The sequence below is a fragment of the Gymnoscopelus braueri genome, assembly GCF_963280865.1.
Source record: "Gymnoscopelus braueri genome assembly, chromosome: 11".
Taxonomy (NCBI): domain Eukaryota; kingdom Metazoa; phylum Chordata; class Actinopteri; order Myctophiformes; family Myctophidae; genus Gymnoscopelus; species Gymnoscopelus braueri.
In genome coordinates, this window is record NC_137613.1 from 14,481,325 (window position 1) to 14,553,413 (window position 72,089).

At 41.3% G+C, this 72,089-nt stretch overlaps 2 protein-coding genes across 6 annotated transcripts; one reads left to right on the forward strand and one right to left on the reverse strand.

Moving 5' to 3' along the window:
• Positions 1 to 13,290: 13,290 nt before the first annotated feature.
• smarcc1b (SWI/SNF related BAF chromatin remodeling complex subunit C1b) lies at positions 13,291 to 32,968 on the reverse strand. Of its 2 annotated transcripts, none has more exons than XM_080443297.1 (28): positions 32,717 to 32,968; positions 30,084 to 30,203; positions 29,545 to 29,630; positions 28,458 to 28,539; positions 27,842 to 27,934; positions 26,742 to 26,811; positions 26,205 to 26,274; positions 24,820 to 24,895; positions 24,427 to 24,552; positions 23,550 to 23,632; positions 23,343 to 23,449; positions 23,176 to 23,235; positions 22,918 to 22,946; positions 22,513 to 22,625; positions 21,732 to 21,803; positions 21,507 to 21,620; positions 20,870 to 21,023; positions 19,847 to 19,963; positions 19,693 to 19,746; positions 18,900 to 19,158; positions 18,295 to 18,366; positions 18,134 to 18,180; positions 17,918 to 18,020; positions 17,191 to 17,336; positions 15,629 to 15,763; positions 14,910 to 15,045; positions 14,036 to 14,122; positions 13,291 to 13,785 (listed from the first exon to the last, which is right to left on the reverse strand). In XM_080443297.1, exons 1-28 carry the CDS (start codon positions 32,882 to 32,884, stop codon positions 13,718 to 13,720), a joined length of 2,847 nt encoding a protein of 948 aa, XP_080299423.1. In that variant the 5' UTR covers positions 32,885 to 32,968; the 3' UTR covers positions 13,291 to 13,717. The 2 variants fall into 2 exon arrangements, with proteins under 2 accessions (XP_080299423.1, XP_080299422.1); XM_080443296.1 differs by having other exon boundaries at positions 17,191 to 17,363.
• Positions 32,969 to 35,595: 2,627 nt separating this feature from the next.
• On the forward strand, positions 35,596 to 46,739 carry aste1b (asteroid homolog 1b). 4 transcript variants are annotated; one of them, XR_013934077.1, is made up of 8 exons: positions 35,596 to 35,648; positions 38,627 to 38,877; positions 39,741 to 40,007; positions 40,185 to 41,215; positions 41,955 to 42,186; positions 43,024 to 43,216; positions 43,962 to 44,755; positions 44,814 to 46,739. XR_013934077.1 is itself a non-coding variant. In XM_080442880.1 (7 exons), the coding sequence occupies exons 2-7, from the start codon at positions 38,640 to 38,642 to the stop codon at positions 44,323 to 44,325; spliced, it is 2,325 nt and encodes a 774-aa protein (XP_080299006.1). In that variant the 5' UTR covers positions 35,596 to 35,648; positions 38,627 to 38,639; the 3' UTR covers positions 44,326 to 46,739. The 4 variants fall into 4 exon arrangements, 3 of the variants coding, with proteins under 3 accessions (XP_080299006.1, XP_080299007.1, XP_080299008.1); XM_080442880.1 differs by having other exon boundaries at positions 43,962 to 46,739; XM_080442881.1 differs by having other exon boundaries at positions 35,631 to 35,655; positions 43,962 to 46,739.
• Positions 46,740 to 72,089: the final 25,350 nt, after the last annotated feature.

Below are 72,089 nucleotides of genomic sequence, written 5' to 3' on the forward strand. Positions count from 1 at the left end.
TCATCTAACCCCTGATCATTTTGCTAGGGTCGGATGGCTCAGGGTTGAGGACAGAGTACAGCTACTTGCAATTGGCCTGGTCTACAAGATACATCACAACATTAAGATACCCATGTACCTGTCAAAGTACTTCAAAAACGTAAATGAAGTCCACAATCAAAACACCAGAGGTAGCTCCACTGATCACGTCCAACCCAGATTTGGCACAAACAAGGGGTTGAATTCGTTCTCCTGCTATGCAACAAAAATGTGGAATGCCCTATCAAAAGTAGTGAAGGAGTGTAAAACCCTACTCTCTTTCAAAACTGCCCTAAAAGAATACCTTCAGGAGGCTGCAATTCAAAAGTCATGCAAAATAAAAGTCAGAACCTAGCCCCTCCTCGAACTGTTTGCTCTACATATTTTCAAACTGTTTTTATGATGTTCTACATAGTAGTGTATATCTGTCTGTCATTTAATGTCTCTATGAATTGAGTACATGATGAACCCAATTGAAACAAGCCAGTGGCTTTTCTGTGTTTTTCAATCCTATTTAGTTGACCTTGTATTTTGAACTGTACTTCCGTTTGCTTTTTTTCTCTGCAAACTTCTAAATAAAGTATTCAATCAATCAATCAATCTTTCATTGAATGAAAGTTCCCTGAAAACCCACCCATCGTGCAATTTTTGACCATGACCTTCATTGTGCCCTTGAGCTCCCTTCATGTGCCAAGAGAATACGGCCATTCCTTCTCAAGTTATTTTGCTAACAGTTACACCTTGACCTAGCTAGTGACCTTGACTTGACCTTTTTGACCCAAAAGTTGATACCAAGTAAATAATGGTATTTTTCTCCTTCACATCGACGCTGGCTCGTAGATGTGATGGCACATTTAAAACTATTCTACCATTTGATCACTAAGTCATGTTGTACATTGACACCCTGCTCCCTGTAAACCTGTGATGTTGTAACAATGAATTTGAAGTAAGATGTTTCTGGTACACTCACTTGTCAATTAGTGAGATAATAATAATAAATATTCTGTTTGCACTCATGGGTCAAAACCTGATTGCATCTAACTGAAGTACAACCTATCAGGTCCCCAAAAGCTGTAATTCAAAATACACATTTTAACACATACCTTTCTTAAAATTGCATAATAATTATTGCAAATATAATAAAGTATTATATTTAGTAAGTAATGAAAAACACCTCTTTAGGGACACAAAAAGAAGCTGATGTTTCAGACAGAATTATGTTGCTGAATGCACATCACCTCAAAATGCAGAGGAAATAAAAAACTATTGCAAGTTGATTCAATGTAAAACCCCCTTTTATTACAGCCTTCTCTAGAGTATAATTATTTACCACAAGGGGGCAGTGTAGAAACGAATACGAAAGTCACACAGTCACCACAGTAGTTTCAATCTTTCAACCAATGTAGAGTTGGGATTGATTGAATACTTTATTAACAGTTACGAGGTACGATTATACAATGATGCTAAAAGCATAACACAAAAAGCACTAAGGGCTTGTTTCCATCGTGGTTTGATTGATTCATTGAATACTTTATTAACAGTTTGCAAAGACAAGCACAGGGAAGTACAGTTCAATATACAAGGTCTGTTAGGAGGATTTTAAACCCAAGAAAGCACTATGGCTTGTTTCCATTGGGGTCCTTTGTACTCAATTCATCGAAACATTTTATGACAGACAAATATAACCTTGTCTTATGCTGTACTTCAATAAACCCACAATAAACTACACTTTGAATACTAGCTTACCATGTTGCCAGTATTTCATAGTTTCAAAGCAAGAGCAGGTTCTAGTGAGTGGCCACTACTTCTTTACTGAATGAACAGACTCGGGTGGATTAATTAATTTAATGTTATGTCATAAGCTCAATGACATAACAGTCATGGGGCCCTCAAAAGCCCCTAAAAATCAATGCAGGCCCAATGAACTGTGCTCTGCCAGGGCCAGGCTTGGTGTCCCTGAATTAAAAAGGCCCTTAAAGTGAAGGCCTGCCTGCCAAGGAAGGACACCTTGGTACATAGTATATTTGCTGAGGACCCCATTGGCTTCCTGGTTGCAAGGGCATGCCATGACAGGTAATTTGGGGGACCAATTTGGGGGATCAAGTCATTTCTTTCCGACATCATTTCTGCCTTGGGGCCTGCAAATGTCACTTCTGTGCAGTATGAAATGAAGTCTTTTTAAAATCTAAATGTGTCACTTTGAATTCTAAATTACTTTTCACATAGAGTACCACATACCCCAACTTGAAAGTCTGCCATTGCAATCTGTGAATATTGAATCAAGCCGCTTAAAAGCCAGAGTAGATGTAAAAATGACAACCACCCCTAACTGCACCCGGTTAGCTGGTTTGTGCCTTGCATGGTGCGTGTGCGTGCGTGCGCGTGTGCGTGTGTGTGTGTGTGTGTGAGAATGTTTTGCACATTGTAAAGTGCTTTGGAGAAAGGTGCTATATACATTTACCACATTGATATGGTGGAGCCACTACAGGGGAGTGTGGTCAGAACAGGTAGTCAAACTGGCAACGCAGGAGATAGGAATGAGGGTGGAGGACTAGCCTTGTACTCTAATGTGCTCATATGATTACATGACTTTATTACAGATGGTTGTTTTAATTTATTTTCTGTCTATCGTAAAACATTACATTACGATCATTTAGAAGACGCTTTTATCCAAAGCGACTTACAATAAGTGCATTCAACATAGGTAGGCAAGAAAACTACTAATCACCAGAAGTCTTAAGTGCATTCTCTTCTAAAACAAGCAACAGAGTATACCTAGCGCTAAGGTAAAAGTGCAATATATCAGCTACCTACTTTCTTAAACAGATGAGACAAATAGGAAAATCAAATGAGCAAGAGCTAAAACCAATAAGTGTATCAAAAAACAAGATCCAATAAAACAAGAGCTCGTACAAATTATTGACAACAAGTAGGCAAGGCTAAGTGGAAGGGTCAGGGTAGTGTTTCCTGAAGAGGTGGGCTCTCAGCCTGCGGCGAAAGATGGGCAGTGACTCAGCTGTCCTGACATCAGTGGGGAGTTCAGAAGGGGAGTTGTTGTCCATAAGATGTGATGGGCCTCCCTTCTCCCAGATACTTAGCAAGGCACTTGATTGGGCTAGCCTGCTTAACTGCTCAACTGCTTTAAGCCTACTGCTTCAAACACAAATACTAATACAAATGCAACTAATACAAACTAACAACAGCCTACTGCTTAAAGCACTAATATACTTAAGCACTCAAAGTACAACTAATAGCAACCGGTTAGATAAGAAAATCCTATACTTAGACTCCACCAGATGAGTTCAGTAGCTCAGGTCTGTCCAGAGTTTGAAAGCACACTGGAGAAAACACTACCAGGGCTGCCTTTATAGTCCTTGAGATGTGATGGGCCTTCTAAGGCACTTGATTGGGCTAGCCTGCTTAACTGCTCAACTGCTTTAAGCCTACTGCTTCAAACACAAATACTAATACAAATACGACTAATACAAACTAACAACAGCCTACTGCTTAAAGCACTAATATACTTAAGCACTCAAAGTACAACTAATAGCAACCGGTTAGCTAAGAAAATCATATACTTAGACTCCACCAGATGAGTTCAGTAGCTCAGGTCTCTCCAGAGTTTGAAAGCACACAATTTCAAAAGTATACAATTTCACAAAAGTTCCTGTTACTGTATTAATCTGTAGAAGAAGGGAAGTCCGCACACTGGTCTGTAGCTCCCAGTAGAAAATGTTATCAAGGTAACAACGTTTCGACCCGTACGTGTGGGTCTTCGTCAGGTATGATCTGTATTAATCTCATGGTGTAAATCACTTTTCCCTAAGGGTCACTCACATGAACCTAATTACAACATTTACCTTTTAGAGAAGCAAGCCAGGTCAACAGAATGTCATTGATGTACAATTAAAGAAGATGAGGGCTGTTACATATTGATTTACAAGACACAGAACAACAGACTTTCACCCACTCTTTTATACCTGCTGTAAACTTGTGATGTGACTAAACTGAAATTAAGAGCGTCAGTACAGGCATTACAGCTGGAAAACCAAAAACCAAAAAACAGCAATGACAAAACATTACATTTGTGATGTGATGCTGTAGATGCCGTGTCAGCAGAGGGCCGCACAGTAACTGAAATCAAAAGAAGCTGAACGCATGCAATATCATTCAAGGGGTATAGTCGCAATTGGGATAAATGAACCAAAATGATCTCTGTAGCCCACTAATGTAATAATCCAATCATTATAATTAGGCTACTCTAAAATAATCTATTATTTTGATATGATATTCATGCTTTTTTCCCCCCATGTTCCTCAAATTTAAAACATGTTTCCTTGCATTGGACAAACAATTTGTGGACTGTGAAAATGAAGTTTCTTTCCTATCTTGTTTGAGTGCTCTTGGCCACAAAGATTTCTACAAATAATAATAATAGGAAATCAGTTTCTATATCACTTCCGGCATAGATTCATTTTAACGTACTTGTGGTACACTTGAGCTTGTCTTACAGGTTTAACCACTTAACCCCTTGAATGCCAGGATCTATATTCTGGGGGGGAACATTAGACAAAAATAGCCGATCTACGGTCCAGTTTACGAGTAGGTCTAGGGTTTAAGTGATTAAACCATATATACTTTGTTGATCAGGGATCCCCCCAGGGTTCTATACAAGACCCCCGCCTTTCTTCCCTCTTCACCAAATCCCTTCACCAAAAATCTACAAGCTCAATGCTGTGAAATGGACCCCACTTTCCATCTAGAAGACTATGTATGATGGCATGCACTGACCACACCCAAGCGGGGGGTCTGGGGGTCCTCCCCCAGAAACTTAACATAGTAGATGTAAAATTCTGTGTTCTGGTGAATTTTGGGAGTTTGATACCAAATCCAGGAGAAATTGTCAGGAGACATGGTCAAAATCAAGGAGACTCCTGCAAGATCCAGGAGTGTTGGCAGCCCTGACACACACACACACACACACACACACACACACACACACACACACACACACACACACACACACACACACACACACACACACACACACACACACACACACACACACACACACACACACACACACACACACACACACACACACACACACACACACACACACACACACACACACACACACACACACACACCATTAATTCATTGAAGTGACATTGCACGTTAAGTACAGTAGAGGTCACTGTCCATCCAGGTTCAGAGCCTTCATTTTCTACTGCCACCATCTACTCTAGTTTTCTGCACATCACAACAGAAGCACAGCAACTCAGATCCCCCACATAGTGTTGTTCCACTTCAATAAACAATAGGAAGGAGCCGAAGGACACAGGAAAAACAACTCGCACCACTGTAATGAGACTCTAACACACTGTCACTAAATAAAATGTACATTTCACTGTACAAATCTACCTTAAATTGTTGGTTTGTTGGTGCTGTGTGTTTGTTTGCCTACTACACTGGTTGGTTGATTGACAATTTGTCAGGAAAAGATTTCCCCATCTGTTCAGCTTTCAGTAACCATTACTGACTGATGAATTGTGTACAGTGGACCAAATGGTAACAAGCCCTGGGGCTTTTTATGTTATCCTTTTAGCATAACCTTTGACTGTACTACATGTACTGCTATTGAAACTAGTTAATAAAGTATTCAATAATTCAATCAATCAATCAATCAATCAAATCACTAATTATGTAGCTGTTTGTCTCATCTTTTAAGTTTTTTTATTACTTTGTTTTGTATTTACGTTTTTTTATAACACCACAAATCATATCAGGAACAGCATACACATATTGTATATACATACACTAGCTCCCCAACATGTACAGAGTTGAATGCCATACACAAACAGAGAGGGGAAAAAAAGACTATCAAAGCACTAAAAACACATCAAACAGACAAACATCACACGGGGAGAAGAGTAAAGTATGCCATTAAGCATACATAAATCCATCAACACCAGTACAGGTTATCACTGGCCACTCACATCCAAAGTATTTCCTGAGGGGAGTCCATTATTTTATGAACTCATCTAAGGATCCTTGAATTACATTGGCTAGTCTTTCATAAGGCATTATTGATAATCATTTTTGTGTTCAAGTTTCTTTATCCGGTCCCCACACTGGCTCCTAGTGTGTTTTAGGATCCATTTTAAGATTTTAGTGTTTGTTTTTAAATCTTTACATGGATTAGCATATAACTCTGCTCTTCTTAACTAATATATCCCTTCAAAATCACTGAGGTCATCTGACCAGTTGCAGCTTGATAAGCAATCCGTTAAAACCGGCTTCAATTTGGCTCTTGCTCTTCACATCACTACAAACTCGTTAATTAAAATCTCTCTGGGAAAGTTTGTGGCTATATGTACTTTGTACATTCACTCAAATTACATGACTGACAGATGGTTGTTGTTCAAAGTATACAATTTCACAAAGTTCCTTTAACTTTTAGTTGCATGTTTTTCCACAGCAGTTAATATGTAACTGAATTGTCCCAGTTTCAAGCTGCGTGAACAATTACCTCTAAAAGTCTAAAATGTCCCAGTTTTCACCACAATTCAAATAATAACACTTGTTTTGTGTGCTTACATAGATTTGTATCATGTTCTGTTCTGTTGAAAGGTGCAATCTGTGTTAAAATAAATGTCCCCTATTCTGAATGAAAACACCAGGTGAAAAAAAAGAAGAAATTGTCAAAAGTAGACAAAATAGCAGAGCCTCAGGTTTAGCTTGTAGATCTGCTATTTTAGGTATTGTTGAAATTAAGGTTCCCGGTTTGGATTTTTGAAGCAAAGGTCAATAATGAAAATGCCCCAAATACAATTAAAGAAGAAGAGGGTTGTTATGTTGTCAACTGTTTTAACAGGTTGCCTCTTGAACCCCACGCAAGGACCTCCTCAATAAATGATCATAAAACGTTCTAAATCCACCTCGTCTTTTAAAAGAGAGGAAAGAGAGTTATCATCATTTCAGATATTCTGACAATCAAAAGTCACAAGTTTGTAATCTGTGATCTGTTTTATTGAATATAAGAATGCATTATGTGCAGACTATCAACAGTGTTAGTGGATATATGAATGAATAATGAGTGATAATAGTTATGTACTTGAAATGTGTAAAATACGATATAAAGGGAATGCTCAGGAGCTGAAGGAAAAGTAAAATGAGAGCAGACTTCACCCATGAAGCAGAAGATATTTATTTCATGCCAAAGTTTGTTTTGTAGTCTGGTTTTCATCAGGGTAAATAATTAATATTGTCACATTGTAGCTACATGAGCAAGTAGCCATTAGTGACCACAATCACATCTACACATCCATATGTTGATGTTATGACACCACGTTGACAAGAAAGGAAAATCTAAATCCATCAATACATGACACATGATGTAGATCGGACATTTTTGCTTTTTTGAAAAATGTACACGGTATAAAATATTTTAAGTGAAACAAAGAAAAAAACAAAGACATATAATTTATTTTGAAATGTAATTTTAAAATGATTAAGAAAATAGAATATCAAGTCATTGATGTCTGATGTTGGCTGTCTTCAAGCTTGACTTGTATTAATTCTTCCTCCATCAAGTTATGGCTTTTCCTTAGTGGACTGAAATGCAAAGTAAATAAATAATAAGGCTGAAAATTGTCACTGAAATTTAAGATAAATAGTCATTATCTTATGTTTTCCATTTTAATTTTAAACATGGCAAAGATGAGTTTTTTTTTTTTAAAGGTTAAACCTAATTTATAAAGTTGTCTCATCTTCAATCACTTACATCAGTCATCATCGAGTCCGACGAGGGATTTTAGGCTTACTGACCTTGGGACTAGAGGACTTAGTCCCAGAGGACTTAAAGTTACTCCCTATGCCCTTGGATCTATCAGCCATGCTGAAAAATGGTAAAGAAAAGAGTTGTAAAGTCTTGTCATTTGTCATCATAATGCTCGCATCAAAGGATCTTCCAGGTAATCTTTAAAAGTTCAGAAGACATACTGTATAGAATGAGTACAATAAGCCGTCATTCTATTCTATAGCCGTTCCATGCCTATATACTGTACAGTATTTTCCTTGTCAGTTCAGATAGCCAGGCCAGACTTTATGTCTATATGCCCATACTGGTGATGGATTGTATGTACATGTGTTATGCCTATATTATACCTACTCATTGTTCATACATTAAGCACATAGTTTGGCATTCTCATAATATCAAAAAATATGTTATACATTTTGGAAATTGTGTTTGAACAGCTAAACCTCCAAAACATTTCCATGATCAAGGCTGTGATGTCAAGAGTGGAAGCTTCTGTTTGACACTGTACTTTTTATTACATTTTTTAACAGTAGAAAGGCTTCTAGAGCATTGCAAATATATTTAGTTGTGATTACTAGACATTTACAATTTAGTCTAAATTATACTTTAGGCCAAGTAGGCATATATTCAATACATTCAAATACAAATTCAATAGTACAAATAGTAACTTCCTTCACTTGTGAACATCCCTCTACCCATACAGTCACATTTTAAAACTTCTCAATCTCAATTCAAGTCCATATACTATAGGTCTAGTTATACACATAGCCTATCTGTTGCCCTATTATTAAGTGATTTCTTCAACTTTCCATATACTGTACAGAAAATACCAAATAGTGTTCACTAGAGACTTACTTTTCCTGTTAATTTCTTAGTTGAGTGGTAATTGTTGAATGCGGAGTCCTTCAAATGGTTATTAGGGCAGTGTTTCCAGTTTTCAGTTCAGTTGGTAGGCTTTTATATTGTTGGGGGGGGGGGGGGTGGTAACACACTAGTGCAGTTTCTGTCTCTGGTTTCTAACTTCTGAGTGGGTGGGCACTGCCAGTCATCAGCCCATGTTCACTTAAGACACAAACACACAAGCTCAAAGTTCTGTTCAATGTTTTTTCAATTGAACCTGGCACCCGTATCGTGTGTGTGTGTGCGCGTGTGAGAGAGAAATTAAAACCTTATCATCTTGTGAATACACTGTTAACAGCTGTTCCCATAACTAACACACAAGTATGCAAAGACCAAATTCACTTCAATTTTGAATAGCATGGCTCCCATGAAAACCATCAGGGTCAAAACCTGCTCGTAGCCGTGGATGAATTCGGACACACTTACTGCTATGAAAGTCATAGACAAAAAGTGCTCTGAAGTTCATAAATGTCTCCAACCCAACCACCTTGCAAATCTTAAAGAACAGCGCAGTAAGCTAAAAAACAAGGTAACTGGCATGACCAGATCAGCAAAAAATAACTAACTCAATGATACAATTTAAGAAAACTCAAACAAACCACGTGAGCTATGGAAGTCACTTAACAACCAACTAGGCTGCAGCAAAAAAATTAAAACCAGGTTTACAAACATCAACCTCAAGTCGGGGACACTCATTACAGACAAGCTCAAGCTGGATGTGGCAAATCGCTTAAACATCTTCTTTACAACCATAGCCACAACACTGGTTAACAAACTGCCCCCCCCACTCTGGCCGTTTTGGTGTAGAGCACATCCAAGCATTCTACAAAAATCTAGGTGTACGCAAAGATGATTTTAAACAGAACAGATGAGGTGTTTAAAAAACTTGAGCGCACTAAAACAACACAAGGCCACAGGTCTCTACAATATTCCCTCCAGATTTCTAAAAGACTCAGCTGCCTCCATTGCTCCAACCATCACCCAAATAATAAACCTCTCCATCAAACAGGGACCGGTCCCCCATGATTTAAAAATAGCGAGAGTAACCCCTCTGTACAAAAAAGGAAGCAAATTAGACCCCCAGCAACTACCGCCCTATTTCTATTCTTAGTCCCATCTCGAAAGTCATGGAAAAAAAAGTTTATGAACAGGTTGAAAAGTATCTTGCTGAAAAAAAACAAATTTACAAATTATAATCTGGCTTCAGAACATCCCACTCCACTGACGCATGCCTTCTCTATTTGAACGACCACATCAAACAAGAGGTGGATCAAGGCAAATACTGCGGCATGGTCATGCTGGACCTCCAAAAGGCTTTTTACACCGTTAATCACTCTATTTTGATTGGTAAGCTAAAAGCAATTGGTTTTGATAGTAAATCAGTGAGCTGGATGCAATCCTATCTGTAGGGGAGGGAACAGGTGGTGGAGGAGAACGGAACCCTGTCCCCCCCTACTAGGACCTTTTCTGTTCCTGATATATGTAAAAGACATGTCATCAGCTTGTGACTGCAACCTGTTCCTGTTCGCGGATGACTCGGCTCTGCTGGTCTCGGACAGGGACAGGTTGCAGTTTGAAAAATCTCTGAGCTCTGAACTCGATACGATCCGCATCTGGCTCACTGATAACAAACCATCATTACACCTGGGAAAAACTGAATCCATTCTCTTTGGGTCTAGTTTTAACCTCGGCAAGGCCGACAGCTTCACAATCAAAGTGGGTGATAATGTTATCACAAGAAAAGAGGAAATTACCTACCTAGGTTCCATTTTAGAGGCAAACCTTTTCAGTGATAAAATGGCAACAAGAGTAATGAAAAAAGTCAACCTAAGTCAAAAACTTTTTTGTATAGGATTTCCTCTCTAGTTAGTAAGAAAACTTTGAGGATTCTAACAGGGGCCCTCATCCAAGGTCACCTAGATTATGCATGCACCTCATGGTACCACAACACCACAAAGGCCTTAAAAACAAGGCTACAGACATCCCAAAACAAACTGGTAAGGCTAATCCTTGGCCTTACATCTACAACTCATCTAACCCCTGCTCACTTTGCTAGGGTCGGATGGCACAGGGTAAAGGACAGAGTACAGCAACTTGCAATGGGCCTGGTCTACATGATACACCACAATGTTAAGATACCTATGTACCTGTCAAAGTACTTAAAAAATGTAAATGAAGTCCACAATCACAACACCAGAGGTAGCTCCACTGATCACATCCAACCCAGATTTGGCACAAACAAGGGGTTGAATTTGTTCTCCTGCTATGCCACTAAAATGTGGAATGCCCTACCAAAAGTCGTGAAAGAGTGTAAAACCCTACTCTCCTTCAAAACTGCCCTAAAGGAGTACGTTCTGGAGGCTGCAATTCCAAACTGGCCCCTGTAAAAGTCATAACCTAGCCCCCCCTCGAACTTTTTACTGTACATATTTAGTTTTTCTTTCTTTTTAAACTGCTTACAGTATATAAAGTTCTGCATAGTAGTGTATATCTGTCTGTCATTTAATGTCACTATGAATTGAGTACAAAGGACCACAATGGAAACAAGCCAATGGCTTTCTTGGGTTTTAAAATTCCTATTAGCTGACCTTGTATTGAACTGTACTTTCATGTGCTTTTTTCTGCAAACTTCTAATAAAGTATTCAATCAATTCAATCAATCAAACCTGGCCATTCGACTTCAGCAGAGGAAGATTGCATACACTTCAATGTAGCTCTCAGGCAGCAGGATTCAAAAACCCATTGCTCATTCTGTGACCACTATATCTCCCTCAGCTTCAACCAGCTTTTCAATTATGCAGTGTGTTTGTTGTGAGAAGCCCTCAGAACAAGCACAGGTTCCCGGGTCAAACCAGCTATATCTTGTTCTGACCGCTCTACAGGTGGAATGGAATAGTTTAATGGATGATATATCCTACATGACTCACAATACTGCCGACAATTTCCCAAACTAGAAATGGGAGTTCCCAGAAACTCAAAAAGGTAGCAGGAAGAAGCAAGAAAATGGCCCCAGGAGGTGATAAGGGTGCCTCCTTACACCTCTTACCTATTGGGCTACAGACAATTAGAGCCCTGCCGCCCCTTAGTTAAGAGCACGGCATAAATAGACAGGCTGTTATTTACAGGAGAAAATACACTACAATGAATATGTCATTGAATTCCTCGCAAGACTGGCAGAAATGTCCAAAAACACAAACAGCCAAAGTCCAATGACTGAGGAGCGGGTTGTGACAGGTTGTGTTTTACTTTATAGTTAATGTAGTTTATGCACACTCACAGTTTTTGTGATGTGACCTTTGCCCAAGGCTCTAAGGCAATTTATAAGTGACAAATAAAACATAAAAAAGATGACAGTCCTACAATGACTGTGGTGGGTGATGTCTGGTTTAGATGCAGTGCACTGAGTAGCCTACCCAACTAAAACTAACAAAATATTCAAAAATATAATTTAAAAACCTAAGCTGCTATAGAAAATCTTAATTCTTATCTTAGTTTTATTGTTACTGCTATGTTGATGTTGCATAGATTTTTGCAGACCTCACTATGCTGCTTGTACCTGTACAAGTAGTGACAAATAAACCTTCTTGATTGATCTTGACCGTTCTGAATATTGCAACAATAAACTAAAACTAACATTAAAATGAATAAAAAAAAAAAAATCTATAAGCCTATAAGCCTTTTCACAAAATAAAAACTAAACTAGCAATCCCAAGTGTGTGTGCGTGTGCGTGTGCGTGTGTGTGTGTGTGAATAGTTGACTGCTTTGCACATTGCAAAGCGCTTTAGAAAAAGGCGCTATATAAATGCACCACTTATACCATTTATATAAATGCAGTATTATTTACCACATTGGTGTCTTTTATGATATGGTGGAGTGGCGGAGCTACTGCAGGGGAGTGTGGTCAGAACAGGTAATCAAATTGGCACTGCAGGAGCTGTATATAAAATTACATTATATACAGTAACAACAACACCCCCCCCCCCCCCACACACACACACACACACACACACACACACACACACAGGCTTCCTCTGCTTTGTCATAACAGCATTCCCATACCAGATCAAATATTTTCTAATGCAAAAATGGGTTGATTCTTCTTTTGTTGCTGCTGTCTTGTCTTATCTTAGGCCTGTCTAATATGAGCTGTGTCCACTTGTAAACATTTGGAATCCTGCAAATGTTTACATTACGGTCTTTTAAAAGAGAAAACAAAGTGATCATCATGGGGATTGATGTCATTCAATGAAGATTCTGTCCATCTCAAGTCACTGAGTGTATGTGATCTGTTTTAACCTGAGTTTAATGAATGATATATTCTTCATGACTCACATTACAGCCGACAATTTCCCAAACTAGAAATGGGAGTTCCCAGAAACTCAAAAAGGTAGCAGGAAGAAGCAAGAAAATGGCCCTGGGAGGTGATAAGTGTGCCTCCTTACACCTCTTACTTATTGGGCTACAGACAATTAGAGCCCTGCCGCCCCTTCGTCAAGAGCACAGCTTAAATAGTGAAGACATATTTTCAGGAGATAATAAGCCTGATAACAAGCTCTCAATGCATCACAGAGCTTGTAGATCGGCTAGTTTCGCTGCGCAACATGCTTCCATAGAAGACATGCTGGCTTCCATGGAATCCAAATGACTGAAATCAGTCGTGGCGACTGGGAACTTTAATCCATGCACATGCATGAAGAGACACAGAACAGTGATATAAACACACGTTACACTTTCATACAAAACAACTTTAATGAGCCGAGTTCAGTCTGCCTCGTTTTCCTTGACTCTGGAGTCACGACACCAATATTTCACAGATATATGGAGTTTGAGCCGTAAACCATCACATACAGACCATGTTTGTGTGGCACAATTGTTTCGAAAGGACATGAATACTTGACCGTATGTTACTGAACTGAGAGAGACGGGTACTTAAGACAGCCTTTTATGTACATGTATAAGGGTGTGTGTGTGTGTGTTTAGCTATGGCTAGAGGCTGGAGGTCCAGGCTGGGCGGCTGCCACCCCATCAGGCTGGGAGGACGGATCTGTGACAAAAAGAAAGAAAGAAAGAACAAAAGGCTTGTATATCTGCAATTTGAAAATTGCAGTTTTAAAGGAAAATGCTTTTGAACATACAGTATTGCTAGTTTGACCACTTCAAATGCTCCAATGTTGCAGCTTGTAGATCGGCTATTATCGCTGCGCAACATAGAATACATGCTGGCTTCTATGGAATCCAAATGACTGAAATCAGTCGTGGCGACTGAGAACTTTAATCCATGATAATGCACTCACACATGCCGTTAGGTGCTCCGGGGTGGCGAGGGGCCATGGTCTGGGCGTTTCCTCCAGCCGGCATCATCCTGCCGGGCATGGCCTGGCCTGCAGAACGAGGGATGGACCCACAGATCAATGCTAACTCAAATGGCACAATCAAAGGTTTATCCCCTACTAGGTCTGGGGAGATTTTGCGCTATTGAGCTTCGGGCAGTACTACTTGTCAACCGGTAGGAGTTCTACCCGACACTGGGGTCTAAATTCGAAGAGTAGGGAGACCACCTGCAAACACTGCAGATGTACTAGATCACCGTTTCCCAAACATTGCGTCGGGACCAATGTTTGGGTCGCAGACGCATTTTTATGGGTCACGAGTAAATATTAGTTTGTTTTATTTAATTATTTTTATTTTCACAAGATTTTCAAAAAGTGAAAAAAAATCAATCTCAACATTTTCTGAAGAATTTCATGAATAAAAAAAACCTTTAATGTGTAAAAAAAAACGAACTTAAGAAGTAGTGAAAATAGCAGATCTGCAAGCTCACAACGTGTCGCAACGTTGTGGGCTTGTAGGTCGGCTATTTTCACTATAGTTTGGGTCCCGGGGAGACATCAAATTTCTCTCTTGGGTCGAGCTAAAAGGTTGGGGAACCAGTGTACTAGATAGTAGATACTATTGTATAACATACTCTATAATAGTGGTGAAAATAATGTTTTATTCATTAAAATAAGTTCCGGATTGCAGTTTTAACAAAGACGAACTAAAGTCGTGTCTGCACAGCACCTCTGCTTACTTTGGCTTTGCATGTGTCCATGTTGTAAAAAAAATGTGTTGCTTTCTTAAAAAAATATTTCCTGTCTGTTGCCATGTAGCTGTTGTTTGTGTCCAGACCTGCATGCTGCTGCATGGTGTATCCAGCCTGGCCCTGCTGCTCCCTCTGCTGGCGAACCTTCATCTCTGCATGTTTCAGCTGCTCTGCATGGAATGTCTGCCTCTCGGTCAGCAGCTGCTGCCTCTGTTGTTCCAGCTGCCAACGAAACGAAACAAAAGGAAAATGGAGGAAGGTTTTAACCATATGAACCCCTAGCTTCCCTATTCTGAGCAGGTCACAGGCTACAGGCTAGTAGATTGGCTATTTTCACTACTTTGGGTCCCAGGGAGACAGAAAATTCCTGTTTTGGGTCTCGAGCTAAAACGATTGGGAATCATTGACCTAGAGCAGTAGTTCTCAGTCTTTTCAGGCCGTGACCCCCCCAAACAAATCCTATTTTCGAATTGGCGACCCCCCACCCTGACAAGCACTTGGAATTGTAGGAGTTGAGGCATTACATTTAGTTTGACTTGAGATAAAGTCCTCAAGTTGTCACTTTAGAAACGTGCAGATACCCTGTATACAGTATACTGTATGTTGGTTTGTTTACTGTTGAGTGAGAAAACAACATTGCACATTAAGAAATCATCTGGGGACCCCCCAAAATCTTTTGGTGACCACCAGTTTGGGAACCACCGCCCTAGACTAGAGAAACACCGTTGATGTACAATCCATCAACTGCGGGCATCCTCAAAAAGGTTCATCCTACAATAACACAGTAAACAGGGCAGAGACTCACGGCCTCTTTCTCCCGGTCCATGATGGTCTCCAGCTCCTCAAAGTGTCTGAGCTTGATCTCCAGCTTCTTCATCTGGGTCTCCACCAGCAGAGCCACCAGGGACTTGATCTTCCTCTCCTCCACGGCCGCCAGGTGCTGCTCACACACACACACAGAAAGGAGTAATGCATCGAATAAAGCAGAAATACAATCTCATGACCGAACCATTTTTGTTAGGCCAAGTCCCAATCGGAATTGGTGATTTGTGAAGGAACCCGTTTCCTAAACAATTAACACACAAACACAGTACAAGTAAAAATTATGCTGTTTAGGTATATTAACACATCCACTGCCAAGGGCTAATCTCATAATGTACTCACCAGTGCCAAGGTGTTTTTGTTGTTTTTTTGTTTTTTTCATGTCGCCATAGATCTTGTTAAAATCCTTAAGATTGAGCGCTACACGGTCTGTTTACATCCGCGCGATCTCCCTGTATCTCCCAGTGAAAACCACGTGTCAAACGGGGCATCCATGTTTGAGTTAGAGCGGATTACGTTAAACAGTGAAATGCGAGGAGAAAAAACTACAGGAAGAGAATTGAGTTTCAGTTTCGTCTGTAGAATGGGAGCGGGCGTGAGCGTCAAAACCGGATCCCAAATAATTCTATTTCCTGTCATCAAACCGGAAACGGAAGTGGATCAAAAAAATTCCGAAAGTGCACCCGGACCGCGCATGCGCGAAAAGACCGCAGCCCGTAGGGCTACGGTCTCGGCGCTTAACAGTTGGATTTAACGGCCCGTAGGACTACGGTTTTGGCAGTTAATGTGTTAATGGTATATTATTATCATTCTAAACCTATATGTTGCTGCAACATGCTTCCATAGAAGACGCTGCTGGCTTCTATGGAATCCAAATGACTGACATCAGTTGTGGCAACTGAGAACTTTACTCCATGAAAAGGACATAGAGGATGACAAGTAGGGAAAGAGTGTGTGTGTGAGGCGTGATAGTGATATACAGCTTCATTCTGCCAAGACCCGCCCCAGACCCGGAAAAGTCGCGCTGTGATTGGCCAGTGGTCACTTTGAGTGACAGTTGGGGCAAACACAGTCCCCACAACATCATTTACTATTCTGTGCCTATCGGTACATAACTCGGACGGCGCTTAGTCGACTAGCAGACCATCGGCCGGTCGTCGCGGGCACTCGCGCCTGGAGGCGCGACTCCTTGGCCTCAAGGTCTGCTGAGTCGGCACGCCTCCGTCATGGTTCAAAACTATACTTTATTAGCCAAAAAAAAGTTGTCTGCGGTTGTCGGAAAAAGAGTGCCCGCAGCGGGATTCGAACTCGAGCGACAGGGTCGGCAGTCTAACGCGTAGTGAGGCACGCCACGAGACCACATGCAATACTAGGGTTTTGGTCTGTATTAGACTGTAAATGCCCCCACCGTCCCCTCTGGGGGCGGAGTCCTTGTTTTCTCGTTTTTGTATTCAGCCAATCGCAGGGCGGCAGGGCGGGGTTTGGTCGAATGAAGCTGTACAACAATATTACGCGTGAGTGAGTGAGTGAGTGAGTCTCTCTCACCTTGGCCTTGGTGGCGGCTGAAGCCAGAGCGGCCGCCGCTGCCGTGGCAACGCTGCTCTCCACCAGCTCCAGCTCCATCCCTCTCCTCCCCTCATCCACCTCGCCCTCCCTCAGCTCTGCGGCCTCCTCCCCCTCTTCTCCTCCACCTGGGAGTAGAGAGAGAGAGAGAGAGACTGAGACAGAGAGAGAGAGAGATATCAAATAAAGCAGATCGTTGCCGTCGGGGCAGAAACCTCTTTTCTCCATATTGTAACTGTGTTTTTTTCGTAAATTAACGCCCCTACTTGATCATACTACAGCGTCACACAAAAGCATTAAAATAGCAGATCCACAAGCTCGAAACGCGGCGCGAAGCGACACGTTTTGAGCTTGTAGATCTGCTACTTTTCCTGTTTCTGAATTTGTATCCTGAAAAGTAACAGTTTTGGACATATGAGGTTTCCACCCAACAGTAAAACTACAGCTGGGGACAACAGGCAGACAAGCCAGGCATGCACACACACACACTAGGATCGGGCGATATGACTTCAAATCAATATTACGATTACTTCAAACCTTTGACCTGGTGGTTAATCACATTAATCCATTAAGTCAATTATAAAAAAATCTATTCGATTTTTTTCATGTTGATTCGTTGATACAATATATATATATATTTTTTTAAATTGCTTCTCGATTTTTCGATTGGTCAACTCCCCAGCCCTAACACACACACACACACACACACCATCTCCGTCGTCTGTGTGTGTGCTTTCAACGTTCTCCGTCTTCACTAGCTGGTCGTCCCCGGCCACTCCGCTGGGTTCCCTCTTGATGGTGGTTGAAGGGGCCTGGGACAGACAGAGACACACACACACACAAACACAAAGTTGAGGTAAGAAACAAACAAACAATAAAATATCACTAGATCCAGAACCTGTAGAGACTGTCATAATCATATCACCTGTTGTGTGATGGATTCCGTCTCCATTTTGTCTGCATCCATAGACTCTGAGAGAGAGAGAGAGAGATGCATTATAGAGGTTAGATAGATGGAGGGAAAATACTCAGTATGTGTGTGTGTGTGTGTGTGTGTGTGTGTGTGTGTGTGTGCGTGCGCCTCACCTGCATTCTCAGGCTGACTGGAGGCCATGCACAGTTTCTCCATAGAGACCTCCTGCACTTGAGAGAACTCCTCTATATACATACATACATACATACAGACACAGACACACAAATGAATAGATAGATTAGATAGACACACAGACAGAGATACACAGTACATACACATAGATTGGACAGACAGACACATAGACAGATACACAGTATATATACACACACATAGGCTTGGCCCGTTGCTTGCTCATTTATGCATTTATGCACATGCATGCAAGATTGCAAGTGCTTGTGCAGTGCGTGTGTGTGTGTGTGTGTGTGTGTGTGTGTGTGTGTGTGTGCGCACACACACACACACGTTACCCTAACCCCCATACAAAGTAGAGCCTGAACATTTCAACAATGTGGGATTTTAAATTTATTGTGTGTGTTTTTTTGCCATCTAGCTACCCTCACAGTTAAATGTGTTCCTGGCTTCTGTTATGTTGCATACAGCCTTAATAAATATACACTTTTTTGTATTTTTATTATGTTTTGTCGATTTGTAGATCAGATGAAACGATGAATCGGTCGATCTCTGACACACACAAACACACACAAACACACACACACACCCAGTGCTGCTCTGGCGGCAGCCGAGGCCACGCGGGGGTCCACCACGGAGGCCAGGAAGGCCACGGTGCTCATGACGGGGTTCTCCGACTGGCTGAAAGGCACGGGCTGGAAGGCCAGCGGGCCCAGCGAGGTAGACGTGTCCTCCAGGTACGGGTCCTCGATGGGCAGCCGCAGGAAGTTCAGGATGCACTCGTCCTGCGTCCGGGAGCCCACGTGCTCCGACACTTTGTTCCAGTCGTCCCGGTACACCTCAAGGGCCTGACGGAGAGAAAAGAGAGAGGAAAAAGAGACACGGAAAGAGACGAGAGGGAGAGTGAAAGAAAGCCAGAAGACAGGGAAGGAAGAGTGAGGGAGCCAAGAGAAAGTTGTGAAAAGTATTTTTTCACCTACACTTTTGTTCCTTTTAACCACTTTGGGTGCGGTCACACCAAACTTTTATTCTGCCTATGCAGGCGGATTCTAGCAATGCTTTTCAATGGGAACGGAGTGTTTTTTTTTGCGGAAATACTCGAATGGCAACAAACCGCTCCGTTCCCATTCAAAAAAGCATTGGCAGGATCTGCCCGCAATCAAAGTTTGGTGTGACTGCACACTAGCCCTATACAGGATTCCCACACATTTTTACCAATGAATATTTAAAACCTTTGTCACTCCCTATCGCGCTCTCCCTGTCGCATATTGACAAGATCACAAGGCTTCATGATGCGACACATCACTTACCTCCAATAACAACACCATCCTTACCTCTAACTGTCTAACACCTCTGACAACACCACCATCCAATCCCCTTACCTCTAATAACAGCAGTGTCTCCTGCTCCGTCCATTCCCTCCCTGCAACTTTGCTCTGAGAACCAAAAGAAAAGGAAGAACCCTGGTTATTATTAATGCTCGTATGTTCAGTTAAAGCAGAGTGTTGTGATATGATGATGATGATGTCATGGTACCTTGGGGTGTTTCCTGGCGTAGATGTCGGTGCGCAGGCCGAAGTTATGATAGTCGGCAGACGGCTTCTCTCGACTACTCTTCTCCGGGAAATACAGCATGTGCTGCGAGGCGGACACCTGATAGTGGAGGGAGACAGACAGACAGACAGACAGACAGGCAGAAAAATAGGAAGGAAAGTTGGACAGGAGGATGGACAGTTAGAGACAGGCAGAAACAGGATTGTGTCAATTTCAAATCAGTGTTCATTTCGTCGACTAAAACTAACGAAAAATGTTCGTCGACTTACGTTTTTCACTGATGAAAACTAAACAAAAAATAAATAAAAACTAAGCTATGATGACTAAAACTATGACAAAAAAATTTGACAATTCCGTCAACAAATAAAAACTAGACTAAAATGTTAGGGAGGGACTCGTGGAGAAGAGATCCAGTAGAAGGAAAACAAGTAATGTTATGCTTGGTTGTGCACAGGTGTTGCACTCCGAAAATAGCAGATCTACAAGCTGTGAGCTTGTAGATCTGCTATTTTCGGCACGTGTAAATCATCATGGCCCGCCAAAATATTTTGTTTTACGATTACATCAACTATAGATTTGGTCAACTAAAACTAGACTAAAACTAAAGATTTCAGATGACTAAAATGTGACTAAAACTAACTGGAATTGTATTCAAAAGACTATGACTTTGCTGTCAAAATCAACACTGTTTCAAATACAACTGCATATCTGTGGTCATGGCCTGTGTGTTTGTGTGCGTGTGGTAACCGAAACGCTCGCCCCAAAACACACTCACCCCCATTTTTCTCACGGACCGCTTGCCCCCAGCGGTTTAGAGCTAGCCATTGTTGTACTGAGGTTAAGTTTAAGAATAAGGTTAGGTTAGGTCTTTTGAATTTTTACTGAGGTTACATTTAGGAATACCTGGTGGTGACCGTTCGTCGTCGTGGATTTGCCCCGGGCGAGTGTGTTTTCGGGCGAGTGTGTTTTGGGGCGAGAGTTCATGTATTTGTGTGTGTGTGTTACCTGCAGGGGTTTGTGCTGCAGGGGGGCCAGTCCAGAGGGCGTGTCGGCCAGGACGTTGAAGTGCGGCGTGGGCGGGGGTCCCATGGGGAGGGGCCTGCTCTCTGCATCCACCTGGTAGTTAACCAGACCCCACTGCTCCAGCAGAGCATGGCACCTGTGTGCACACACACACACACACACACACACACAGTTCATGAAAACAAACATGTCCTCATGCCAAAATACAATTAACCCATTAAAACCAGGAAAGCATCTGTGTCCTTTTAGATTTTAGCGTTGGCTATTCAAAAATAGCAGATCTACAAGCTCGCAGCACGACACGAACATCTGTTATTTTGGATAATTAAAAAAAAAAATCTTCAAAGTGCACATTTTGAGTTTTTTTTCTTCTCTCCTGGGGGTCCCTGGAGGGGGGGTCTGCGGCCACTGAGATTCAAGATCTATTTGACGGGGGAGCCCTGGTCCGGGCAGCAGCTTGGTTTTGCCACAAATCACATACAGTGATCAAAGTTACGGCAGAAAACCGAGTACAGTAGAAGCGCTCTACAGTCCTACAAAAGCAAGTACATCTGCCTTGCGCACATGCATATGCACACACACACACACAAATACACAGTCACACAGCGTCCTACTGTACCTCATGACAGCACAGACGTCTCCGGTGAGGTTGCGTCTGCAGGAGGTTGAGCTGAGGTACTCTTGGGGGTTCAGCCGGTACGTGTCGATGATGAAGTTCCTGTACGCCAGGTAGCTACAGTATGACACACACACACACACACACACACACACACACACTACAGTCATTGACACTGTCATTGACATTGTAGAGGTTTGGTACTTATGGATGTCAAGAGGCACTCACATCTCTGGCGACTTGGACTTGTTCTTGCCGTTGAAGAACTCGGGTAGCGCCCGTTTCTCGATCTGGTGAACGCTGGAAACACACAGCATACAGGTTTGCAGTTAAAAGCATGAAAAGACACGCCCCCACACAGAAGTCTGGCTCCCTCAACAAATGTCCAGAAATAGAAATAAAGCAAAGGAATGTGCCTGAAGTTCGACATTTGAAGTGTTACACCGTAATCTGTTCATTCCTGACAGGCTGTACACATCTGGCATATACAGTTTATTCAACAATCAAAAATATTGTATTTAAATTCATAGGGTTAGGGTTAGGATTGATGAACATTTTTGTGACACAACCATCTTAAGCCGTTCTAATTGGAGAGGAAGAGACACAGAGAGGTCATGGTACAGAGCAGGGTGCTTGCCCATATAAAAACTCCAGATTTAACAGATAATTTTTTATTTTAAATCTTAACTTTTTGTAGTTTACATTCTTGTTGGGATTTTTACCTTGAAATAACTGGCAGTGATCTCAACTCAGAAACAATTTAACCATTGCATAACTTACATTAAATGCAATAATTATAACGTGCAAACTTTTCTTGAATTAAAATGTTGCCCAGATCGAAAGCTGACATCGAGATTCACAAGCTCTCAACGCGGTGTGATGTGATGCGTTGTAAAGCTTGTAGATCGGCTATCTTCTTCACCACGTGACACTGTTTATATGGCGAAGTATAAAGCAGTGGTTTAAGTGGTTATGGAGAGACGTGGTCACTGTGTGAAGCGTAGTTTACCTGTTGTAGTTGAACCAGGAGGTGTAGCTGGGTATGATAATGTGGTGCGTCTGCTCGGTGATGTTGTCCTCTACCTCTGACAGACGAGAGTCCGCTCTGCCGTCATCATCCTCCTGAACACACACACACAGGTTTGATAATGCAACGTTACAGCGTCATTTACACTTTGCATTATGACAATTAGACTTTAATCTAAATCCAATCCTTAAACCTTAAATAGGCCCTTGAAAATGTAGTACCAGCCAAATGTCACTGCAAATTAGAACGATGTTGCTTACATCAGTGTTTTTGGGACAAATTTTTTTGCGCTGGTGGTTCAAACATAAGCTATGGCACATCTATGTAGGGCTACTTATCTCTAGTTATTACAACATGTGGACAGGAGTGAAATTAATTCACACTCACCCTTGCTGGGAAGTCATCCTCCTGGTCATCTAAGATAGAAAAAAAATCACAAAAGGAGGAATTAGACTCAAAGAAATACAAGTAAAGCGTTAAAGACAAAATGACTTAAGGTGCGAATGTATGAATCACATGAAAACACACAAGACCACTTAATGACGAATGCACACAACACCCAAAACAGATAGGATTTTGGAAACGCACACACACACACAGACACACACGACAATCTGACAACTTGAGCACTGAGCTGAAACGCACCAAGGTCAGCCATGGTCCCTCCTTTGACAGGAGTGTTCTCGCTGTCTTTCTTCGGGTTGGCTGGACGAGAAGTAGAAAATAGAATGAAGATAAAAGGAATAAAAGAAACCAAATCGACACTAGTTGTGTCCAACGTATGAATGCATATATATTGGGTGTGTGTTTACGATTCTTTGGCAGGAACACTTCCTCCATGTTAGGTACTGGCGTGGGGTCTTCCATGTCTTTAGTTAGGTCTTCTTCTGGCTCCTCCTCCTGTGGGCCGCGCCTCCTCCTGTTTACACATACACACATACTAACTTAGGAGCCCATTCAAAACTATGGGGGAACCCTTGGATTTATTTTCAATTCATTAAAGTATCATCTATTCTCACCCCTTCTTTCCCTTCTTCCTGCCCTCAGAGGAGGGTGGAGATGGGGAGCGTCTCCTCTTCTTCACCGGGGTAGACTTCTGGTCCTAGAAATAATTATTTAATCAATTATCAATGATCAGATTTAGTGTAGAGGGGAAAAAGATACGGAGTCTAGTATAAAACCCTGGGCAACTAAACCTAATAGGGTTTAATCAGAATCGATTTTATTGTCACATCACAGGTTTAGAGGTGTAAAGAAGTGGGTGAAATGCCCTTTTCCGATGCCCTTTTATTTGTAAATCTGTGTATATGAAACATATATCCCCTATTCAATCTTTTAACTCTTTGCCTGCCACCGACAAGAGTTCTCTCGGATTCTGCGTTTCTTTGTGTTTTAGTGGTTTTCCACCAGCTGGCGCCGTTATCAACCGTATGAATGATGCTTTCACTGCCTGATGACAACAGACCCGGATTTGACATCATTAAAAAAAATAAAAGCTCATTTACTTCCTGTTTATGTCCTATGGGGAAATCTCTCCGTTCCTCTTGCTTTACGGCAAAAACAAGCTGCATTCAAGCGGCCGCAGCTGTGCAATGGAATACCCTGTGCGGATAATTGTCCGTGAGGACGGAGGTCACAGAGAATATGCCATGATTTTTCAAAGGTACAGTAAAATCACTCTTTTTCGCTGGCAGCAGTGGCACACTATTACACTATTACTCTGGCTGTTAAAGAGTTAATTACACCAACAGAGCAGGCAGAGCCTGTTCCCAGCACGTCAAAGCCGCCTGTGTCCGCTCTGAGGAGCAAATATATTTCACATATTGAAAATTCCTAATCCATATTTGGGCAACGCTGACATCATCAATATGATGAATGGCCCACACACACACACACCTGGTCATCACGGAGGTAAATGCGCCGCCGGAGGATGATGGGTATGTGTCTGTCGTCAACCTGGTAGTCTTCCTCATTCATCCACTCGTTGAAAACATCTGTGTCCAGCACCCAGCCTGCATGGACCTGGAACACATATACATACATACACTTGGGTGTGAAAATGGGTAATCGTTTCACCAGTTGCACTTAAGGCCTATTTGATGTTTTTCACAAAACAGACGATCTACGAGCTCACAACACGTCAATGTGTTATGAGCTTCTAGAACAGCAGTTTTTGAAAATGTTTCGCCAATAAGGACATGCCCAAAATAGGGATGCCTTGGTTAAAGTGGTTACGTTTGTCCGTAACAGATTGGCTGTGTGTGTGTGTGTGTGTGTGTGTGCACTCACCTTCCAGGGCCTCTCTGGATGTGGCTGCTCTTCAACCTCACCATCCACCTCACCTGAGGACAGCCAGGTGTCATAACTATTGGACACAGATGAGGGAATTATAGCATTATAAGCTAGTTCTTATAGAGAGAGAGAGAGAGGTATGTGTATGTGTATGTGTGTGTGTGCGTGTGTGTGTGTGTGTGTGTGTGTGTGTGTGTGTGTGTTTGAAAACCGCAACCTGAAGGTCAGCACCAAAGTCGGCGTCTACAATGCGGTATGTGTGTCCACTTTGCTCTACGGGGCAGAAACATGGACCCCATACAGACGGCACATATCCAGGCCTTCCACAGCCGCTGCCTTCAGAAGATCCTTGGTCTGTCTTGGGAAGACAGGGTCCCCTACACTGAAATCCTGTAGACACCTACGGTGGACATAGGACACATCATCCGTATGCCTGACCACCGCCTGCCCCACCACGTCCTCTACAGCCAACTAAAGGACGCAAAGCTGGCGGACATAAGAGGTGCTACAAGGACTACACCAAGGACCTTCTGAGGCGCACTGCCATATCAACCCCATGCAGCTTGAAATTCTTGACTGATCAGCTTTGAGGGTCACCTGTGCCAGAGCACATGGATTAAAGCAAAATCAAATCTCACACCTTTTTTTTAGGCCAAGTCCTTTTACGCAAGTTGTGAAACAGTGTGAAATGAGCCCCCTGACACACACACACACACACACTAGCGCTGTTTCCTAAACAAATTAACACAGTATGTAAAATTATGATGTTTTAGTAATATTGTTCCTGCTGTTCTACATACTGCCAAAAAAATAATAATCACACTCTCCGAGACCATTAGGGTTTTATGGAAAATACTTCTACACATATTGATAGTTTGACCACTTCAAATGCTCCAATCTTTAAAAAACTAATACCGAAAATAGCCGATCTACAAGCGACGCATTGAGAGCTTGTAAATCGGCTATTTTTGCTGCCCAACATGCCTCCATAGAAGGCTCCTATGGAATCCAAATGACTGAAATCAGTCGAACTTTAATCCACGAGAGCAATCTCACAAACAAATGACAGCAACCAGCAAAGTAGGTCCGAGAGATGTGCCCACTGCCCAGCGACACCAGAGGACAGCCGGCATCCCCCCCCAACGTCCGGGCTCCCCTGCCCTACCTGCAGACGGATGTGCGGCTTACGCATCGGCCTCCACAGCCACATCAAGTGGCAAGTGGCACCAGCTGCAACATCGCTGAACCCCCCCTCCCCATCCTGGAGCAAGCGTCATCATCGTACACGATGGACAGCTAAGATGTGTGTGTGTGTGTGTGTGTGTGTGTGTGTGTGTGTGTGTGTGTGTGTGTGTGTGTGTGTGTGTGTTTCCCAAGCATACCTGTCAGGATTCATTCCCCAGTGAACCAGGACATGTTTGTCTTTACGCATGATGGGACGAATCCATTCGTCTGGAAGCAAATATGGGAAAATAAGAAATGCATCACTTAAACATCACAAACGGTGTTAACGCACGAGCGGAGCGCGCCAGTGTTGATTTCGTCGACTAAAACTATGACGAAAAATGTTAGTCAACTACCTTTTTTCACTGACAAAAACTAAATACAAACTAAGCTATGATGACTAAAACTATGAATAAATAAAATGTACATTTTTTCGTCAACAAATAAAAACTAGACTAAAATGTTAGGGAGGGACTAGTGGAGAGAGGAGATCCAGTAGAACTAAGACAAGTCATCATGGGTGCGAGTGGGTGTCACAGAACGAAAATAGCTGATCTACAAAACATTTCAGGTGACTAAAATATGACTAAAACTAAAAATAATTCTATTCAAAAGACTATGACTAAAAGTTAAACTAAATCAAGCTTTGCTGTGAAAATCAACACTAGAGCACGCGCACAAACACACCAACTGACCTTCGTCTGTAGAAGGCTGTAGGGGGTAGATATGGTGAGTGGCGAGCATTCTGTCCTCGGTCACAGAGCCCTGTGGACAGACATTGCAACTACATTACCCAGAGGCACTGAGACACACAAGTACATGTTTCAGAACTACATGCAGGGTCAATTGAACTGACTCAATCTCCCTGGGTCTAATCTTAGTTGGTCATTCTAAGAAGCGAACCGATTAACCACTTATGTCCTATATACTTAACTTCATCGTGCGACGAATAGCAAAAAATAGCCAATCTACAGGCTCACGACGCGACGCAGTGTGACACATTGTAAGCTTGTAGATCTGTTATTTTATTTAGGTTTAACCCATCAAAACCGGGAAAGCATCTGTGTCATTTCAGATTGAGCTATATATAGCACATTGGTTCTCAAAGTGGGGTCTGGGGACCCCCAGGGGGGCTTAGGACACTACTAGGGCGTCCCCAGCTAAATTACTTAATATAACCAACTTTAACCATATTTTACACTTGGCTATTAAAAAATAGCAGATATACAAGTTTTCTTTTTAAATCGTGAAAATGTGTGCAAATCTTTGAATATATATATTTTTAATAGGGCATTAACAGAATAATCAAATATTCGACTATCAAACCACTATTATTCGACCACTGTAAATCAAAGTTTTTTTTTTTTTTTTTTTTTCTTCTTCCCAGGGGCTTTTCTACAGCAGACACGCAGCTGTGAGCTCTGGTGTGACGTCAACTCGCATTCCTTGAGTCGAGTCGTCAATGCCATTGGCAAAAAAAATTAATCAAATTGATTAATCGAATATTCGAATACTTACAGGTCAAATAATTCGAATGCTAAAAATCACTATTCGTGAATGCCCTAATTTTTAAGCGAATATCTTTAACTGAAATCTTTGCTTCCGAGGGTCCCTGAAACAACATTATTTTGATATCGGGGGCCAAATACATATCATTTTGGGGGTCCTTGGCATGAAAAAGTTTTAGAACCACTGATTGCAACATACGTTTTTTCAGATTTTTTTTCTTATCGGCCTCAGGTCTTAATGGCTTAAAGTACTTTGACACTTTGCCTCACTCTCTGCGTTGGTTTACCTGGTGCTTGGTGATGATGCTAGTCAGCCTGCTGGCTAGCTCCTGCTCCAGCACAGGATCCAGGTACACCTTGGGTCGCGTCAGACAGTTGTTCTGCGCACACGCACACACACACACGCGCAAATTTACCACATGGAATAAAGCAATATAAAAAAATCACTGAACCATTTTGTCAAACCAAGTCCCAACATGTGATTTGTGAAACAGCACGAAAGGAGCGGTTTTCCTGAAACAATTAACACAGTAAAAAATGATGATGTTCAGGTATTTATAATTCTAAACCGTATGTTTAGAAATACCTGAAACCATTCATGTTTATGGAAGATGCTTCTGAACATGTATTCTATTGCTAGTTTGACCACATCAAATACACTTTTATCTTAACATAACTAATAACCGGAAACAGACGATCTACGAGCAGCGTGACGTGTTGCAGCGTGACGTGTTGTTAGCTTGTAGATCTGCTATTTTCGGTGTGCGACATGCTTCCATAGAAGACGATGCTGGCTTGTATGGAATCCAAATGAGTCCGACTGAGAACTTTAATCAATGTAATCAATACCGTCTAGCTGGTGGTGTGTGTGTGTGTTTGTCTGTGTCTTTGTGGTATGTTCACCTGGATCAAGGCCCTCTCCATAGTGCTGAACATCTCAACGTTGCGTTCGGTCCTCGACGGGTTCTGCAAGTCAAACCTCCGCCTATGAGGAACACGGGAAGGACAAGAGATGATTTTTAGTCAATCTTAGCCAATCAGGATGGAATATGAAAATTCTGAAAGACCCGTTTTTATATAGATACAAAAAATTGTTCTGTTCTGTGACCTTCTGAAGTACAACCTGACTGTACTGCACAGTCCCGTTCCATCCTGTTCTGTAACCTTTAATTTATAGAGTACAAACTGACTGTACTGCACAGTCCTGTTCCCCATCCTGTTTCTGTAACCTTTCATTTATGGTGTACAAACTGACTGTACTGCACAGCACTGTTCCCCATCCTGTTCTGTAACCTTTAATTTATAGAGTACAAACTGACTGTACTGCATAGCACTGTTCTCCGTCCTGTTCTGTGACCTTATGAAGTACAAACTGCTACGGCCAGGCCCTTTGTGCCACATTCCTGAAAATAGAAAAAGTGCTCCTTGGAGCACAGGTCTCCGCTAGTTCAGGTAGGTTATTGTGGGCCAGCAATGTTCGGTATTGGCCAATCAGGATGGAATATGAAAAATAGGACGGATAGCAGTAGAACGAATTTGACCCAATTTTTGTGCCGAAACTGGGTTCAGTGAGATCAATGGAGCTCCTTCTGACATGATACTGACAATGATACTGACATTATATTGACATGATACTGATGATACCACCAATTCTCTCTGGACTGCATCAGAAAACTGCTAAATGGCCTTGTCCAAGAAAAAAGACCCAGGACATGCTCCTTTCCAACGCGCCAACTTTTCTTCAGAAAGGGAGGTGATATAAGGACAAATTGACGCCATTCCGAACTTCTGATGGACGGTCTGTCTGTCTCAGAACTTTCTTTTTCTGAACCCGTGAACCTCCAGACGTCCAGACACTCCGAACTATAGTTCGAAAAGTCTGTCCGAAACGGAAGATTTCCCGGCGTCAGAAAGAAGCATGCATTGGGCCTTAAGTGGATGTGATTTCTGTTGTGGGAAGGACGGAGGCATCAGGTGACCTGTTACTCACCAGCCCTGCTCCACCTTGAATTTGTAGGCCGAGCCCAGAATGTGGCAGAGTCCCCCTCCTGGCCGGACGTCCAAGAAACACTGTGTCTGCAGAGACAGTAATTACAATACTTCAAAAAAATCAATGCTGGTTCCGACTAATATTTAAAGGACTGCTATATCTTGTACAGCAGTGGTTCCCAAACTGGGGGTCGGGACCCCCATATTATTTTAGCCTAATGAGCCTTTTATAAGGCTCATTAGTTAGGGATCCTTTTAAGACCTTTTTAATACCAAATTGGCCAAATATTACATAGGAAAGAGGCAAAAATTGGGAAAGTAGCCAGTCTACAAGCTTTTTTTCACAATATTTATCTGTGGAACCAAGTCAAACTAAATCTAATGCCTACAATTCCAAGTGCATGTCAGGCTGGGGGGTCCCCAGTTCAAATATGATTATTTTGGGGGGGTCACGGCCTGAAGAGTTTGGGAACTGTTGTACAGGTCAGAAGCAGACAGACAGACATAAAGACAGACAGACAGAAAGACAGAGTGACTCACAGGCAACTTGGTGAGAGCAGGTTTGGTTGCCTGCCTGCCGAAGGTATCCTCCTGGAACTGGAGGAGCTGCAGGGTGACGGCAGCCAGAACCTGGCAGGATGGGGCGTCCACCACCACATACTAAGAGCAGAAGACAGAGGGGGGAGAGAGAGAAAACAATGTCACCTCAAACAATAAAGCAGGAGTCTTCAACAAGGGGTCCAGGACCACTAGGGTTGTCCTCAGAGTTACTACAGGGTGGGCCGCCAAATCTTGGTGTGATAGGAACCTTTTTTTTACATTAACCACTTGAACCCTAGCATCCCTACTCTGAGGGGGTTAGCCCAAAAATAAAATAGCAGATCTACAAGCTCTACGCCAAAAAGAGTTTGTGTAGGGGGGAAAAAGCAGACCAAGTACAAGTTTTCAAAGTATTCAGGGTTTAAGTGGTTATAACAATGACAGTGCTGTCAAACACGTCCATGAAGCTATCTATTAAATCTATGAAAAGGTATAGTTTGCAATACAATTGTATACAATATGTAGTGGGCGGGGGGTCCCTGCTTCATCCCGCTCTCTCAGTTAAGGGGTCCTTGGCCTGAAAAGCGTTGAAGACCCCTGCATTAAAGTATTAAGGTCACTGATTTAATGTCTCCCCCAAAACACTGGTTACTATATTATTCTATCGCCTTTGGTGACGTCAGAAGTTACCCCGCTATGTGTCTGACATGCATATCATGCGGAGTCACCAAAGCTACATTTAAATCAGAATCAAGTCCAGGCAGCCAGCAGCAGCAAGCCACCAACATGAAAACAAATGCTATCCACAATTCAAAACAATGTCCAACATTCGTTTACAGCAGGGGTCCTCAACGTTTTTCAGACCAAGGACCCCCTATCTGAGAGAGAGATGAAGCAGGGACCCCCCCCCCCTCTACATATTGTATATAATTGTGTTGCAGATTAAACTTTTTCAAAGGTTTCATAGACTTGTTTGACAGCACCGTCATCAGTAGTGTGTTGGATTCATGTGTATTTTCAGACATTTAACCACTTAAACCCTCAATTTGTTCTCCCCAGAATAGGGATGCTGATTGCTGAGGTTCAAGTGGTTCATGTAAAAAGAAAATCCTATCACACACATATTATTTGGTGCCCCCCCCCCCCCCTGTAGTAGGCTAACACTGAGGACCCCCTAGAGGCACGGACCCCCTGTTGAAGACCCCTGGTTTACAGTCTTTCTTGGCCGTATTGTTACTTCTTAGCTAGCAGTAGCTGCCTCCCTGAGATGAGATCCCATTACCAGGAAGAACGGGCGCGCTATGATTGGCCGAGGCTGTCTTTTTACACATGAATAAACACAATAATAACAGTGTAATGATCCTACGTTCAACTTTGTTTACATCGTTTATCTTGAACAAGGTCCCTGAAAGAACGCATAACCCGTTAACCGTACGGTTGGCCTGACAACGCAAATGAGCCACTCACAATGCAAGCAAACCATCGCTCAGTGTTGCCAGATTTTGCGAGAGAAACAAGCAACCAGGTCTATGAAAACAAGCCCTTTAAAAATAGCCAATCTACAAGCTCACAACGCGTCGCAATTGATTGATTGAATACTTTATTACGAGTTTGCAACCAAAAAAAAGCACAGAATGGCTTGCACTATGGCTTGTTTCCATTGGGGTCCTGCTGTGTATTCAATTCATTGAAACATTTAGTGACAGACAAATATACAATACTATGCTAAAACAACATATAAACGAGTAGTAATCAAAAAGAAAAGTATGTACAGTAAACAGTTCGGGGGTGGGGTTCCTGACAAATACATATTTATTTGGGAGTCCTTGACATGAAGATGTTTGAGAACCACTGGTTTAAACATTTAGGAAGGAAGGCCAAATAATATACACTTTAGAAAACTAAGACTTTAGACACGAACTGTTTACTGTACATATTTTTCTTTTTGCCTACTACTCGTTTATATGATGTTTTTGCATAGTATTGTATATCTGTCTGTCATTATGTTTCGATGAATAAACAGAGAACCCCAATGGGTTTTAATCCTTTCAGCAGACCTTGTATAGAACTGTACTTTCTGTGGGTTTTGTTTTGGCAAACTGTTAATAAAGTATAATAACGCAACCATCACCAATATTTACAAGCAACTTTACAGGAAAAAACACAAACCCCAAAAAGTCGCTTACACCGTCGGTTTTCAAAGTGGGGTCCGGGGGACTCCCAGCAGGGGTCCTGAGGGGTTCCAGGGGGTCCCCAGCAAAATGTGTTCAAAGCATCAAAACCATTTTAACCACTTCAACCTTTTATACTTTGGTTATTCAAAAATAGCAGATCTACAAGCTCTGCTATTTAAAAAAAAAAAACATGAAAATTAGTGAAATTCTTTGAATATATATATTTTTAAAGTGAACATTTTTAACACAAATCTTGGCTTCTGGGGGTTCCTGGAACAAAATATTTCGAGATGGGGGTCCGCGGCCAAATACATATCATTTTGGGGGTCCTTGCCATGAAAAGGTTTGAGAACCACTGGCTTAATACTACAGACTTGGCAACACCACCATCGCTCCCATAGCCGCGAAGGCCATGTCTCGCCAGTGCAGTAGCAGTCAGGTCTCGGTCTCTCTCGGTACCTTTTTGTAGTGTTTTCCGACCCACAGTCGCACCGCCTCCAGCTGGGCCAGAGTGTCCGGGCTCTCCCAGAACCACGACGACGGCGTGGTGTCTTTCTTCCGGCGCACGGGCGTCATTCCACCGCCGCCGCCAGCCGAACCGACGCTGCTGGCTCCTCCGGCAGACATTTGTTTTGTAGCCACAATGAGCAGCAGAGAGCCAGAGACAGACTGAGGTTACGGACGACACTCACACAGCAGCACCAAACTGCCTAGCTAGCCCGCTCGATCAGTAGCTGGTTGCCAGATTCTGTGAGAGAAACAAGCAACCAGGTCTAGGAAACACAAGTAAAAAAAAAAAAAAGCAACTATCATCATCATCATTATCACCAGTGGTGGAAAAAGTACACAAATGTTTTACTTAAGTAAAAGTATCAATACTGCAATTTAATAATACTAATACAATTTAATAATACTACTAATACTTTAATAATAGTCCGGAATTAAGCATTTACTTCAGTAAAATTAAAAAAAAGTACAAAAGTATTGGTGTCAAAATGTACTTAAAGTACCAAAAGTAAAAGTACCAAAATGATTGAAAATAGCAGATCGGCTATTTTCAAATAGCCTATGTATAAAATAGGGCTGAAGTGGTTAATGTATGTTTTATAATATAATAATGTATATCTGCAAAGTAACTAGTAACTAAAGTTTTCAAATAATTCTAGTGGAGTAAAAGTACAATATTTGCCTCTGAGATGTAGTGGAGTATAAGTAGAAGTACTGAAAAAAGGAAATACTCCAGTAAAGTAAAAATACGTCAAAAGTGTACTTGAGTAAATGTACTTAGATACTTTACACCACTGATTATCACCTTTATTTAGACTTGGGAGTACAGTTGAGGGGTAAGCCCCTCGTTTTCAATGTAGCCGAGGTTACAATAATACACACAATCCAAACAAATTAATTACAGATAGACTGACAAGGAATGTGAATCAGAGTACAGTTACAAAGTAAAATACCTTAGTAAACAGTAGTACATAAAACAAGTCGACTACAACAAAATGTTGAAGTAGTTTTGAGAAAAATGCTGCAATTAGTATAACATGCATACAACACTGTATATAATATTATATAACATGTATATAACGACACAATGTGACATCTCTAGACTGTTTAACACAATGCTGTATCCTCTACAACTGTATACTTTACCCATTTTCTTAAATTGTTTTTATTATATTTTGACACTTTGGCAATGTAAACGTATGTTTTCTCATGCCAATAAAGCTCCTTTGAATTTACACACACACACAGGTTGAATCAGACAATTCAGTCACTAGGGACACACGGTACGAGATGCACAAACAGAAGGCCGAGTATCAGAACATGACTGGTCATTCCATTTGGTTCCATAGTTTGTCTCCACACAGTGTTCGGCTTTATTCAAATTGTCTGGCTGTACTTCATGCCACACGGTGTGGCTCACTTTGGACCCATCAGACCACATCCATCCACCCTCCCACTGAGCGTCACTCAGTCCAATCCAGGTCCGTCCACCTGAAGGGTCAAAGTTCTTGATCAGGGTTCGGACAAAGTTGTTCTCCTCAACGCTGTGGATGGACACCAGGTTGGCATCTTGAGAAACGCAGTTCAGCTCTGCTTGTCCCCAGGCCATATGTGTACCGACATACTTGTAGCAGCGGTCATTAAAGATAAACCAGGACATTGGACAGGATCCACCTCAGCCGAGGCAGCAGTGTGCACGGTGTCTGGTGCCAGCAGGCCCAGCAAGCATAGGAGATGAGGAATCAGGAACATGTCAGCCTGTGGTTGTCTCTCTGTCAGTGGAGCTTGGATTGGAGTCTTCTTGATGGGTCTCTGTGACTCTGTTGATGTCTGTATCTTGCAGACGTTAGGCTGCTTCTCTTTATATTTGCTCCACAGAGGGCGTCTGCACAGCTGGCATAATATGATTGGTCCTACAGCATTAGCAGCAGCTGTGGTGTTCACATATTCATTTGACCCCCACACCACCTCTCTCTCACACGCACGCCCGCACGCACGCACGCGCACATTTTAACTATTCAAATCTTGAAATCTTCTAAATTTTCACATGGGGGTTTGCGGACAAATACATATTAATTTGGGGGTCCTTGCCATGAAAATGTTTGAGAACCACTGGTTTAACAACATATTTGGAAGCAAGCCCAAAAAACTAACTAAGTACACTTTAGAAACAAGCCCCCCCAAAAAATACACAAGTAGCTTATAATAAGCGGACATGGCAACACTGCTGCCCGTTATGTTTCGTCGTACGACTGTGTCCCGCACTGAAAACAGCCGATCTACAAGCTCACAAGCGTGTAGATCGGCTGTTTTCCGGCAGGTCTTGTTCTTACACTCTCGCGAGACCCACTGCGACGCCCCCCCCCCCTCTCGGACAGTGTTGCCATGTCGGTGTATTATAAGCGACTCTGGGCTTCTTTTTCTGAAAGTTGCTTTGTAAATATTGGTGGTGGGTTGCGGGTTTTTGTGCTTGTTTCTAAAGTGTAGTTGCTTATTTAGGCTTGCTTCCAAATGTTTTAATTATTATTTAAACCAGTGGTTCTCAAATATTTTCATGATTTTTTTTTGCGCCAGGGAGCATTTGTTTTGTTAGAAGAATGTTTCAAAAACATTCCAAATATTCCATCATTTTATTTAAGAGTTTTTGAAAATAGCAGATCTACAAGCTCACAACGCTTGTAGATCTGCTATTTTCAAATAGCCGATGCGTATAGGTTTAATTAGTGCTCATGTGGCCTAATAAGTTTAAGTTGCTTCTTTTGGGCTTGTTTTCCTAGACCTGGTTGCTTAGTTCTCTCACACGATATGTCAACACTGGTTCCGGAAGTGGGCTGTGTTTCAATCTCACATGTAAACATAAGAAGACCAAATAAAGTGGGAAGAGGTGGGTTGTTGTACTACTTGATTATTTCCAACTTCCATTGTCTTTTTGAAACGCATCGTTTCCAGTCCTTCATGTACTGTATGTCAAATTGTGGCAACGTGATCTGATTCTATTTTTATATTGAAATTAAAATGTTCTGCTGCACACATTTAAGTTCCCTCCAACAACAACGCTTTCTGTTCACATCCACTGACCCGCAAAACATTTCCTGATCTCGTGGTTTTGTCTTTTTCCATGGCATTCTGTTATTGTTTTTGTCATATGTGTCATTTTTTATTTATTTTAATATATGGTTTTAGGTCTTCTTTTCAATGGCATTTTAAGAGGATTGGTAGGATTCATTTAACATTATACACTTTTAGTTTCTCAAATGTTTTCAGTTTTAGTTTTAGTTTCAGTTTTTTGGGGTTTTTCTTTTTGTTTGTTTTTATAGTGCAACATCACCCCCAAAGGGTGTCACTTCACAACATAGAATAGCAATATAAATGCAGCTATACACTAGTACACATAACAAACAATACAAACAAAAAAGATGCAATAGATGTATCCATGTACACATTTGATCAGACAGTCAATAGACTACAATGCACAACCGTAAAAATAGAAAGGGCAGAAATCTATTCTAGTCTTTAAAAGGCAAAACTTTAAAATCAACGAAACAAGGCGGGCCAAGCAAAACAACAAAATCTGTAAAACACACATTTTTAGCCAGGTCAGGTTTAGAGTCAGGTCAGCTTCTCTGACAGTTGAAGGGAGAGCATTCCAAAGACAAATGCTCTGCAAACACAAGACTGTTTCTTTCTGGAACTTGGGGGGGCTGTCACGATTACAAATTTAAGTTGCCGATTAATTGTCACACAAATAATCGCGATTAACAATTGAATTGTGTTTTTGCCATTGAACATTGGAACATATGAAAATAAGTTAAATTTCTGTTTGCCTTTTAGGCCTTTTAGGCTTCATCAAACAAAAAATGCACAGGGCAGAATGGCAGATATGACAGAATAACTTAAATATACAAAGAAATTACTGCCATATTTTAAAATGTTTCAAATTTTTTTAAACATAGCAGATCTACAAGCTTAAGCTTCTAGATCTGCTATTCCTGCTATTTTTGGAAAATGTTTGAAAAATAAAAAATGGAAACGATTATGACGATTATGCAAAATAGTTGCGATTAGATTGGTGACTGTGAGGTATCCAGCAATTTGGGAGCATAGCAACCGTTCTTGAATGTATGGTTGGTTGTATTAACTGGACATACAGGATAGTGCAAGTCCATTCAAGGCTTTGTAAGTTAGGAGGAGCACCTTGAAATCAACGCTGGCCCATAGCAGGGCTTAACGTGTTGGTGAATATGATCAAAACGATTAGAAATACATTATTTTGTTATATCCACAGGTTGAAAAACTAGATACATCTTATGTTCTGGCCACTTTACTTTATACTGTGAAAATGTCCATGGACATTCGACCTGGAAATACCCGTTTGTTTACAAACATTCAAACATAATGTTCTTGTGCAACAGGAAAGGTAAAAAACACATATTTCACATAGTTGAAAAAAAAGAAGAGAAAAGGTTGTTAACAATGGTTGTTTTTGATCAACTCGATTGGTCACCTCTGTACTGTAGCCCACCCGTGGCAATGTTGAATCAGATGATTCCGTTGTGGCTTTGTATTTTCTGTATGTTCCTGTATTAACTGTACATCTCTTTACACAATTACCTAGTGAAGCAACTCATGATCCAATCAGTTGTTTGATTGGCCTTGTTGCCTTGTTGAGGCCGGAGATGCTATCAAGCACACTGAAAACACATATGCATACACTTAACATGCATTCCATCCCACAGACATCTAGTTACAGACCATGGGAGGAGCATGTAGGGTGCTAAGTCTCTGTTTCACAAGGCAGCTTTGCATTTCCCAATAGAGTCATTCCCTGGTACCAGACTGTGGTTGTAGTACACTGAAGATTTTTAAGAAAATACTTTGGAAAGAATCTGTCTTGTGTCTTGGCTTTCCCCCCCACTATACTCTATACACATCACTCGGAACCCACCGGTAAGTCTAAAATCCTCCTCACATTTTATTATTGGTTTTGATTCGAGATTCAAGCAGTTTTATTTGTCACTGACTTATACAGGTGCAAGCAGCGAAATGTTGTAGGAAGTTGTCCCACAGATGTGCTACATACTGTACATACGAAAATGATATGGGCTATACGTTAATACTGAGGGACTTTTGACAGGCATAGTAACTTATAATTAGCAGCGTTTCCGTGTGTTGTTATGACAGATTTTTTCCGTGACATTCTATTAGTCTATAAGGCCAGCTCATCTCAGCAGCAGACCAAATGGAAAATAGACCAGAAAAACCCAGAAGTGACTTTGAATGCATTAGGAGTAGAGCGGTATATCTGTGCGTGTGTGTGTGTGTGTGTGTGTGTGTGTGCGTGTGTGTGTGTGTGTGTGTGTGTGTGTGTGTGTGTGTGTGTGTGTGTGTGTGTGTGTGTGTGTGTGTGTGTGTGTGTGTGTGTGTGTGTGTGTGTGTGTGTGTGTGTGTGTGTGTGTGTGATTGTATGTATGTATGTATGTATGTATGTATGTATGTATGTATGTATGTATGTATGTATGTATGTATGTGTGTGTATATATATATGTATATAATTATTATTTTGTATCTATCAAAATGCTATTTGTCTTTCGGCATGGCGAGAGTATGTTTTATTTGTATTTGTTTGCTTAGAAAAATGTTACAAATGTTATCAAAAAGAAGATTTTTCAAATTGGATAGAATTGATTTAGCAGTTTTTGAAAACATTCAAAAGTCCAAACATCAGTAATCAGTGGCCTAGGACCGGTATCGGCATCAGACCCAAAAATGTTGCATTGGTCAGGCCTTAATTAGGAAAACAATCCACCAGCAGCACACACCAGTGGATAACCTTTTCAATGTTCTACCCCATGTTCTATCTAGACCCTGTGATCCTATGGGTGTGCAGGGACTGACCAGCTACGTGGAGGGGAACAGACACTTCTTCCAGGATGTCAAGCTCAGGGACAGCCGTTTGGTCATCGACGGCTGCAGTCTGTACTTCCGGCTCTACTTTAACCATGGCTTGGACCAGCAGCACGGAGGGGACTACGACGCTTTCTCCTGCCTGCTCTCCCAATTCCTCTCCACCTTGGCAGCCTGCAACATCCAGCCCTATGTGGTGTTGGATGGAGGTACTGTAGGGTGGGAGGGAAGCGGACAGTTTTCAAAGTTTGGTTAAATGTAAAATGGTAAATGGTGCATTTATACAGCACCTTTTACCAAAGCACTTTACAGTGTGCATTACATTCACCCATTCTCACACACACACACACACACACACACACACACACACACACACACACACACACACACACACACACACACACACACACACACACACACACACACACACACACACACACACACACACACACACACATAGCTGAAGAAACCATCCAAGGCACCAACCTGCTCATCTTGTTCAGTGTCTTGCTCAAGGACACTTACCCCAGGGGGAGCCGGGGAACAAAACCAGGGACCTTATGAGTCCCAAGAGGCAGCTCTACGTCCTGAGCCGATGTAGACAGATCGCTTTGTGAAATGTTTTTGGACAAGATGAAACCAAGGCAAACCAAGCAAATTACTCGATGAAATCTATTTTAAACTTGTCAAAATTTGTCCCATTTAGAACACACTCATGATCATACCACTACAGCAATCATAGTGACCCATGAAAAAAAAGAAACCTGTTGAACCCCTTTAAGACCTGAGGCAGATTCTACAAATGCCTTTTAAATCAGTAGTTCTCAAACTTTTTTGTAATTCAAAATTATTATTTTTAAAAACACTTTCAAGATTTGTCAAAACATTTCAGAATTAACAGATGTACAAGCTTGCAGCGGGGCACTAAGTGACGCACTGTGAGCTTGTATATCTGCTATTTTTGAATAGCCAATGCTAAAATCTAAAATGACACTGATGCTTTCCCGGTTTTAATGGGTCAAAGATTATCGGTAAAGTGTCTGAATTGCCATTTAAACCTATTTGTTTCCAGGAATGGATCCCAGCGACAAGAAGTTCTCGACCTTGCGAAAGCGTCTGCAGTCTAAGATCAAGGAGGCGGATTCTCTCTGTCAGGGTCGCCACGGCTCCATCCTCCCTCTCCTCACGCGGGACGTCTTCGTCCAGGTCCTCACCCAGAGTGGGGTCCCATTGGTCCAGTGTCCGGTCGAGGCAGACTGGGAGATCGCCTGTTTGGCTCGCCAATGGGGCTGCCCGGTTCTGTCCAACGACAGCGACTTTTACATCTTCAACTTGCCAGGTGAGGTTTGTAAATACGCAGTAAAAAAATCTGTTGACAGAAGACTACTGTTGGTGAGATGAGCACAATGATACCTATTTTAAAGATCTACTTTTTTGTTTGTTTTTTGTAACTTGTAAATTGCTTCCTTGTCATCTATTCGAATACAGTTTCATCCTATGTTCTCTCACCCCCCAGGTGGTTACCTGCCGTTCCAGTTCTTCCAGTGGACCAACCTGAATGGTAAAGCCCCTCACCATTACATCTCGGTGAAGCGCTACAACACCAACTCGCTGTGCCGGCTGTTCGGGGGCATGAACCGGGAGCTGCTGCCGCTGCTTGCCGTGCTGGCCGGTAACGACTACAACATGCCCAAAGGCACCGACTCCCTCCTCGCCCTGCTGGATCTGAGCAGGCCGGGGGGAGGCGGAGGCGGCGGGAGGGGTAACGGCGCCCACTCCCGCATCGAGCGCGTCCTCATCTGGCTCTCGTCCTTTTCGGGCCCCGGGGAGGCCCTGCAGCACGTGAGCACCCTGATGGGGGAGACGGAGGGGAGGGGAGGACGGGGAAAAACAGGAGAGGCGGTTACGCTCAGCTCCCAGCTGCGGGCCGGCATGCAAGAGTACGACGTCACGCCACAGAGCCCCCTGGCTAGCTGGTTCTCCGGTGACGGCGCGGCTCCGCTGCCCGGGCTCAGCCAGCTGCCAGAGGACCTGTCCTGGGCCGCGGCGCGGGCGCAGCTGCCCCCGCTGGTGCTGGACATCCTGGTGATGCGCAGGATGCTTCTGATCCCGCAGGTGGAGAACTGTCGGCTGGCTAGCAGCCACTGCAGCGCGCGAGCCATACGCCAGGCCATATACGGCATATTACTGCACAGAGGAGGACTGGGTCCAGACGCGCAGGGGCGGGGGACGAGTGGAGGAGTTGTTGTTGTTGAACAGCAGCTTGAGGGGCCGGGAGAGAACATCATAGGCCAGGGTAATAGAGGCGGGAGAGGGAGGGGGGCGAGGGGCCGCGGCTTTCAAGGCGGAGCAGGTAGGGGTTATCATGACCAAAGTTTACCCGTTCAGCAGGACCAAATAGCAGGGCAGGTCAGCAGCGGACATGCAGTCGGTGCAGGAGACGCTCCATGGGTGGAGGAATATGATCGTCTGGATCTCCAGCTGAAGAGGAACCAGGTGGAAGCACACCCACCCAGAACCCCCATACGGCTGGACACACTGGGCCAGGTATGGGATGTCGCAGAATGAGCTTTTTACTGTTGCAGACAGTCACTGTGGGTTCAGTATTTGGGGGGTATCTGTGATGTACCGTACATGTTCTGTAATATAGAGGAGACAGAGCACTAGCAGTTTAGAATAGGGAAACTTGAAGCACTTAATGTTTCGCCCATTTGAAGAGAGTCTGACTAACAAGAGTCTTGTCTTGTTAGTCAGAATTTACTGCGTGGGGGCATTTCCAACATCGCACCTGAGTGAACTAACTTCTCTTAAAGAGACTTTGTTATTATAACTACATGAATTACCCCATTGGAATAATTTAAATCACTGGTTCCCAAACAGTGGGTCGCAGACCAATTTTTATGGGTCGCAAGTAAATATCCCCTTTGGTTTTCTACATACAAAATAGATATATATAAATATTATTTCAAAAGTTTGAACTAAAACATCACAACTTTTCATCAATTAAAAACAATATTAGTATTTCATAAATAAAATGAAAAACATTCCATAAAAAAGATTTAAGAAGTAGTGAAAATAGGAGATCTACAAGCTCGCAACGCAGCACGAAGTGACGTGTTGTGAGCTTGTAGATCTGCTATTTTCACTAGTTTGGGTACCGGGCAAATGTCTGATTTCTCTTTTGGGTCTTGAGCTAAAACGTTTGGGAACCACTGATTTTAAATGACAATAAATTGAGTTGAACCAGTTGAATTTGAGCTGTCGTCTTCTTAATTCCATCCCGTAGGCTCCTCTGGCGGCGCGTCTAAGCGTACTTTTGGACATCCTCGGTGTGAAAGAGATGGCCTTGGCTCCCATCCCCCCCCACCTCAAGCTGGCTGCAGCCGTGACGGGCTTCTGGCTGCGAGAGGCCAGTCCACGTCCCTCACAGCCCCAGCTCCTAGCTCTGGTGCTGGGCATGGTCTATGGAGATCTGTCCTGCAACACCCAGCCTGGAGCCACTGACGACCAACTCAACGGTAAGTCTGGAAGTTGATACCATGTATCTCCATATTTCACCTTTTTGAGCGGTGCAACCGCTCCCATAAGAGGGTTTAGGACCCATCCGTGGTGAAAGTTTTTCTTTCCGTCGTGAAAATGTGTCTTTCGCTGTGACGCCATGCTGTGGAAAACACGCCCATAGGCTAAGCTTTGCAGGACGTGCTGTGATTGGCTAGCGAGACACATGATGAAATTAACTTCAAACTTCGCAGACGCGCTGTGATTGGCTAGCGAGACGCATGATGAAATTAATAATAATGTAAAAAATGTAAGCACGTCACTTCGCAGGACGTGCTGTGATTGGCTACCGAGATGCATGATGAAATTAATAACTCATAAATAGCACCGCTCACTTCACACTGGGTGTGATTTTTGTATGTTTTTACATAAATCAATACCGTACTTCGTCGTAGAAGAGTTCCACGCAAAAGTAGGGAAATTAACCGATCTACAAGCTCACAACGCGCTGCGATGCAATGCAAAATCTTTGATTGTCTTTTTTTAAGTGGAAGTGAAAGTGGTTAAGTGTGTCTCGGCTTTATAAATATTGAACCAATGAAAAGTATTAACAAGAGCTTAAATAATCACTACATTGGATCCATTGCAAAACAGGAAATTATTTTCCATTTCCTGACAAGTAACAGTTTTGGACATGCAAGGTTTCCACCCCGACAGCGACAATCTGTATTTGTGTGTGTTTCTGTCAGTCCATCCACCTGCATGACAGTCTATCATGGATTCTTGAGTAGTAAAAAAGGCATTCCGAAACGTCCGGATTCCATGACGTATTTTGCCTTAATGTGTACTCCCAACAGTTCCACAGAGAGAATGTGCCCCGGAGCAGACCCCGTGGAGCGGACTGGACCAGCTGCGTGTCAGACCAGGGCAGAGGAGAGGGCTGGACGTGGGCTTGGCTCACTGCATCAGCCAATGGCAGGCCTGCCTCTGGAGCACGCTGTGTCTCAACCAGCTCCTCCTGATGCCCCTGCCTGGACCACACCTGTCATGGTAATTCAGATGGAAAACAAGTAGAACGCACACACATACGCCGCTTCTCTTTCCACGTCTAGTCTGTCTCACCGGCTATTGGATGCTTGGGTATAACAGTCAATCGAACTGATTTAATCGATCTATTAAAAAAACATTGTTTAAAAAAAAGAAGAAGAAGAAAATAAAGCTTAAGTTGTTAGTCTGACTAATAGATTTAGTCGATTATAAAAAGATTTTTTTCCGAATTCTATCTAATTAATCATTGGAATAATCACTAAGAAAATACCTAATCAATAGTTGCTGTCTTAGTTGGATGGCAAAGTGGGGAGGGGGCTTGTCTCTCCTGCTTATTATGTGGTTTACATAATATTCCGTCATCTGCTACTGTTGGTTTCCCTATGTACAAACATCATAAGATGTTTATTTCAAATGTAGAATTTACCTGTTGGATGATGGATTCATTCAGACTTTCCTCGTGTGCTGCACACGCATTAAAATAAAGGTGTATATAACACCCTTAAATATCATGATTTTCTCTTAACCACGTAAGTTGAACATACAGTTTCTCCTGCATGCGAATACCCACCCCTGTACTGCATTAGCCTGGCATAGTCAGACTAATATCACTGCGGAGATATTAGCACTGGCAGATTCGTCTAGTTTCCAGGCTAGTACTGCATTTTCAATTTTACTCATCTGATCACTGTCTCTGTCTGTCTGTCTGTCTGTCTGTCTGTCTCTCTCCCTCCCTCCCATCTTGCAGGTTGTTCAGTGGCTCCTTGGTGCACGGCCTGCACAGGTCTCTGAAAGGGGGTCGACCTGCCAACTCCCTCCTACCCGGCGGATCCCTCTCTGAGCAGCTCTACCGCTCTCTGCTGGACGCCGTGAAGAACTGCAGCAGCACCAGGACCCAACAGCATCCGGCTTCGGCGCCGCCGCCCGCGTCCGGGAAGAAGAGGCGGGGAGGTGGAGGGAGAGGGAGGAGAGGAAGAGGGGCGGCAGGAGGAAGAGGAGGAGGAGGAAGAGGAGGAGGAGCAAGGGAGGGAGGGGGAGGAAATGAGCAGTTGAACAACAGGTTTGCCCTCCTGATGAGTGAGGAGGAGTTTGAGGAGGAGGGTGAGGAGTGAGAAAGAGGGGGTTCATTTACCTAGGGGTGGTTCTCAAAGTGGGGTCCGGGGACCCCCAGGGGTCCTTGGGGCCTGGGTTCCAGACGGGGTCCCCAGCAAATTGTGGTAATACAGCATCCCGGTCATTTTAACCACTTTATCCATGTTTTATACGTTGGCTATTGAAAAATAGCAGATGTACAAGCTCACAGCGCGTCACTTCGTGCCGCGCTGTGAGCTTGTACATCTGCTGAACACAAATCTGTTCCTCTGGGGGTCCCTGGCACAAAACATTTTCCGATGGGGGGTCCGCGGTCAAATATAAATCAATTTCAGGCCGCGAACCCCCAAAATAATCATAATTGAACTGGGCACTCCCCACCCTGACAAGCTCTTGTAATTGTAGGAGTTGAGGCATTACATTTTGTTTGACTCGGTTCCACAGATAAATGTTGTGAAAATAGCCGATCTACAAGCTCACAACGCCTCGCAGTGCGAGGCGTTGTGAGCTTGTAGATCGTCTATGTGTCTCTTTCTTAGGTAATAGTTGACAATTTGGCTAATTTGGTATTAAAAAGGTCTTAAATGTCATTCAATTGTCACTTTAGAAATGTGCAGAGACCATGTATACACGTATACTGCATGTTGGTTTGCTTACTGTTGAGTGAGAAAACAATGTTTCACATTAGGCTAATCATCTGGGGACCCCCCTGGTGGTCCGCGACCCCTGTTTGGGAACCACTGACCTAGGGGCCCATGTGTTCTTCTGGTGGCAGGACATTCCAGTTGTTTTTACACACTTTACTCAGGGATCGCCATTACTGAGGAACCAACCAGTTTTTATTCTGTATTGCTCTGCTTCTATGTTTGCACTAACTTTAAAGGAATAGTACATAACTTTTCCCTGTATGTTACATAACAAAACAATAAATACATGTTTTACCAATCACTTCCCTCTATAGCAGCAGTTATCAGCCACTGGAGTAGTGTGGTGGTGTTTACCTGCAGGGAAATTGCCATATCACTGTATTTTGGTGTTTTCACTGTTTGTGGGCAGTGTGTTTCTGCAGATTAACACCACCACACGACTCCAGTGGCTGATAATAACTGCTGGTATAGAGGAAAATGATGGCTAAAAATGTATATATTGTTTTGTTATGTAAACATAGCAAAAAAACACTTTCGATCTGGTGTCGCTATTATTATTATTTTTATACATTTTCAGAAGATATATAACCTATATATATATAGCGAAAATAGCATATGTGAGGTTGTAGATCTGCTATTTTTACTATTCATTAGACAAAGTAGTTAATCGGGTCGCGCTTAACGAGGAGTAATGTCGGTGCAATTATGAAGTTTTGTCTGAACTCTCACTGTTGCCAATTCAACACATCAAAATATTATATAATAATGGTCTTAATAGTTACGTTTACCAAAGCACACTTTGGCCTTATGTTATTTTAGTTCATAGCTCATAGCTTTTTTCATCATTATGAATTAAATCTTGCCAAAACAAGGCACACTGTACAAAGTATGGTGCTGACATGGGTGATAATTATTTCCCAAATCACTCTGCCTTATTTTAAAGTGTCAATGACAACTAGAAGATAATTGTTAGTTGGACCTTATGAAATGGTGTCTCTCAGACCACAGTCTTCAACAAGTGCAGTACATTCAATCATGGTCTGTAATTGTCTACTCTTTTGTTGTCAAATTCATACATTTTGAAAGAAATACTATCTGTTATCATTATCTACAAACCACATATTGTTCTGGGAAAACATGTTTTATCAATTTGTTTGTGGTTTTCAGGTTAACTTAGATGTAATGCTGTAAAGCATTTATTGATTACATCGATTTTATACGTACATCTAAGATTTAACAAATCACAAATCCATGACACCTGCAGCATTTACATTAACTGGGTTATCCTAACATTGGCTTATGGGAGGGAGGGCCGCCCGGCGGGCGGACCACGGCCACGGCAGTATGACTCAGACATAACCATAAACAAACCCGGTACGCCCATGTCTAGGCAGTGACTAAGACATAGCCATAAACAAACCTGATACGCCCATATATAGGCATATCACTATGACTCAGACATAACCATAAACAAACATACATAGGCATATATATGGGCATATACTGATGACATCAGAGATCTCCATATATGGGCATTAAAGGAACAAGCTAGGACTGACAAATACAGAGAGAGAGAAATACATACAGCATATGGGCACAAAAGGGGCAAAGACAGCCGGGTACTCTGTCAAAGCCCGACACTATGACTCAGACATGTCAGTCGGATCTGCGGTGCGTCTCTAGATGTTGAGGGCTGCATAGCGGCCCGAACCTCTAGTTAATAAAATCACTTTTAAGATGTGAACCACTAATGCCGTTTCCTTTCACAAAGTGAAAACAAACTTCCTTTTTACATTATACAATTCAATAAAATGAATGCTGAAACGCTCAGTCTTGGGAAGCATTTGTCTCGTCTTCACTGGTCTGCATGTCAAGTACATTTTATTTAAACTGTATAGCACATTTCATACATGGTTAAATCAACGCTTAAATGTTTCACAAAAAAAGATACACAGCTCCACAGCGGATACAGAAAGAAACTTTTACTTCTACGGCCACTACATCTCCACTTTTATATGAAAACTTAAGTTATTAGTTACTTTGTAGATTTTGATTATTATTACAAAACACCCCCCCCCCCCCACACACACAGCCATAGGTCTAAGATAGCTCTGGTCCATTTAGAAGGAGTTCCTTCTCATGCTATGGACCATAGCTAGGTCTAGGAGAATATGTATAACTTGTACAAGATGACAGATGTTGCAGATCTAAATGTCAGTCAAAGAAACGGCTGTTACCTGAAAGCTGCATGGGCAAGAACCATTAACTTTATGTGTTGCAGCCTAATGTCCACACAGGGACTCAAGAAAAGTAATATTTCCCAGTCCAAATATCATGTAAGCTGTTAGGCATGATTTATTGGGTTACAAAACACGAGTAAGGTTTTTGATGCGAAAAGCCATTTAGCGTATACCAGCTACTGTATGTTCATGTTCTTTCATATTCGGTTACACTCCCAGCCAGTGGTGTAAAGTTACTAAGTACATTTACTCAAGTACTGTACTCAAGTACAATTTTAAGTTATTTTTACTCTCTTCAGTATTTACAAATTTCAAAACTTCTACGCCCACTACATCTCCACTTGTATTACTCCACTACAATATGAGAACTTTAGTTATTAGTTACTTTGTAGATTTTGATTATTATTACAAAACACACTATTACACAACGACTTCAGCTCTATATTTCAGCCATTTGAAAATAACAGATCTACAAGCTCACAATGCGTTGAGATGCGACACATTGTAAGCTTATCAATCGGGGTCCAGACTACAGTGGATCAAGCTATTATGATTGACCTGTGATAGTGGTCACAGGTCAATAGCAGAACGGAGAATAGCAGATACAAGCTCAAAACACTTTGCGATGCAAAGTGCAGTGGGCTTGTAGATTGGTCATCATTTTGGCTATGAATACAGGTGTGCCTTGAGATTTTGACTTACCATTGGACATTGGTGTAGTGTGCCACAGTACAAGAATTGCCTGTTTTTGTTCAGCTGTTATACAGTGTACTGTATGTTTCACAAGTCATATCCGTGGTTTTCTAAGTTATAGTTTTTTCCCAAGACACACTACACCAATGGTAAGTCAAAATCTCAAGGCACACCTGTATTCATAGCCATTTTGATATTATTCTTTAAAAGGGCTATTGTTCATGTTCTTTAATATTATTGATACAGGGAAGCTGTCAGAACCTTCCCTAAAACATCCGGGACAACGCTCCACACGTCCCAGACTCTTCTCCCTCCTAGCTCCCAAACTGGAACAAACTCCCCATTGCAGTTAGAACTGCAGACTCGCTCCCAATCTTCCGCCATAATCATAAGCCTTGACGACCTTGCAGACTTATGCGGTTACAATGTAATTTAGATAGCATGTTATTATACAGATGCCAGGTTCATTTGTAGACCTGGCATCCTATAGTGTGTATAGTTACTTTTGTCATTATACTGTTTATGACTATCAAACAAATCTACGTGTTTACATATTTTGTCAGCTTTAGTTGCTAGTTACTTTTTTTTAAAGAAATTATAGAAAAAGAATGCATAGCAAGCGTTGCCCTGGGGGTAACACTTGCTATGCATTCTTTTTCTATAATGCTTCATAACAATAATCATAACACATTATAATGCATTTTATAATGACTTATAAGGTCATTGTAATCGGCTTATAAAACTGTATAAGTACAGTTATGAGGACTCATAAGTACTCATAATGCAATCATATCACATTATAAAGCCTTTTATAATGACTTATAGGTCAAGTATCATACTACTTCATAATTGCAGGTCACTCACAGACCTTTTCTGTTGGCCAGGATCTTGTTTCATAATAACTCTCATACCTGTAGTTGTAATACATTGTAATAATTATACAATGCATTACAACTGTTATAATATAATGCATTATAGTGTGATCATAAGTCACTTGTCATTGGATTTTTTAAGTTAAGTAGAATAAATAACATTACATATGTGCAAGAACAACACAAAAGGTTTCTGCCTACACCTTCAGAAATGTAATTACTTCAAACTTTACACCTAATGACCACATTATCATTATGTATTAATACTATGGCAATTATAATACCATATGATCCTTGAAAAGAAAAATGTCTGTGAGTGTCCAGCAATTATGAAATATTATAAGTGACCTTATAAGCCATTATAAAATGCTTTATGTGTTATTGTTATTAAGCACTATTAGTATTCATGTGTTCTCATAGCAATAATTATACTGTGTTATAAGCAGATTATAATGCCTTATAAGTATGTTTATGATGCATTAAGACATGGGATGCATAACAAGAGAGATGGGGGGGGTGAATATCCCTTTATTATGGGGGGTGGTGTCACCTGAACAGAGTTGGATGCTTTTATTATTAAAAGTGGAGACACATGTAAAAGTGGAAAAGTAAACAGTTCAAATGCCAAAGTCATAACAACTGGTCTGTTTCATGCATGTGACTACAGTGGATCAAGCTATTATGATTGACCTGTGATAGTGGTCACAGGTCAATAGCAGAACGGAGAATAGCAGATACAAGCTCAAAACACTTTGCGATGCAAAGTGCAGTGGGCTTGTAGATTGGTCATCATTTTGGCTATGAATACAGGTGTGCCTTGAGATTTTGACTTACCATTGGACATTGGTGTAGTGTGCCACAGTACAAGAATTGCCTGTTTTTGTTCAGCTGTTATACAGTGTACTGTATGTTTCACAAGTCATATCCGTGGTTTTCTAAGTTATAGTTTTTTCCCAAGACACACTACACCAATGGTAAGTAAAAATCTCAAGGCACACCTGTATTCATAGCCATTTTGATATTATTCTTTAAAAGGGCTATTGTTCATGTTCTTTAATATTATTGATACAGGGAAGCTGTCAGAACCTTCCCTAAAACATCCGGGACAACGCTCCACACGTCCCAGACTCTTCTCCCTCCTAGCTCCCAAACTGGAACAAACTCCCCATTGCAGTTAGAACTGCAGACTCGCTCCCAATCTTCCGCCATAATCATAAGCCTTGACGACCTTGCAGACTTATGCGGTTACAATGTAATTTAGATAGCATGTTATTATACAGATGCCAGGTTCATTTGTAGACCTGGCATCCTATAGTGTGTATAGTTACTTTTGTCATTATACTGTTTATGACTATCAAACAAATCTACGTGTTTACATATTTTGTCAGCTTTAGTTGCTAGTTACTTTTTTGTTTTGAAATTATAGAAAAAGAATGCATAGCAAGCGTTGCCCTGGGGGTAACACTTGCTATGCATTCTTTTTCTATAATGCTTCATAACAATAATCATAACACATTATAATGCATTTTATAATGACTTATAAGGTCATTGTAATCGGCTTATAAAACTGTATAAGTACAGTTATGAGGACTCATAAGTACTCATAATGCAATCATATCACATTATAAAGCCTTTTATAATGACTTATAGGTCAAGTATCATACTACTTCATAATTGCAGGTCACTCAGACCTTTTCTGTTGGCCAGGATCTTGTTTCATAATAACTCTCATACCTGTAGTTGTAATACATTGTAATAATTATACAATGCATTACAACTGTTATAATATAATGCATTATAGTGTGATCATAAGTCACTTGTCATTGGATTTTTTAAGTTAAGTAGAATAAATAGCATTACATATGTGCAAGAACAACACAAAAGGTTTCTGCCTACACCTTCAGAAATGTAATTACTTCAAACTTTACACCTAATGACTACATTATCATTATGTATTAATACTATGGCAATTATAATACCATATGATCCTTGAAAAGAAAAATGTCTGTGAGTGTCCAGCAATTATGAAATATTATAAGTGACCTTATAAGCCATTATAAAATGCTTTATGTGTTATTGTTATTAAGCACTATTAGTATTCATGTGTTCTCATAGCTATAATTATACTGTGTTATAAGCAGATTATAATGCCTTATAAGTATGTTTATGATGCATTAAGACATGGGATGCATAACAAGAGAGATGGGGGGGGGGTGAATATCCCTTTATTATGGGGGGTGGGGTCACCTGAAAAGAGTTGGATGCTTTTATTATTAAAAGTGGAGACACATGTAAAAGTGGAAAAGTAAACAGTTCAAATGCCAAAGTCATAACAACTGGTCTGTTTCATGCATTGTTTATTTAAATGAAAGTTAAATTAGAGTTTATTTCAGTAACACGACCAGAGCCTTGTTACAGTGTACTGTAGCATTGGTCCAAAACCTACCTTTTCACAATGTCCTACGAAAACACAGAGAGAGAGATGACAGTAGGCCTACATCTGGGAGTTCAAACACCCCAGAAGTTCCTCACCAAACACCATGGCCGCCAGTCTTTGCCTCTAAAATTGCCGCACCATGAATTTTGCAGGTTGTAGCCTACAGATATAATGTTGACTTAATCAACCACCAAGGAGCTTCAGGTAATACAGATGAACCCTAACCCTTTATTGATCGTCTGTGGTGAAGGAGTCAGAGCAGCAACAGAGCAGCAGTAGTGAGAGTAAAACGGCAGAAACAATGATTGATTTAAACACACATATATGTATACAGTGTGTTTATTTATTTATTTATCGAATATGCAACCTGCCCTGACCTGCACTACAGGTTGTGCCATAATGTCCTGCATCCCTGCATACTGTACATGTCTGATATCATTTATCAAAATGTGTTTCCGTTCAACTAACAGCTTCTCTGCGAATGAATATATGTGCATGTCGACCAAAATGTTTGCCACAAACTGCAACTAAAAGTGTTTTCCTCCTGTAGTATGAGTCATCATGTGTATTTTTAGACTATTTGAGTGAGCAAAGCCTTTGCTACAAACATTACATGTAAAGGGTTTTTCCCCTGTATGAGTCCTCATGTGTGTTTTTAGATTATTTCTGTCACCAAAGCATTTGCTACAAACTTTACAAGCAAATGGCTTTTCCCCAGTATGGGTCATCATGTGTATTTTTAGACTATTTGACTGAACAAATCCTTTGCTACAAACTTTACATATAAAGGGTTTTTCCCCTGTATGAGTCCTCATGTGTGTTTTTAGATGATTTGAGCGACCAAAGTCTTTGCTGCAAACATTACATGTAAATGGTTTTTCCCCTGTATGAGTCCTCATGTGTGTTTTTAGATTATTTGGCTGAACAAATCCTTTGCTACAAACTTTACATGTAAAGGGTTTTTCCCCTGTATGAGTCCTCATGTGTTCTTTTAGATGATTTGAGCGACCAAAGCCTTTGCTACAAACTTTACATGTAAAGGGTTTTTCCCCTGTATGAGTCCTCATGTGTTCTTTTAGATGATTTGAGCGACCAAAGCCTTTGCTACAAACTTTACATGTAAAGGTTTTTTTCCCTGTATGAGTCTTCATGTGTGCTTTTAGATTAATTGACTTAACAAATCCTTTGCTACAAACATTACATGTAAAGGGTCTTTCCCCTGTATGAGTCATCATGTGTGATTTTAGGTGTCCCTTTCCAACACATCCTTGGCCACAAACTGTACAAAGAAATGGCTTTTCCCCTGTATGGGTCATCATGTGTGTTTTTAGACTATTTGACTGAAAAAATCCTTTGCTACAAACTTTACATGTAAAGGGGTTTTCCCCTGTATGAGTCCTCATGTGTGTTTTTAGATTATTTCTGTAACCAAAGCATTTGCTACAAACTTTACAAGCAAATGGCTTTTCCCCTGTATGAGTCATCATGTGTGATTTTAGGTGTCCCTTTCCAACACATCCTTGGCCACAAACTGTACAAAGAAATGGCTTTTCCCCTGTATGGGTCATCATGTGTGTTTTTAGACTATTTGACCGAACAAATCCTTTGCTACAAACTTTACATGTAAAGGGTTTTTCCCCTGTATGAGTCCTCATGTGTGTTTTTAGATTATTTCTGTAACCAAAGCATTTGCTACAAACTTTACAAGCAAATGGCTTTTCCCCTGTATGAGTCATCATGTGTGATTTTAGGTGTCCCTTTCCAACACATCCTTGGCCACAAACTGTACAAAGAAATGGCTTTTCCCCTGTATGGGTCATCATGTGTGTTTTTAGACTATTTGACCGAACAAATCCTTTGCTACAAACTTTACATGTAAAGGGTTTTTCCCCTGTATGAGTCCTCATGTGCGTCATCAGATTTCCCTTTAGTTTAAACAGTTTGTCACAGACTGTACAACTAAAACTTTTCTTCCCTGTGTGACTCTGCATGGAGTGAGTTTCTTTCGATGATTTGAGGTCCTTGGACATCTTGTTTCTCAAAGACAATCGCTGTCCTTCCACATGTTGTGTCTTGTGTGACTTCAGTGTGTTTAATAGTGACTGATCTACACTGGTCTCCCATTCATCACTGTCTTCAGTGATGTCAGATTCAGAACAGTGTGAAGAGAGGTGCTGATCATCACTAGTTGGTAGTGATGCTCCACAGTCCTCTACATCAGCTTGTGTTTTCATGTGTTCAGTTGAGGTGCTGGCTAGAGGCTCTGTGTCTCTCTTTTCGCCATCATCATTTTCACTTTTCACTGCTAGTAATGTCAGCATTGGCCTATTAACCTCTTCTGGTCTTTGAAGTTGCTCCTCTTTTTCATCTTTAATGTATGGAGGCTCTGGTTCCTCCCGGATCAGACTGGGGCTCCTCTCCTCTTCAGGGGAAACCTCTCTACACAGAGGGAGGTGCTGGACGTCTAGGGAAAAGATCAAATGAAAGCAACCATGACATATTTTAACTTAAAATGTTTTCAAGTGTTACCGTACCTCTGTTTCATAGGTGTGGTGGAGTAATCTACACTGTAAATAAAGCATAGATCTTTCTTAAGCACCTGCTGGTCATATATATGATTCAGACAGCTGAATTGTACCCCCACAATCTTGCTAGCCCCCCCTCACAACCCTGTTAAGGACATTTTTCTAACGCCAAGGTTTCCATACCAACAAATGGCAGCAAAGGAAATAACAGACTCTACGAAAGCTCTGTAGAACAAAATCATCAATGACTTATCCACCTGAAATTTGGCTAGCTTCCTTAAACAGAAGAGGCACTGCTGACCTTTCTTACACACCATTTCAGTATTAAAATCAAATTTCAGACAATTTCATTGTCAACTAGAAAATGTGCTCCTCGGAGCACAGGTCTCCACCAGGTCAGGAAGTTGTAATAGAGGTTCACACCCAGTGTGAGGTTCACACCCAGTGTGAAGTGGGCGGTGGTTGAAAAAAAATATATATATATATTTTTATGTTCTTTTTTTTTAAGGGGTACTAAGCGATCCTATAAATGCTTGAACCTTGACGAAGTATCAGAAATCATAACTAAATCAGGCAAAGAACTCTCCAAGAGAAACATCGATCTATTAGACAACAGCTGTAAACAGATAACAGTGACACTCTGGGGAGAGCAAGCAGAGATATTTAACGGCACTTCTCAATCCATTATAGCTGTGAAATCAGCTTGTGTCTCTGACTATGGAGGTATAGATCTCTGTCCGTGTCATTCAGCTCAACCATTGTTGTCAACCCAGATGTACCAGAAGAATCATTCCTTAAGACATGGTATGAGACCAACAATAAAACCCTGGAAATAGAAACTCTTTTGTGTTTTTGACAGATTGGTGTACTTTTTCTTCCAGAGATTGTATGAATCTTTGCTGTCTCATGTTGTCAGCGTTTGTAGCTCTATTTAGTTTTTGTAATGTGGACTGCTGCTGTCGACGTTGCGCCTTTGCTTCTTTATCACATTTCCGACGTTGATTTTCTGCTTCTTCGGTTTGCGTGATGGGAGTTAGTTGCATAATTTATTTACGTTTTGTAAAGAAATTTACAAAACGTATATCCAATCCTACAGCACATCCTGCAGAGCTTAGCCTATGGGTGTTTTCCACAGCATGGCGTCACAGCGAATGACAGATTTTCACGCCTGTCCAAGCGTCATGCAAATCGGTACACAGTACTGCCTGACGCTGAACAGAAATATCTCTACAGTCAGGACAACGGCGCAGGAGATTAGGTGTTGACCGTACTCCAAATCGGTACACAGTATCTCTATTGTCAAGCCAACGGTGCCGGAGATTAGGTGTTCACTGAAGAAAGAGTGTGGGATCGCTAAGAATGTTGATAGTATCACACTAGGAAGTTCTGTTTTTCTGTCTCACCTATTTATCTTCTTATTTATCTTCTTACCTATTTCTTACCTATTTATACAATAAATATCAAAGAGCACAATGTCACGTGAAGCTTGACCAATGTTAGGTGTTCACAGACCATGGACGGACACACGGACGGACAAAGCTGGAGGGACACACACACGGACGGACAAAATTGGAGGGACACACACACGGACGGACAAAGTGAAAATATACTCTCCACCATGCCTTCGGCCTGGCGGAGACAATAATGGAGCCGAGATATTTATATAAGTGGTTACCAAATCCACTGTCTGGCCATTTATGACACTACTCTGAGGAGCTGGTGGCGATCGTCTAAAATCAATGCACATGTCTTTAGTCTTTGTGACATTAAGTTGTAGAAATGCCTCTTCACACTAGGAAACAGTCATCTACAACTAGGCCATGACTAGCCTCACTATCACTCAGAAGACTAACAACCACAGAATCATCTGCAAATGTAACAATGTGTCTGTTGTCATGTTGACTCCTAAAATCATTAGTATACAGGATATACAAGAGTGGGGAAAGTACATCTTCTATAAGTTCAAGATGGCGGACGTGGCTGGTGCTGCTCGAGGTGCTCCAAACAAACCTCGAATAAAACCAGAAATATACACAACGGTTGATGGCAAAACTATCGTGGAAGATGAACTCTTAAACTTCCTCGTTGTTAAAATGAAGACCGTCAATCAGGATGACATTGTTCTAATGGCTGTGAATAACTTTGGGTCAGAGGGGATTGAAGGCTCAAAGAAAGTTCTGTTTGATCTTTGCCCAGGTACACAGCGAAATGTGGCTCATAAAGGGGCACAAAAAGATGCAAATAACATCAAGAGTTGTCTGAAACTACTCAACGAGGCTGGTGAAAATGTTCCTCGCTTTGTGTCTCATCATTTAGATGAGTTAACACCGATGACTTTTAACAGCCTTGATGTCTCCTGTCTAGTTAGTAAAATCGAGCGCTTAAGCGCGGATATATCCACCATGAAGCAGGCTGTGGGTGTGCAGTCTAATACCTGTGAGGATCTCCGTGTGATAACTGCGGATATAAATCAACGCTTGTGTGTGATTGAGCAACCAGATGCCAACAAGGCGAGAGCGCCCGCTGCCAAGGCCTGTGAGATGGACTAAGATGGTGAGTGTGTTCGCCACAAAATTCTCACCCGACTTGGACACAGAGACACTGGCTAGTTATCTGAAATACAAACTGTCTAGAGACGTAACCTGTCTAAAGATAGACACTGACCAAACCCGGTACAGCTCATTTAAAATAACAGCTGAGTGCAAAGAGGTTGGCGAGATGATCCTCAGCTTTGGCCAGAAGGAACGTATGTACAGCGGTTCTACGAAACACGTAAGCCCAGGGCTGCTGCTGCTGGGGCAGGTGTAAAGTTACTGCCTGTCATAAGGATGCGTGAGCCCGAGGCTGGGGCTTCGAGTACATGATAGACTTGTTTATGAACTATGAGAGTTGTGTCTTATAACTCGCGTGGCCTGCGCCTCGGACAGGGCGCAGGGGAGAGAGCGCAGCGCGTTGTTATTGACAAGCTCCTAGAGAATGCTGATATACTGTGTATACAGGAGACTTTTTTTAGCAACACAAGATCTTGATAAACTTAACTCTGTCCATAACGATTTCCATGGGGCAGGGGAATCAACGACAGACTTAAGTACAAGAATAATGCGTGGCAGGATCCCAGGGGGGGTGGCCATTCTATGGCATAAGAAGCTCGACCCACTTGTCAGTGTGATTAGGCTGGAAGTGGACTGGTGCATAGGCATTAAAGTTGTGCATGAGAAGAACGTTTTTATCATTTTAAATGTTTACACTCCTTATGAATGTCACAAAAATAAGGATGAATACCTTAATAGGCTTGCTTTTATTAGTTCCTATATTAAAGAAAATGTTTACACATGCATATATGTCCTGGGTGATTTGAATGCTGACATATCAGATAGCAACTCAATGTTTGGTCAACATCTAACACAATTTTGTAAAGACGATAAGGTTATTCTGTCCAGCAAGGTGCTGTTGCCAGTAGGCAGCTACACATATATCAGTGAAGCATGGCATACGACATCCTGGCTGGATCACTGTATAGCTACAGCCGATGCTCATGATAGTATAGAGAAGGTTGAGATCTTGTATGGTCTGGCCACAGCAGATCACATGCCTGTCTCTCTGACTATAAATATTGAGGGTCTATCTGAGCTGGCCAGCCATGGTAGTCCAAAACAACCTGATAAATTGGACTGGGCAAGCCTCACAGAAGATGACTTACAACATTACAAGTCACTGACTGATTTTTACTTAAGTAATATTGATTTACCTGTTGAGGATATGGAAATATTAACTGTAAGAATGATAGACATTATAGTGACCTGTGTAAAATGTATGACATGATAGTACAATGTTTAGTTAATGGAAGCAAACCTTTTAAAAGAAAAAGGAGTAAACAACGTAATCTGAGACCTGGATGGAATGTCTATGTTCATGAGCTACATGTAGAGGCTAAAGAAGCCTTTAAATGTTGGGTTTTAGCAGGAAAACCTAGGCATGGCCCTGAGTGTGACCACAAGAAGAATGCAAATGCTAGGTTTAAATATGCTGTACGATATATTAAAATAAATGAGCAGGCCATGAGGGCAAACTCTATGGCCAAAAAGCTACAACAAAATAATGTTTATGAATTTTGGAAGGAAGTGAAGGTGGTTAACAACAGTAAGATGCCAATGGCTTCTAGTATAGATGGCATTACTGGGTCCGAAAATATTGCTGAGCTGTGGAGAAGACACTATGAAAACATTTTTAACTGCGTCAAGAGTGAGGTTTTTAATGTTGGTGAGGTTTCCCACAGTGATGGTGTGATTATCAGATCTGATGAGGTGAGCTATGCCATTGAGAAATTGGCTTTTAACAAAGCATGTGGTCATGATCAGATAACAGCAGAACATCTGAAGCATGCTAGCCATAGAGTTTCAGTGCTGCTTGCTATGTGTATTTCAGGGTTGTTGATGCATGCAGGCATATTGCCTGAATCCATGTTATCTGTCCTGTTAGTGCCTGTTGTCAAAAACAAAACTGGTAAGCTAACTAGCATAGAAAATTATAGACCTATTGCACTGGCGAGCATCTTGTCCAAGGTACTAGAATGTATCCTTATGGAAAGGCTCAATGAATATATAGAAACAACTGACAATCAATTTGGTTTTAAGAAAAAAATGGCACTGATTTATGTATTTATTCACTGAAGGAAATTGTCAGTCAGTACAGAAGGTCTAATAGTACCATATTTTTGTGTTGTTTCCTTGATGCCTCTCGGGCTGTGATGACGATGATGTGCAGCGCCAGTGTTGTAAACTATATGGGCAAGCCAACATGATGGCATGAAAATGTCAGATGTGTACAGACAATGTTAAAGTATCACTTTTTAAAACATATTGCACTCTATATACAGCCCACTTGTGGTGCCGTTATAGCAGTGCAAATAAAATAAACTTCAGGTGGCATATAATGATGCTTTTAGAATATTCCTGAAACTTCCAAGATGGACCAGTGCAAGTGAAATGTTTGTGACCAGTAATGTACCCACCTTTCATGCTGTATTGAGGAATTTCATGTTTAAATTGGACTGTTGGAGTCAAAGAATATATTAATTATGGCCTTAACAGGGATCACACGGAGTGATACAAGGTATTCCTCATGTTTATGGAAACACTGGAGGCAATGCTTATATGTTTTTAATTAATGAATATAGTCTGGTACTCTGGCTATTCATGTGTTGTTGTTGTCTGCTTTGTAGCTCTGTTTTTATATGGACCCATGGTGTCTGAAATAAAGTTTATACAATAAACAACCTTTGGGTGAGCCGGTGGATGATGTTAGTTCTCAAGACAATTTCCCATTCACCCATTCCCTCTGGGTTCTGTTTGTAAGGAAATCAAGAACCCAACCAATAATACCTGAATCTAAGCCAAAGTTGTTAACTCATTTTTCAACTAGTATGTGTGGCTGAATGGTGTTAAATGCTGACTAAATGCTGACTTAATGCTGACTTCTCATCAGCCTTTAACAAGCAGCTAACTTCCAGGTGTGTAAATAGAAGGTTCAATAAGGTGATGGTAGCATCGGACACTCCTCTCTTGCCCTGTATGCAAATTGCAGCTAAAAAATGAAATAAAAAATAGGGCCTAGCTGTTCTGCACAGACAGTAAGCAGACGGTCACCTATGTTGTCTGGGCCTGGACTCTTCTTAGGTTTACACCTTTTAAAACGCATGATCACACTATGTTCATCAAAGGAGAGATCATGAACCTTGGACTTCACCAACCCCTTCCTAAACTCAGAATGTTGCTCTTTGAAATCATGCACATCAAATCTGGGATAGAACTCATTAAATTCCTCTGGTAACTGCAGATCTGAATTATAGCCACTAAGTTGTATGTTAGTCCTACCCTCTTCTTTAAGTCCTACAATAGTTATTCATCCTGAGCAGATTTTCTATTTTGTCTTTATACCTAATTTTTCCAGCCCTAATTTGTCTTTATCTATATTGTGCATCTCTATAAGGTTCCCCTCTTTAAATGCCTTTTCCTTTTTGTGCAATGGCCCTTTAAGCGACTTAGATACCCATGGCTTGCTGTTAGGATACTTCTTAACAGTTTTACAGGGATCACCGTATTCTCACAAAAGGATATCCAGCTACAAATAACATCAGTAAGTTCATCGATGTCATTACATGACTCTTTAAACATATCCCAATCAGTGCAGTCCAGACAACCCTGTAGAGACAGACAGGCATCGTCATTCCTCCAGTCCTTTACCCGGATAGTCTGTACCTTTTCCCTTTTCAGCACAGTGCGATATACAGGGATGAGTATTTGATAGATTTGGGTTAAAAGAAAACCAATATATTGTGATAGTAATCATTGCTATAGAGTTTTTTCAGTAACAGGGGTCTCTCCAGCTCTTATAAATAAACATTTTCAGGATAAAATTTGTATCCTGCATTGAAAATGCATTTTCTGTTTACTAAAGAGCTGGAGATACAGGGAGACCCATGTTAATGAACAAACATGCTATAGCAATGAGTGCTATCAGAATATAGAGCTATTTAACACTTATTCTTATTTTAAAAAATCACTAAAATATCAAGCCTACCTTTAATCATTTTATACTTTCAAAAATGTTTAGAAATACTGGAAATCTACAAGCTCTTGTGGGCTTGTAGATCAGCTATTTCCGGTATTTTTGTAAATGTTTGAAAAGGTATTAAAATGTTTCGACACAGAAACGATGATGGCTTTTTTATGGTGATTATTCAAAAATAATTATCTAACAATAATTGCAGGGTGTAATAATTGTCTGAGGTGACTTGAAAGTGTGTGCACAACTCAAGTGTCAACAAGTAGCTTCTTTACCTGGTGCACGGTTCAGAAGAGTTCATAAAAACAGAAGAATCACCCAAATTTAGAACATGGGAAAGTTCTAAAGTTCTCCTTTAGGTACCAGTTATTTAAACAGGCACGGACATACTGTATACATACAATAAACACCTTGAAATGTAAACTTGACTTTGTTTCTGAACCTACACCCATCTGACCTAGCAGCCTCTATGGGCTGATTGTTTTAGTCTTGTTAGATAAGTACTTATAAAGTTGTTATTTGTATTTGTTTTTACCTGAGAGAGTGTTGCACCAGGTCTTATTATGTAGTAATGTCAACGCGTCAGCCTCCTCATCCTGTTCCTCTTTAATCTGGACCAGACTGGGGCTCCTCTCCTCATGTTGTGGAGGTTGTGGTTCAGAGGAAACCTCTTTACATAGAGACAGAAGGAGGACAGATGAGGTAGCATCAGCACTAGCCCTAGAGGGGCTGTGATATTACATACAGTACATTTCATGGATTCCATATACACAGTCATAGATCTCTCCCTTCTGTGTCGTTGAGTCATCGCGGCGGCATTAACAGGAGAGCTTGTTGGAGAGCTCCGTTTGTACTCACCCAATAATGAATTGCTACAAATTGAGATATTTACATTTTAAGGTTCTGGTATAAAATGTGTATTTAGTAGAATATCTCCACTTTCCCACGAGTTTCACACGGACCACATCTCCATGCAGTGTATGGTATATGGGGCACACACCAGAGAAGTGGTTCTCACACATTTTCATGTCAAGGACCCCCAAATTGATTTATATTGGTCCGCAGGCGGCCATCTGAAAATATGATGTGCCATGGACCCCTAAGAGATGAATATAAAATTCTAAATGATTCCAAAAGATTTTCCAAACATTTTCAAAAATGCAGATCTACAAATCTCATGACGGGGACTGAAAAAATAAAGTATAAAACAGGGTTAATGTGGTTGAACTGATTGTGATGCTATATTAACTCATTTTATTGGGGACCCCCTGGAACCTCTTCAAGGACCCCAGGGGGTCCCCGGACCCCAGTTTGAGAACTGGGTCTATTACAGTCTATGAGTGATCTATAGACTGTGTATAATATATTATGGAATACATGTATCACATTCTATGGCTACATCCAGCACCACAGTGTTGAACATGTGTTTTTGAAGCGTGAACCAACCTGCTCTGTGTAGTTTGATGTTTGGCTGTAAAATCACATCCAGCAGTTTGTTTTGTTTCTCCAGCAGAGTTTCTAGCGTCTCCATCTCTCTCTGGAAGAGGTTGCACATGAACTCTGCAGCCGCACTGAGGCGCTCCAACACAAACACTCTGACATTAAGCTTCACACTACAAACATCAACACCACGCTGTTTTTCCAAAACACACAATATCTCCTCTCCCACCGACGTCAGGTGTTCGTCTATCGACAGCCGTACAGACTCCATTTGACACATTTTACCTCCTTTAAGAGACATTTTTCACCAGGTTCCTACATTCATGATCCAAATTCCACCATTACGTTGCAAATAAATAACAGCTTAAACCATAGACATGGCTTAAACAACAACACGCATTTACTTCCGGGTCAAGTTGGTCAACATACAAGTATGAGCAGCAATTCCTTCGCCCCTCCCGTTTGTATGAGAGCGGGCGAAAACTTCTGGGAACTCAGATTAGAGCAGCAAAGGATAAGGCAGTGTTGCCTTTCGCCGCCTGGTGGAGGAGGCGTGTAACTGAATAAAAGACGGACAGACAGTTCGGCTGACTGACTGACTGACTGACCTTACACTTTCTTTTTGAGACACACATTGGCCGAATCCGCCATTCCTTCACCGTGGGTTTATTTCGTCATTAGCACAACGCAACTATGGTGAAGTATTGTAGTGCAGGTAATTGCAACAACCATTGATCTTGTAAAAATGTTAAACGGTTACGGGCAGGGATGAGCTGAAGGGGGTGCTACGGGGGGTCGTCGACCCCTTAGTTCCCAGGCTGGGGGCTCGCGCGTGCTCCACATGCACGCGCGAGCACTCAACGTCAGCCGCCCGCGAGCCGTCAATCATTAACACAACAACGCACTGTCAGGGGCGAGCCGTCTTTAACACCTTTAACAATGGCCTCAACCTGGCTGCTTTGCATAACATTAAAGCCATGGAGTGTGAAATGGTTAATCGCTTAGCAGAGGACAAGAGCTAGTAGCCTGCCAGACACTCACAAACTTATCCCTGTCTAGCTCTGGTCCATAGCGTTAGAAGGAGTTCTCCTTAACGTTATGGTACTTTCGATTATTTCCCCTCGCACCGCGGTAGCGCAGCCTCTCGTCTGTAGTAAAAATAAAAAATACACTTTTGGTACTCACCAAAACAAAGACGGTTTAATGGAGTTGAAAGCCTATTCTACTAAGTGGGAACACTGTGAGCCCCCACCTCACGTCTAAAATACACTTTTTGGCCAGAAAAGAAAATATTTCACCGGAAGGAAGAATCTGGTCAATAGGAAAATTCCATTGACCAGATCTGTAGAGGGCACTGTGGAGTAACGAAAAACAGGTTTTAATTCCGGTGAAATATTTTCTTTTCTGGCCAAAAAGTGTATTTTAGACGTGAGGTGGGGGCTCACAGTGTTCCCATTTAGTAAAGTAGGCTTTCAACTCCATAAAACCGTCTTTGTTTTGGTGAGTAGCAAAAGGGTATTTCTTTTATTTTTTACTTGTTTTAAAAAACACTGTTTTAAAAGCAATGTAAGTCTTTAAAAAAAAAGTAAAGACAAGTTGATTGATTATTTTAAGTACTTATGTGTGGGTGAATATATGTAAAGGGCTTTTATATAAAAAAAGGAAAATAATGTTGCTATGTTGGATATGCAGGCATGTTGCTATGTGCACATGCCTGCGCGCGCATGTGCCCGCGCGCGTGCACGTGCGCGCGCACGTGACGTCATAAAATATAGCCCCCTTAGTTAAAAAATCCACAGCTCACCACTGGTTACGGGACCATCTCCATTTTTCAACTTATTATGCCCCCTCCCCCTGCAGCCCCAAAAGTAGCAAAAATTGCCAATCTACAAGCTTGTGAGATAGTATAAAGTATTAACCATTGGAACACAAATTTCCATTTTCTGAAAAGTTTGGGACATAAAAGATTTCCACCGACAGTGATGAGATATTAATAATACCTTTCATAATGTATTTTTTTACATAACTGTCTTATTTTTTCTAAGCTTCAGTGCATCTGTAGTTGGACTTTGTGTGGAATGTTTATAGAGGTATCTATTTCTATTGAACTGTTGTTATGGATACCAGAGTGAAACAAGAGTCGTGTAGTTTCACCTGAGGCCACAAGAGGGAAGCTGAAGTCTGATTCAACCTCCATGACCCAACACTGCAGAATGTGAAGAAATAAGCACAGATGATGTTGATGTAACCTGTTCAGTGTGACAGTTTGCAAACAATATTTTAATTAGAAAGTAAAATTATGATATTGTAAACAATAACTATCAAATCTACGAGTTTACATATTTTGTCAGCTTTAGTTGCTAGTTACTTTGCAGATTTATATTACTAGTCCTGTATTGCACTGATTAGAGCAATGGTCACCGAGTTATGACTATTTGAAATGTTTGAAATTTCTGTAACACGATCTGTTGTAGTGCCCCATATGTTAGCAATTTAGTTTTTAGTTGTTGTTTTTTTGGTGTGACAATTGTCATGGCAGACCACTGAACATTACTTGTGCCAAGTTTGGTGAGGATTGGAGCAATGGTGTGCCTGTGGCCCCGGGGTCCCTAACGTGGCCCATGGAGTGACAATTGTCATGGCAGACCCCTGAACAGTGTTTGGGCCAAGTTTGGTGCAAATTGGAGCAACAGTGTGCCTGGGGTCCGGGTCCCCATGTGCCCACTGGAGTGACTAATGTCATGGCAGACCCCTGAACAGTTTTGTGCCAAGTTTTATACTAGGAGGAAGATTTTTTTCAAAAAAGAAAGTGTACAGAAAGTGTGAAAATCATGTTATGAAGTATACCTGGTTCTCACCTTAGCACCTCCTCCACCACCTTAGCACCCACCTGTCCTAGTCCCTCCTCCTCCTCATGCCCACACCTGTTGTGTTATGATAATGAGAGGGAGGGTATATTTTTACTGTGTCATTAAATGGCTGTTTTTCTATTCTCCCTCAAGGTTTCAGCCTCCAGGAAGAAATTCAAAATAGTCAGAGAAGACATAAAACACCATAAAAACACCACGAGGGGGCTTAATGAAGTTCTATCAACCTCATAGACACATGAAAAACAGAAAAAGTGCAAAACCATGGCACCACCTCTTTAACATTTTTACTCAAGTACAAATGTTAATGCAGGCCTTTTTACTTTTAAGACAGTATTTGTACATTGTGGTAATTTTACTTAAAGTAAACAAATTAAAATAAAAACGGAGTAGCCTACTTTCTGGCACTATACTGGTCAAATGAATAGACCTTTGTCCAGGCAGCCATATTGACATAAATAGTTGTGTAATGTTACATTCTGTAAAGGTGTCATGTCACCAATGATACTAATTAAATAAACATGCACAATAGCATCACCCTGACTTTGTTTGACTTGAATGAAACACAGCCTTAATTAGTATCATTGGTGAAACTTGTTGGCCTACAGGATGTAACATTACACAACTATTTAGGCCAAAGTGGCTGCTGTGAAAAGGTCTATTTCAGTGTAAGATTAAACTAGTATTATTACATTATCTCAAGTAATTTATCTTATGGACATCCAGACAAACAGCAGGAAGTAGGTAGGGTGGTAGAAGTGAAATGTTATTTTCTTCAACTGGCAGTTCTCTTTGTTCAGAAGGGACGACCTATTTGTAGAAGCAAACTGTGCAACAAACTCCCATTGCAGTTAGGAATGCAGATTCACTCCCAATTTTCTGCCATAATCTGAAGATTCACCACTTCAGACTCCACTTTAGCCCGTAGCACTTGACCTAGCCTTGACGACCCGACCGTACAATCTTATGCTTAAAAGGGTGCAAAAAAGTGTTAAAAAGGTTAAAATGTCATTTAGATAGCATGTTATTTAGACAGATGCGAGGTCCATTTGTTGACCTCGCATCCTATAGTTTGTATAGTTTCAATAAACAGATTTATTTTGTTGTTAATATTATTATACTGTCTAGACCGATGCTAAGCACTTGGTTTACCTATGAGCATAGATTACTGAGGCACTACACTGTCTCTACGCATTTGATATATGTGCAGAGGTGGAGAAGTAGAAGTAAGTAGAAGTAAACAGAAGCCAGAAACACGGTTAGTGTGAGAGCAGAAGTGTGGCCAATAGCATTTTAGAAAAAAAAACAGCCAACCTAAAAGCACTCAGTACCAGGGGCGCTGACTTTTGTGCGCGACCATGGGGGCTGAACTTGACCACCACTCCCCCCCCCCCCCCCCCCCCCGCCACCCACTGCGTCGCGGGCATTCATTTTTTTTTGCTTAATTAATTCATTAAATGACCATAAAACAACATTAACAACACTCTACCCATCCTTCAGTGTGTCCCATCCTCAAATGTTTTACTTAAATAAAAGTACTTATTTTAGTAGTAGCCTATAGTTACTTCTACTCCACTACATATAGACAAATATTGTACTTTTACTCCACTACAATTATTTGATAACTTTATTTACTATAGTTACTTTGTAGATTTTGATTATTATTACAAAACCACTTATACAGTATATATACTTTGGCAATTTGAAAATAGCAGATTTGCGACGCGGGTTTACAAGGGCTGAGGTGCTGGGTGCCAGTGGGTGGGGTTGTTACATTCCTACATTCCTGCGCTATTGTTCTATGGGTGTTAACGGCCGGCTCGTTGAATGCATCTCTCTCGCGGCCGGCCGTCGCGGCCACCATTTGAACCTTCAGAGAGCTCTGCTTTTTTTAAATTAATTTTTTTATATCATTTGAGTGTGGGGGCTCTTGCCCCGGTGCCCCCACGTCATCAGCGCCCATGCTCAGTACTTTACAGCTTTCCTAGAAATGTACTTGAGTAAAAGTAAAATATACTCAAGTAAAGTACAGATCCTCAGAATCAGTACTTAAGTACAGTACTCAAGTACATTTACTCCGTTACTGTCCACCACTGTGTATGTGTTTACCTTGCTTACTGTAAATCGCTCTGCAACTGAGTGTCTGCTAAATGCCTAAATTGTAAATAGTAAAATTGCAAGAAAACATATGGAACCATCTGGAGTGGAAGATGAGCTTTCTACGTCATCACTTCCTTCAACGTAATGAGGCTGCTCTGTTTTCTCCGTCCTTGGTCTCTCTGCTCACTAAAAGGCCAGACTGGCAGCTCAAATCAGATTATTGTCCTATCCAGAATTATTTGATCAAGTCTGAACAGCATAAAACCACATGGAAACTGATTCTTGATTCAAATCTGATTCAAATCTGATTTCTAAAGATGTTTCTCAGTCTGGACACTCTGAACACACTGAAGTCGGATTAATACTTTGTTGTGAAATAGCCAATATACAAGTTCACAATGCAACAAGTTGTGAACTTGTAGATATTTTTGGCAATGTCTGAATACACAAGTCTGATCTGATTCACTTGAAAATAACAGTGTTGACGGTGAGTCCTAAAGAGCAGATTTAAGAAACAACAATCACCAAATTGTCACTTTATTGTACTTTATTGTCAGGCCTGCCTCCATTCCCCCTGAGCTGCCACAACAAATAGCATCTTTAACCCCACGCAGCCTGTTAACCAGTAACTGATTCAACCACTTGAACCCCAGCATCCTTATTCTGGGGGGAACATTAGCCAAAAATTGTGAGCTTGTAGATCTGCTATTTGTGGCAAAGAGATTCTCTAGTTCTCTAGTAGCAGCAGTGCTTAGAGAATTTGTTATGAATGGAGAATGTTATTTAATTATGAAAACTAATGTAATCATGTGAATTACGGCACAGATGTTGGTGCTTCATAATGCCAGACCAGTGAATGGCTGAGCTATTGGCGGCAGCACTCAGCTGAAAAGTTAGACGCCATTTGTATTTTATGGTGTATTATAATGTCATGATAATACATGAAGAACCTGTTGGGTAACACTTGCTATGCTATGCTACTTGTCTTTAATGCTTCATAACAATAATCATAACACATTATAATGCATTTTATAATGACTTATAAGGTCATTGTAATCGGCTTATAAAACTGTATAAGTACAGTTATGAGGACTCATAAGTACTCATAATGCAATTGTATCACCTTATAAAGCCTTTTATAATGACTTATAAGGTCAAGTATCATACTACTTCATAATTGCAGGTCACTCACAGACCTTTTCTGTTGGCCAGTATCTTGTTTCATAATAACTCTCATAGTTGTAATACATTGTAAAAATTTTACAATGCATTACAACTGTTATAATATAATGCATTATAGTGTGATTATAAGTCACTGGTCATTGGATGCTTTAAGTAAAGTAGAATAAATAGCATTACATATATGCAAGAACAACACAAAAGGTTTCTGCCTACACCTTCAGAAATGTAATTACTTCAAACTTTACACCTAATGACCACATTATCATTATGTATTAATACTATAGCAATTATAATGCCATGATCCTTGAAAAGAAAAATGTCTGTGAGTGTCCAGTAATTATGAAATATTATAATAAGTGACCTTATAAGCCATTATAAAATGCTTTCTAATGTGTTATTGTTATTAAGAACTATTAGTATTCATGAGTTCTCATAAGGATAAGGATAATTCCTTTTAACAGGACATTCATGAAAGTCCTTGCGGGCTTGTTTCCAATGAGGGCCTGTGAGCAATTAGGGGTTAAGAGTCTTGCTCAGGGACAAATTTCATTTCATCGACACATATGCTGGCGTGGCCTGGAATCGTACCTGGGGCAACCAGGGCCTCTGGCTCCCTAGGCGGGCTCACTAACCACTCAGCTATGGCCGCCCCTCATAGCTATAGTTATACTGTGTTATAAGAAGATTATAATGCCTTATAAGTATGTTTATAATGCATTATAGACATGGGATGCATAACAAGAGAGATGGGGGGGCGGTGAATATCCCTTTATTATGGGTGGTGGGGTCACACTTTCTTTTGCAAAAATGGTCAAGCAGTGAGCACAAACTATGATATATTCAAAACATGAACAGAGTTGGATGCTTTTATTATTAGATTCTACTGCTGTGAAGCCGAGCATGTTTAGCCTGTGTAACGATGATTCTGTGTTCTCTAACATTTTAGCTAATACCCCTGATGTCATTGTTGTTAATGAAAACCATAGAGAGGTGTTCATTCTCGAGGTCGGCTGTACTTTTGATTACAGCTTAGAGGAAGCCTTCCTAACCAAAGTGCTAAAATATCATCAGCTAGAGCAGACCATCTCTCAGCTAGGCTGCAGATGTAAGCTTTTGTTTTCTATCTTTGGAAGCCTAGGGCACGTGCCACAAGTTGGTTGTGAGGAGCCTTCAAATGGCCGGCCTCTCCAAAAGGAGGGCTAAACAATTAGCACGGTACTGCTCAACATCAGCTATTATAGGAAGCCGCTCAATTTGGAGGAGGCGTTGTTTCCTTTACCCATGATTGTTGTCCGCTGTGTTCGACAAGTATGCCATCTTTTGTTTTGTATGTAACAATGCTCTGCCTTACATGCACTTTGTAACTGGCTGTTTTCCCATTATCTGACTGCACTGGCGGTGTTTATGTCCTTCGTACATCTTGTACTTCTGTTTATGTGGACATAAATAAATATTTCAAATGTGTGTGTGTGAGCGCGTGCGCGCGCGCGTGTGGAGGGGAGGACATAGGGAGAGAGAGGTAGACACTAGACAGAAAGAGGTAAAGGGAAAAATATCAAACATTATTAAAAGTGTCATTTGGTCTGTTTCATGCATTGTTGAATAAAATTAAAGTTAAATTAGAATTTATTTCAGTAACACGACCAGAGCCTTGTTACAATGTACAGTAGCACTGGTCCAAAACCTACATTTTCACATTGTCCTATGAAAACACAGAGAGCAAGATGACAGTAGACCTACATCTGGGAGTTGACACACCCCAGAAGTTCCTCGCCAAACACCATGGCCAGTCTTTGCCTCTAAAATTGTCACACCATGAATTTTGCAGGTTGTAGCCTACAGATATAATATAATATTGACATCAACCACCAAGGAGCTTCAGGTAATACAGATGAACCCTAACCCTTTATTGATCGTCTGAGGTGAAGGAGTCAGAGCAGCAACAGAGCAGCAGTAGTGAGAGTAAAACGGCAGAAACAATGATTGATTTAAACACACGTATACAGTGTGTTTGTTTATTTATAGAATATGCAACCTGCCCTGACCTGCACTACAGGTTGTGCCATAATGTTGTGAGAGGATGCATGCTTCAAAAGAACAGACCTACAACCTAACAATACATCACATCCCAACATATTAGGGATGGCCAAATGGAGACATTTTCTTAACCGGTTACCGTTAGGCCTTACCGATTAATTGATTATTTATACATAAAAAATAATGTACCTTGCATTAGAGGGTAGCACGGGTCCACCCGGAACTGAAGACCCAAAATATTGACATGTCCCTCGGGCACGGGTCGGATCAGTTCCAATTGCCGCGGTCGGATCCATTTGAAATGGATGGACTCGTGTGGACACAACGACCAGCTTTGTATTATTATTATTATATTAATCTCTTTAACCTTCGGTTTTAAAATAAGACCAATGTGTTGTAATTACGCTCCCAAATCCATATCACCTGTTCTCTCATAGTTTAATGTTAACAGCCGATTGAAACGCAGCCAATCTCACCCGCACCGCACTGCAGTCGCCCCAAAACACAGTCGCCCCGTAACCTCAGTAAACCTAACCTTAATCCTAAACGTAACCTCATTAAAACGGTGCCAAAATGTAACCTTATTCCTAAACTTAACCTCAGTAAAACTATGCCTAAACCTAAACGTATTTCTACGACTCGACCGTATCATTTAGTTTAGCTGCCAGGTTGTTTGCTGTGTGTCTGTCGGGCATACACTTCATTTTGTGTTTACTAGCGTTATGTGGTTGTGGGTGTAGACTTGGTCCTTCAAAATATATATATATATATATTTTTTCAAAAATGTTTGTCACAAACTGCAACTAAAAGTTTTTTCCTCCTGTAGTACGAGTCCTCATGTGTCTTCTTAGATTATTTCTGTCACCTAAGCTTGTGCTACAAACTTTACAAGCAAATGGCTTTTCCCCTGTATGAGTCATCATGTGTATTTTTAGACTATTTGAGTGAACAAAGCCTTTGCTACAAACATTACATGTAAAGGGTTTTTCCCCTGTATGAGTCCTCATGTGTGTTTTTAGATTATTTCTGTAACCAAAGCATTTGCTACAAACTTTACAAGCAAATGGCTTTTCCCCTGTATGGGTCATCATGTGTATTTTTAGACTATTTGGCTGAAAAAATCCTTTGCTACAAACTTTACATGTAAAGGGTTTTTCCCCTGTATGAGTACTCATGTGTGTTTTTAGGTGTCCCTTTTGAACATATCCTTGGCTACAAACTGTACAAAGAAATGGCTTTTCGGGTCATCATGTGTATTTTTAGACTATTTGACTTTACATAGTAAAGGGGTTTTCCCCTGTATGAGTCCTCATGTGTCTTTTTAGACTATTTGACTGAACAAATCCTTTGCTACAAACTTTACATGTAAAGGGTTTTTCCCCTGTATGAGTCCTCATGTGTGTTTTTAGATTATTTGACTGAACAAATCCTTTGCTACAAACTTTACATGTAAAGGTTTTTTCCCCTGTATGAGTCATCATGTGCATTTTTAGACTATTTGACTGAACAAATCCTTTGCTACAAACTTTACATGTAAAGGGTTTTTTCCCCTGTATGGGTCATCATGTGTCTTTTTAGATTATTTCTGTCACCAAAGCTTTTTCTACAAACTTTACATGTAAAGGGTTTTTCACCTGTATGAGTCCTCATGTGTGATTTTAGGTCTCCCTTTCCAACATATCCTTGGCCACAAACTGTACAAAGAAATGGCTTTTCCCCTCTATGAGTCCTCATATGCGTCATCAGATTTCCCTTTAGTGTAAACAGTTTGTCACAGACTGTACAACTAAAACTTTTCTTCCCTGTGTGACTCCGCATGGAGTGAGTTTCTTTCGATGATTTGAGGTCCTTGGACATCTTGTTTGTCAAAGACAATCGCTGTCCTTCCACATGTTGTGTCTTGTGTGACTTCAGTGTATTTAATAGTGACTGATCTACACTGGTCTCCCATTCATCACTGTCTTCAGTGATGTCAGATTCAGAACAGTGTGAAGAGAGGTGCTGATCATCACTAGTTGGTAGTGATGCTCCACAGTCCTCTACATCAGCTTGTGTTTTCATGTGTTCCGTTGAGGTGCTGGCTAGAGGCTCTGTGTCTCTCTTTTCGCCATCATCATTTTCACTTTTCACTGCTAGTAATGTCAGCATTGGCCTATTAACCTCTTCTGGTCTTTGAAGTT

Excerpts from the sequence above, each read along its gene's own strand:
- smarcc1b (XM_080443296.1), bottom strand. The coding sequence starts at position 32,884 with ATGTCTGCCGGAGGAGCCAGCAGCGTCGGTTCGGCTGGCGGCGGCGGT. Across the intron at positions 21,024-21,506 it reads GACGTCTGTGCTGTCATGAG|GTGCCATGCTCTGCTGGAGC; the intron begins GTACAGTAGGAC and ends GTGTGCACACAG. Across the intron at positions 19,159-19,692 it reads AGACACTGCTGTTATTAGAG|GCCCTTGAGGTGTACCGGGA; the intron begins GTAAGGGGATTG and ends TCTCTCCGTCAG.
- aste1b (XM_080442880.1), top strand. The coding sequence starts at position 38,640 with ATGGGTGTGCAGGGACTGACCAGCTACGTGGAGGGGAACAGACACTTC. Across the intron at positions 38,878-39,740 it reads CTATGTGGTGTTGGATGGAG|GAATGGATCCCAGCGACAAG; the intron begins GTACTGTAGGGT and ends ATTTGTTTCCAG. Across the intron at positions 40,008-40,184 it reads TTACATCTTCAACTTGCCAG|GTGGTTACCTGCCGTTCCAG; the intron begins GTGAGGTTTGTA and ends CTCACCCCCCAG.